The 65721-nt window shown below is 45.0% G+C and overlaps 1 protein-coding gene and 1 long non-coding RNA gene across 3 annotated transcripts; both read right to left on the reverse strand.

The window, feature by feature from the left end:
- Positions 1 to 6456: 6456 nt before the first annotated feature.
- LOC113956448 lies at positions 6457 to 8131 on the reverse strand. The gene is made up of 2 exons (XR_003530858.1): positions 8041 to 8131; positions 6457 to 7523 (listed from the first exon to the last, which is right to left on the reverse strand). It is a non-coding gene; the product is annotated as an uncharacterized LOC113956448 (long non-coding RNA).
- Positions 8132 to 30728: 22597 nt separating this feature from the next.
- EMP1 (epithelial membrane protein 1) lies at positions 30729 to 58154 on the reverse strand. 2 transcript variants are annotated; one of them, XM_027668400.1, is made up of 6 exons: positions 58120 to 58154; positions 45401 to 45583; positions 34210 to 34327; positions 33301 to 33403; positions 33053 to 33193; positions 30729 to 32419 (listed from the first exon to the last, which is right to left on the reverse strand). In XM_027668400.1, the coding sequence occupies exons 3-6, from the start codon at positions 34285 to 34287 to the stop codon at positions 32256 to 32258; spliced, it is 486 nt and encodes a 161-aa protein (XP_027524201.1). In that variant the 5' UTR covers positions 34288 to 34327; positions 45401 to 45583; positions 58120 to 58154; the 3' UTR covers positions 30729 to 32255. The 2 variants fall into 2 exon arrangements, with proteins under 2 accessions (XP_027524201.1, XP_027524193.1); XM_027668392.1 differs by lacking the exon at positions 58120 to 58154 and adding an exon at positions 57695 to 57753.
- Between the last annotated feature and the right edge of the window lie 7567 nt (positions 58155 to 65721).

Here is a 65721-nt window from a genome sequence, read left to right on the forward strand (position 1 = left end):
AAAGTAACAAAGCATGCTTGGCTCAAAATCCAACTCCCATCTTTTCAAATGGCCACCATGCTGTTCTGATGCCTGATCAGAGAAAGAAATCTACCTCTTTGGTAACGTGATGGGTAATGTGATGTTATCCTTAATAGACTGTAGTGACATGAGGCTAAGGGAGGACAGAGCCTCATGAACACGCAGACGTAGATGTATAAATTTTGTGTGTCCCAAGAGTTTACAAGAGAAATCCATGATAGACGACTGGGGCAGAACATAAAAACATAAAAACAATTAACAAAATGCTGCGGGAGTTTTGGAGTTGTGGTTGTCACTGCCAGGCTGGTGGGGGTGGCAGGAGTGAGTGAGTGGCACTTGATTAGGTGGGATGAAAGAAGGGCTGGAAGCTAGCCTGTAGCACTGAGGAGGGAAAGCATTGCAACGCAAAACTGCAGACAGTGATGGAAGGATGTTGACTATGGCCATTGGTCTCTACCTGGTCTGCCTCTGTAACTGCTTTGCCAGTTTCAGGTTTTGACTGGCATTTACTGCCAGCTCCTTCCCCAGAGAGAAGAAAGGATACTGCTGTCCAGGCCTAACAATTAAGTACATTTTTGCCTTTGGGATCCAGAGGTGCTAAGATTGCTCACTTGGAGCACAGTTTTGTAGCCTGTTCTGCTGATGATCCTGGCATCGGTACCTGAGAGCACAGCTACTTGTTTTCTTAGCTATTGGCACACTTCAGTCTCCACTCGCCTCCTCTCCACATTTCTTTTCCCAGAAGTTAGTCAGGCAGAGGCAAAATGAGGAGGAAGGACACCAGATAGACCTGCCCAATAGAATTTTTTCCCAACATGTCCTTTCATAGTCTGGCCCTTAAAATACAGGACAGGGTGGTTGTCACTGCCTTAAGTGACTATATGCAGCTGATCACTGTAGCAATATCTTCCTTTCAGCCAATAAATTCTCTCCTGCTTCCTCTGTGTAATAGGCTATTATGGCTGAAGGATGTTGGATTTTTTTTTTGTTTTGTTTAGTTGGTGCTGTTTCTAGTTTGGAAAGAAATCATCTTTGCTGAAACCATGGTGGGCAAAGGAATGTCTGTCATGTTGCCATGACAATGGAGCTGTTATGCTGCCTATGTTTATTCCACCTGTATGATTATACTGGGTCTCAACAGCTGAGCTGCATCTGCAGAATTCTTCAACCGAACACCTGGAGATATTACTCTGGAGATATTTGTGTCATTAGACATTTGGATGAAGATCAGGAGCTGTAGGTTCAACCACTTCTATCACAAACTTCCATTGCAACTTTAGACAAGGTGATTTAACCTTTTGCACCTCCTCCTTGCCTCCTATCTGCAAAATACAGATATCTAATTTTTTTCTTACCCACCTGGATTTTAAGTTCTTTGGAGCAAAGAGGTGTTTTTTTCCACAACACGTGTTTGTGTCTTTGCGCTTCTGAGCAACACTATACCACAGACAGATAGTTTTAGTTAGTATTAAACCTCACCATTTTTAGTAAGTGATGATCTAATGATGCTCTTCTCATATCAGTATTTTCTGTATCTCTTCGGTTTCCTCTCCTATGTCATTTTCCTTTTTTTTTTCTTGAATTCTTTCATGCCATGCTGCTGTGGGAAAACAGCTGCCATGGAGCAGCTCAGCTTTGACATATATGTATGTGAGCTATAGGAGGTGACAGTTGGGAACAAAATCCTCTTATCTTGGATGAGAACTGCAAATTCCTATTCCAAAATCTGCATTCAAGAACAATTTTAGCTCTTAAGTTTCTATTGACACCTTGTGCCATACTCATACAGCAAAGCAGCATCGTGGAAGGGCAAAAAACCACAATGCAGCCAAATCTTCAGAGGCATTTGGCCTGCAAGTCATCTACACTTGCCTCGGAGCTCACTCTGTCATCTATGAAGACATCCATTTCCAGGGGCTGTGTAACATCCGAGTGCTTACATCAACTGGAATATTTACAAATGCAGCCAGCTGAGGGAAGGGGTCTTGGTAATTATCTTTCACTTCACTGGAATACCTAACAGGGAAAGTCCTCTTTCTCTGGTAGATTGCTCCAGCAGATGTACCATAGGATATGTTGCCATGGAAACAAAACCTTTTCCCTCTCATATTTCAACAATGTGTTGAAGGTTTTCAAGGCCTTTTCCCTTTTTTTGCTCTGCTTGGCCTTTCAGCATTTACTGTGCATCATATGCTGGAAGTGCAATGCTCTTATTCTTCAAAACCCAAGCAAAAAACTCACAAAATTGTTTCTTCCATCTGGACTGACCCTCTGCCATCCTTCCCTCTTATTCCTCGTCTTTGTCATTTGATGGCTTTCTATGACAAACTAGCTCTGAATCAGGAATTTGCTTTGTGTGATACAAAGTTCCTTCGCCTATGCCCAAAAGCTCTTCTCAAGGGCAAGGGAGAAGCCCTGCTGCCGTGGACCTGTTTTGCAGATGAAGTTTTTCCCTGTTACACAATGCAGTTGAATGTCTTGAATGTCTTTTGGGGTATCGGGGGTGAGGAGGAAGGAGGCGTAAGCTTTTCCACTCATGGGAAGAAAGTGATGAAATGTGCTTTCACAGCAATGATTTCTATCTCTGCAGATTCAATGCCTTGCAGTCTCTGGTGTGAAACCTACAACCACAGCCTGTTGCTTCCTTGCATAGCGCTGGATGCACTTGCTTATTAAAGTCCTGGTTGTTGAATAGCATAACAGATTAAAGAAGAGATCTAGGAGCAGTTAAGCACTGAGGAGGGATCCTCACTATGCTGCACAGCTGCCTGTTTCCTTGCGTGGTCCATTCCTCTAATGGGTCCTGCAAGTCACTCTGAACAATGCATGTCCCACTGTAGCTCCTCCCTTACAGTCTGCAGATGACTCTCAGCTCATGAAAACCTTTTGAAAAGCCAATAGAAGGTCTTATGTTGGTGGCTATCATGTTACATCCCATTAGAATTCATGGGCTGTATTTCAGATAAACATTATTATGAGCACATTTCCCAGTCACTGCTTCCCTCCACTCTTTCCCTCCGCAAGCACAGCTTTGGTTACCTCTGCTCTTACTTGCTAAAGCTGACTACAAAGAATGTAGTGTGTTTATGTTTTGTTGCTCCAGAGTGTGCCAGAATAACTGTCAGCCCTAGAGGGCAAACAGTGTTTTCTAGACAATTATATAAAAAAAAAAAGGCAATTTATTTGAATACAGCAGGGGTTTTGATGGCACTGAAGGTGTCTTCTGACCCATCAAAAGAATAAGCTAGGACATCCAAAAGCACCAGAGAATGCACAAGGTTACTGCATTTGACTGCCAGGAATAAGAACTGGAGCTGCATCTCATAGCTGAGATGCTGAGATGGGATAACAAGAGAGCAGATAATCAACAATCACTCTTAATGAGTGTTAGGCCTGCTGAAGAAAGAGAGAAAAATAAAAGGAGGGTTTTTTTATGAAGCAATACTGCTTTGGTAGTTTGGGAATAGGGAACACGCTCTAAAACTAGTCATCAACCACCATCACTAACTCTCCATAATCTACAGCAACTGGTCCACTCCTGGAGAAGGATCAGAGGGGAAGATTACCAGACCCCAATGTGTGCACTGCTGGAAAGCTTAAGATTGCAGTAGCACAGTATATGCTCCCAGGGAGATTAGTCTCTGCCTGTTCTTATCTGTGCTCTCAGAAGGGAGTCAGGTCGAGCTAAGTCTTTCTTTGTTTAGGAGACCTCTAACTTGGGCTAGAAAAAGGTTTTGATGGATTCAGAATCAGCAAAATTCCCCCAGAGTCCATGGAAAATGTTCACAAGGCAAGAGCGTGCTTTGGAAGGTGCTGTCTTTCTGGGGAACAGAACCATAACACTGAGCACTTGAAGTTGTGGAAGGCTTTGCCCTCCAGGCGCAAATGACCCAGGGTGGCAAAAGTGCTAAAACACATCCTGAGTTCACAGCTTAACAACAGAATTGTCTACCACCCAAGAAAGTGCTCGAGATTAAGCCATTATGTAATTGCTCTGTAAACTCAAATTACTTATAGCATTTCCTTCCAAAGATGCAGGGATGAACAGAGTGTCTCTTATTTTGTAGCAATTACTGATAACAAATGTTTTAGTTAAACCTTAGTAAAGATACTTTTAGTCGAAGCCCCTATTTTTCCACTGTGGACTAGAACTTATTATTTTTGGCCACAGCCCAAAGAGGTGACATTTCAAAGTATGAATAAAACCAGCAAAACAACTTGCAATCGTGCGAAGACAACTAAGATCTACATTTCCTCTAATTCCTTCTGCTGTCTGCTGTTTTTTCTCATGAGCTGTACCATCTCCGTTTGGTTAAGCAGCCAAATAAAAAGGCAAGAGCCATCTTTCTTCTACAGTTTTATCTAGTGCCTTGCACAAGAGCTGCTGGGGACTGCTAATGGGGGATGAGGTGTGTGGGGCCCTACCAGCAGAGGTGAGACTACAGTTGTAACGAGACAAGCTGAGATGGACTGCACAGAACTGGGAGGGTGGTCCCACGGGAAATGTAATCATCATGCTGGTGCCAGTCACAGTTAGTAGCACTGTGGCTTAAATCCTCATTATCAGGGTTATCAGTGCTGGCAGGAAAAAGGAAGCAGTTTAGGCAGATGGAATATCTCTAATCTTCCTAGTCGTTGTGTTTGTGTGTTGCTGCCATGAGGGCAAATAATATGGACATCTAAATCCCTTGTCTACACTTGGAGTGTATCCAAATGGATGCCAAGGTAAACAATCACAAATCCTGGCTTGGACTGTCTACTCTTGAGGCCTCCAGCAATGCTGCCAGGCTGGGTGATTGTGGATTATAGGCCCTGCCAAATATACGCAGGACTTACTCCGTATGTGTCCTTTGGAGCAGAGTTCCCTTTCTGACATGCCTTTTAGGAGCCAACCCTTGCGCTGGCACCTGAGCCAGTCTGCAGCTTTGTCTTGCAGTGGAAAGGGGCTATGGAACTGATAGAAAGTAAGAATTTGGGACAGCTGGGAGCATGTGGGTGACAACCTCTCCCATGAAATTTTGTGTGCACACCATATTCCCCAGGAGAGGGTCTGTGCTCTTCAGACAGCGGCAATGTGAGGCTGCAGGGCTTGGCTGGACTCCTCTGAGCTACTGACATGCTGTGTGGATGTGCTCCATGGCTGCCTGGCTTCTAGGGCATAAATCAGCAGAGCTGCATGGCACGAGGTAGGAGGTCAATCTGCTTTCTGGGTAAAAGGGCAGCTGCCTATGGGTGCAGTTTGATTGTGATAGTAGCAGACAGTGGATGCCCACCAAGACAGAGTCCCAGTTAGAGGTGCATCCTCCAGCCACTCTATCCCACTTCAGCATTTTGGCCCCTTTCGTTCCAGAGCTCATAGCTATTGCACTGCTGTCTCAGAGCTTTAATGGTTCCTGCTTCTGTACGTGTTCAGAGGCTGCTTCCTATCCCGCCCCCAGACCATCCCCAGCCCACACTGCATCTATAACCCCCTCCTAACTCCTTCAGAGCTGCCCACCCTATCCATGAAGTTTGCCAAACCCCTCCCACTGGTGCCTATTTTTCAAATATGTCCCTTTTTTCATCTTTCTTGTCAGTGGTAATTTCTGCTCGTTAGTGTGGCTGCTGCAGCCACCCCTCACCTGACTCCCCAAGGGAATGATTTCTCCAGTGCATTATGCAGATGTGCAAACAGCTGGATGCAGGAAGCACTTGCCAAAATTTCTCCTCTGAAGTAATCAAAGATCACAAAAAAAGATGTGTCTAGGGAAAACTTGACTTTTGCTAATCCTATTGTTGTTGACTTCTACTAAGGATACAGTAACTTTGTCTTACTATTTTTTATAACTGTCATGAATCTGTTTAAAAACTAAGGGGGTTTTGGTAGAAGAGAACAAACTAATTAGGCATTTGGGCCAAGTTTGAGAGAAGATATCGGTATTTTGAAACAGTTAATTTTGGACACAGATAGAAATTTGATTTGGGTGATTTTGTAATATAACTTAAAAATACTGAAAAAAATACAAATATAGCTAAAAAAAAATGACCTTGCTGAAAACAAGAGAAATGGGAACATCTTTCCAAAGTGATTAAATAACTCCAAACTGTAAGAGAGGTCAGTTTGGAAAGAACGAAAGAGGTCAGGCTGGATCCAGAATAAACTACTTTGCTTAAAATCTGCTTAAAAATCTTGTTATGGGTTGAATCTTATTGAAGGCTATATAAAAATAAATAAATGCCTCCCCAGCTCTACTTCACACAACAGTAAGAAACGCTAGAGGTGGACTTGCAGACTTTTGAATGGAGGCAATCCTATTTTTGTACAGTACAGAAAGAAAGAGACAGTCATGGCACAGCAGAATGTGCAACCTCTAAAGAAAAGGACAGAGGGAAAAGAAATACAGGGAGAAAGGATATGTTCTGTTAGAAAGAAAAAAAAAGCCTTGGTAATATATATTTGTTTTATGGTGATATGTTTTATTAATGACATTTTAAACACTGTTTTGGCTTGTTTATACACCAGTTTTATACAGATTTAACTAAATTGGTTTACAAAACAATTGAATTAAGTCAGGCAATCTCTGAGAGCACAGGCACCTGTATCATAAGTGTTTATATTGGCTTAGCTTGTGTTAGTAAATCATCCTTTGCTGCCCGGCTTCTTCCCACAGCAGTTGCTTGATTGCATTGTAAGTGGCTTTGCCTCCCTCTCTCTCTCTGGAATTTGACACCATTCCCCTGCAGCAGAACAGCCGTGAGCAGGGAGGAAAGGCAGAATGAAGGCCGGTTTCCCCGGTGGGCTTTCTGGGACGAAAAAGAGGTGGACTTTTTCCTGAGGAGGAAAAAGAGGCAGAGGGGATGGGTAGCAGCTTTGCAGATGCAATGCCTGCATCAGCTCAGAGATGCTGCTTGCAGCTGACTACAGTGGAGCTCTGGCTCACCCAACAGCCATTTTAGTTGCTGGAGCTCAGACGCTAGCAAAAAAGTTTTCCGGTTTTGTTTTTTTTTTCTGCAAGTGAGCAGTGCATGTGAAGATGCCAATTCTTCATGTTTTGTCCCCGTGCTGGCTAATTTCCTCCTAACCTAAAATGTTTTTTGAAAATGTCTTTTTGCCAGGTACAGGGATGCTGCTGTTAAGACAGTTTCCATTGCCTCACACTGAAGCAGGATTCTTCACTGACTACTGCAGCGTGGGCCCCAGAGAGGTACAGAGCAGCACATGCCCCTTGCAAACCAGCCTCTGTTGGTCAACAGCCCTGACATTTTTGTACCTTCCTGCGCTTTACTTGTTGCTGGACTCACACATCAGCAGGTGACATTTCAGCCTCGACCTATGGCTGATGCGTGAGGAGAAAGAGAGACAGTAGCCAGGGTCTGTGGAGGAACCACACAATGTGCAGCACCCATCACGGAGGATCAGCTGCCTGGCACTCAGCGTGTCATCTGTCCCGTCAGCTGATGGTGCTGCCCGTGTCCAGATGTTCACAGATGGTGCTGTGTGGAGAAACAGGGAGCAGAGCTTCCTGCGGGACGACAAGTGCACAGCTTTATAAAACCAGTTGTGTAGGCCTTCAGTGAGGAAGGAGGAAGGTGTGTGCCCCGACGTGTTGTGACCACGGCCAGTGTCAGGGTAACATTATTTTTGTAGTGTTACTGTTGTAGCAACACGTTCCAAGTACCCCCTGCGGTGCAGGACTGGTCTCCCAGACCGGACCTCCAGGATGAGAGATCCAACTGGCAGTCTGGCCTGGGACTCGGCGGGACCTTCGTGGGGTGCAGGGGAGATGGACCCTCCGAGGCCTCTCTCCTAGGAGCACAGCCGGACAGCAAGTCGCTGAGGGGCAGGGGGACAGGGGCAGCCTCTCTGCCCGAGGGTCTGCCAGCAGACACTCGGGGCAGCGCGGGGCAAGGCGGATCACACACAGAGCCCACACACACACACGCAGCCCCTCCCAACCCACACACACACACAGACACCCCCCCCCCCCGAGACTCCCACACACACAGACTCCCACATACAGAGCCACACACGGAGCCTACCCCCAGAGCCCCCTCGGCTCCTCCCGCCGGGGCCGGGGGCGGGGCCGGGGCCGTGCACGGCTCACCGGGGGCGGCGGGCGCCACCTGCCGGGCGGCGCTGGGCCGGGCCCGGGCCGCTGCCACCCGCCGCTCCCTCACAGGCCGTGCCCCCGGCCGCCCTCCCTCCCTTGCCCGGCCGCACAGATCCTGTCCCTTTATTAATTTTTGCTTCACACTTTCCCTGGCCGTGCGTCGCCACTGCGACCGTCCAAGATGCTCAGTCTCACTAGGGCATCCTTCCCAATCTGCTACCTATCAAGCTAAATGAGGCATAATTAGGAATAATTATGACATGACATAGTCTGGAATGAGAAGCAGATGGGGTTCCCCCAGGATGCAGCAGGTTGGATTTCAGGGAGGAGGGGACGGGCACAGAGCAGGGACACGGTTGTCCGTCACGATTTCCTACCTGTTGCCACCTCTGCTGGCAGGGGCTGGAGGCACTGTCCTGGCCAGCAGTGTGCTGCAGCAAGACCTGTGATATGGGTCTGTGCTCTGAGACACCCGTCTTGGCCACTGTGGCTGCTCTGTAGTGGTTTTACTCACTCTCTGCTAGAAAAGTGAAGCAGCACGATGTGTGCTGTCCCTCTGACTCCACCTTCTATGCAACATCAGTCCTAACTTTGCAGTAATATATGGAGTTTTTCTCTAGGAAGTAGGTGGAAGAGAGAGAATTGAGGAGTATTGGCTCCTTGGTACCAGCAGAAGACTCTGGTGCTGAACTGCAAAAGCCAGAAACGTGTTCTCACACATCCTTTGTGTCCCCTCTGAAGGACACTCAGCTGCTCTGTGTTGTAGAGTGGGCGGTGAATAGGCAATCATACTGGAAAGGTGCTGGGCACTGCTAGGAAAAGGGACATTTAAGGGAAACCTCACCCTTTGGCTCTTAAGGGAAGATGCTCCTTTGAAAGGAAGTAAAGGAGGGGCCCCATATTTCTGGCACATTTATTTGCTTTGGTGCCTGTACAGGGACAGGAGGGAATGTGGGTTTTGACTGGAGATGTGGATCCACCTGGATGTGTTGTGGAAGGGTAAGGGTAAGACTGTGAATTGGCTTGTAAGCACCCATTTCTCATTAAAAACTGATGTCAACCACAAGAAAACCCAGGACTAAGGGAAGCTATAACCACTCTCTTTTCCCATTACAATAACATGAGATGTTCGGAGGCCTTATTGCTGGTGGTTTTTTATGCTTGCATATCTGGGTACATCCCTCTGGGGAGAGAGCCAAACATTAGCACACAGGAGGTGGTGATATCATGAGGTGGACTTAAACGCCAGCTGAAGCACTGCCTTTAGGTGCCTTTTTGGCTACCTTGCTGTCAGGAGGCACAGACAGGAGGCAAGAACCCAGACTAGCCCTGGTCTCAGATCAGGTTGCTGGGAGTTAAGGACACATGGCAATAGAGGTGCAATGTGCTGCTCTCCCCTTCACCTGCCCTTTGCCCTCTGACTCCCAGCCATGCCCTCAAGGCAATACATGACATGCAGAACGACTGGTTTTTTCACCCCTTGCTATACAGCCTTGGCTGCATGGGGGGCATCCAGAGGGAGAAGTTGCTTCTCTTTCTTTCAGGATAAATCTTACTTGTTGCTGAGAGGCATTTTTCACTTAGTCTTCCCAGCAGCCATTCTTTAAGTTACCCCTGCTTCTAGTTACCATAATTACAGATTTGCTGTTCCCAGCAAAAAGCCTTTTTTCTACAAAATAAAGGCAAAGCAAGATATTCTTAAGAATGTTATGGGAGATGGATAGCTGCACTCAGGAGTACTCAGGAGCTGCAGACTAGTTCTGCTTGGACATACATTCATCTCATGTCTGCTTCTGTTGAGCTAGTGTTGCTTGTGGTATCTCCAGCACCTGATATGGTTGAATTCAGCCTGATGACCACTACTCTTGCCTCCTTGGTGTAGATTAGCTAACACTGGATCTTCTTGCTTGTTGCAAGGTTTTTGCCATGTCTCATATGTTAATGAATAGCCCAGTTCATCAGGGGATTTTCAGAATAATTCCCCCTAAGGAGCTGTCTTCATGCTGTGATAGTGCTGGCTGTAGGTTTTTAGTTTGCTAGGGCTTGGAAGCTCTGGCTCTACCAAAGTTGCTAGAGTTCTTAATATTTTTCCCGGTGAGTGGGAATGAAAAGCAGTATTTCTGATTTTTCCTCTGCAGGAAAATTTCAAAATGAAACCAAAGAATCACTTTTGGAAAATCAGTCTTGTCATCTCAGAGTTCTTTAAAAGTGCCATGCTGTTAACACCTTTTATGCTAGAACAGTCTATTATTCTGATTTCATTTTCAAAACCACTAAAGGGAGGATTTTTCTTAGTATATCTTGAAACCCCTTTTCTAGAATAGCTGCTTCTGTTTCTTGATAGCAAAATATTTTAACACATGGATAGAAAGGGAAGGTGGGTTCATCTTGTTTCACATTACTCACAGAAAAGTCAAGCATTTAAGCACAGCTTGTTTTTTGGGGTCCTTACACAGTCAGGGAGAGAAACATAAATCAACAGCATGCCCCAGTGAGGTCATGCTGTAACTTGAGCTAGAAGAGATATACCTCCATCTCGCAGAGCACTGAGCAAGTAATACTGCCCACATCTTGTTTGTTTTGTGATCAGACTCATTGAATTGCCCTATGGATGTTTCTGTTTCTCCACTTACCCAAATGAGTAGTTTTGCCCAAATGTCTAATTGTTAGAAAGCTAAAATTAATATGATGAATGTTATTTCACAGGTCTAGTTCACACTGGGAAAAGGGATGAGATATTTATGTCATTTGCACATTTTCGAGAATGTCCTCATTGGCAACTGCAGTCATCAGTATGCTCCATTCTCCTTGAATATGCATAATTGAAGCTTGGCTACTTCAGAAGATATTGCTTGGCTTCTTGGAGAGATACTGCTCATGAGCATAATGCTGTTGTTTGCTTATACACTGTGACACAGACTGTGTTCACACACACTGATTGTGCCCCCCCTGGGCATCCTAGATAGCACTTTTTCTGTGATGGCATCTTTCATCATGTCCAGTTTTAAGAACTATCTTCATCAGCAAGACAAACTGGGGAACATTTTATGCTAGAATCATTCTAAGAATAGAAATCTGCTGGATATCTGTTCAAGATGCCTCCTGGATTTATTGCCTTGTGGGCTCTTGGATCCTTTCTTGGAAGTATAGGTAGACACTCTCTTTGAAGCAGATCAAACTGGAAGACTCCTCTGTGCTGGCTGATTCATGCAGCCCCACAGGTTGTAGACTTGTAGCAGTGTATGTACCTTGAACTTGCCCAGTGCTGTGTCTGGAAAGCTTTCTTGATGACTGTACTACAGTTTGTAGTAACTGAGACAGAGTGGGGTCAAGTCACATGAATGGTGGTTATGGATTGGCAATAATCTCACCTTCCCTGGACTGCTGGACATCTAAGGGTCAGCATCTGTAATTTGGATACAAATCAGAGCCAGAAAAGATATGTGTGCCCAAGTTTAGATTCTCATGTGATCTGCCAGGTAAGTTAGTTAAAGAAGGCTGATGAGGTGTCTACCTCTTTTAGAAACATTTTTTCCCCCTATTCTTAATAAATGCCTTTATCTGCATTTTTTGTTTTCTGGATATTTTTGTAGATATGATCTCTCAACTTTATCATTCTAGCTCCAGCTTGAAAAACTGAACTTGGCATAAGCAAGCATCTAGTCTAGTTCCTCTTGATTCTGTCTGGGAGTTGCTTCTAACACAGAGAGGTGATAGGACAGCTAAGTCCAGATGATAGGAATTATTGTCTTTGCTGTTGTCTCAGTTTATGTGCTACAGGCTGACCCTGGTGAACAACAGATAGTGCAAATTAACTCCCCTTCCTCTGTCTTTTCCACATTTTGGCACCTACAATCTGATACAGGGACATGGCTCTGCTTGGAAAACCTGAGAGAAACCACAGCATTAACCATTCACTAATCAGATAATACAGAGACTCACTCCTGGTTACTGACCATTCCCACAGTGGTTTTGTTCTCTCTTCATCATCCTCAGTCATAGCAGCTGGTAGGATGTGCACCAGTAAGGATATTTGCTGTTCAGCATATGTCTGAGTTTCACCTTGAGACCTCAGTTCTGTCAACCATTTAAAGATTAAATGCCACTTCTCTAAGTGAGTGGCAGAATCACCACAAAAATCACTGGCAGGTAAGAGACACAACCCCTTCGGAGCATCTCATTGATCCTCTCATGGTTCCCAAGCAGCATGTAGTATTGAATGCATGACTGTCTATTTCTCCAGATTAGTTGATTTAGTTACACATCCCTTGGACTTTTCGGGGGGGGGGGAATTTGTATCCTTGGAAGACACAAAAGTCAAATAAAAGCTGGTCCAAACCATACCAAGCAGCATTACTTGCTTCAGCAAAATGCAGGTATCCCCTGGGTCTAGAAAAGAGCTATTTCTGTTGGTCCTGCTGAAACCAGCCCAATTCCACTGTCTCCGGTGGAACTGTGTGCTATGCATCTTGATTATTGCTGCTGGCATCCAGCATGGGGTCTAAAAGCTGTTGTGCTGGAGAAAGACCTTGAGGCTTTTTCAAAGCTAAATGATTCCATAATTCTATGATCTGTGTCTTCACCCTGATTCAGAGGGTCTATGATCACAATCTTCCCCCAGCCAGTTGGTGAATGGGTGTGTCTACATGCAGTGCCCCTGAGAACTGTTGACAAATGCTGTGGATATTGCATGACTGATGCTTTCGCAAGGAAACATTCTCTTTTCCCCTTACTTGCTTTATTTCTCCCACCTCCCATCCCTTCATGTTTTCCAAAGTGTCTCTTCTTTTCTGATATTCAGCTGTGAAGACGAAAGGTGGCTTGTCCTGACTGTGGAGGTATGGAGACAGCAGTCATACTACCAGGGCAGTGTTCATGGTCATTTTCTCCAAGGAAAAACGTAGAGAATATTTTTTCAAATTTTTTTTTTTTTAATTACATGGGGGAAAATGCAATAAAAGGGGACACTTGCCTTGTATTCAGCATAGATAGTAATTTTGGTAGGAATTAAGGAGTCAACTTCAGCTGATCATTTCTCACACATATGCAAAGCCCTCTGGTGGTCACTGAACATTTTGTTTTTCATTTTTTGAGTTTTATCCAAACATATATGGCCATTTGTAAGATTTATTTTTGTGTGTTTTTAAGGGGGAATTTTGCAAACATTAGTGTAACATTTTAAAAATAGTTTTCCCACACATTTACATCACTTCTTTCTATTAAAAATGGTATTGTTCAGTTGCCCAGTAATGTTTACTTGGAAAACTGGCTTGGCCTGAGAAGTGCCATATTTACTCTGCAGGCAATGGAAACTGATGTAAACTGTTGCTGTGCAGTTAAAGAAAATTCAGGAGTATTTTTTTTGCGTTAGAATTAATTTCAAATTACCAAGTACTGAAACTTTGACTTCACCATAACACTTCCTTTTAAACCTCCATCTCAGAAGCAGATTTTTAGCAGTTTTCTAAGGGTGGCCGATCCTCTGGACTAGAACAGGGAAAATGTTGAAAGAAGGAAAGAGGAAGGGTAGATGAAAAACCATGCAATGCTGCTGCATTTTCAAGATGTCACTTTTCCTTCAGCCTTCTCTTCTTCAGCACTTTACCTGTAGCAGCACCACTGGCTGGTTACCCTAGACTCTTAAAAACATAACATTGTCTGTGCTTGGTTAAACTAGAGGGACATCTCTTGTGGTGGTGTGCCTCCAAAAGATGTCATGATCAGAAGGTGGTTCCCCTGGGTCAGACTCACATCTTGCACTCCTGGTATGCTGATCACTGCAATATTGAGCTGTGGAGCTGCTCTCTGGAACTGAAAACCAAACCTCCTTCTTGATGCTTTTGTCAGACTTTGAACCTCCCACAGTCTAAAGGAGACAATAGATAGCATCTCTGCAGATCTTGCTAGAGAACAGGAGCTGCTCTCCTTTAAGAAATCATAGGATGCAGACAATTATAATGTAAACACTTCCCTCAAGATTTCTGTCATGCAGGGTCCCTCATCTGTGTGTTCCTGGCACATCCCAGAAACCTCTGGAAGAAACTGTCTTCTTCTGAATGAGTGGTGCTCTGCAGTTTGTGTGTTGGACTGGTCAGTGAAAGGTAGCAAACAGTGTAAATCCAGAAGGGAACAATGAGTTCCTTTTTTGCCAGCTGAGGACGGAGGCAGCTGTCCCTTGGGAGGAAGAGGCAAGAGTCACCTTGGAAAGGAAGAAGGAGTCTGACTTAGAACAGAAGAAGAGTAAATACTGCTTGAGAGGACACACGTGATCTTTTTGGTATTCAACATGCAGTAAGCTTTAATTATGTGTGTGTTCATGTGCATGCCCACCCAGGGGATTGTTAAAAACCTATTCCCGGGAGGCTCAAATAAGCCTCTGCCTTCTAATCTTTGGGGGGCAAGGAGGCCATGTAGACCCTATGAGGTGCTGGCAGTGAGCTCCTTGCTGGGTGGTTGCAAGACGGACTTATGAATGATGCGATGTGCCCAAGACCAGCCAAGGAGCAGCTAGAGAGGAGAACTTGCTGCAGACTTGGGGTCAACCTAATGCTCCTGCCATCATGTTGAGAACTGTAGCAGATTTGGATTGCTTTTTTTCTGGACAGGCACCACCCTAATCTTATTACTGAAATGCTGTCAGTTTACACATAAGTGGGTAAAAGAATAATTATGGTCACTTATGAAATTTCACTTTGGCAGATAGTTTGTATAAATTTTCCTGTGACATGGGTTGAGTCTTCATCTTGTTGCTGAACTGGGTGGAAACTGTAGGGGTCAGGAGGAGACCTGGAGGAGCCAGGCTGTTCTCAGATCACTATCCTGATTGTGGTCTAAGTAATTTCTCAGCCACAATTCTCTCCTGTATTGAGTAGCAATAATAGCCATTACCTGCTCTGCCAGGCTGCTGAGAAAATTGAATAGTTAATCAATTTGATAATGGTATGATATTGCAAGGCAAGCAGATCTGGGCCTGATCTAGCTTTGGCAGAGAGGTATAGGTGATACAGTAGATGACATTAGAATCCTGTCTGTGACATAGTGAAGAGGTGATGGACTTGATGGCCCTTCTGTGATCCAATAATTTGTATCGAACAAGAGAGTTAGTTCCCTTCTTATCATAGGCTCGTTAGCATTTTCACAATTATATGGTTTGGTTTGAACCAATGACCTTGAATTTCTTTAGTCTCCTAAACCAGCCCCTGCTATATGCTAAAAAAAGATTCTTTCTTTTCCGATCTGAGAGAGAATAAAAATCAAATCCTTACAGAACAAAGAACTTTGAAGTGTTACAGAGCAGTAGGAAGCCAAGTTAAGCCATTGGACAGCATGAGAACTTTGAAAGCCTGGATTAAAGTGCCAACTTGCTGAACAACCCTCCTGAAGAGAAGAGATGTCACCTTTCACTCAGAGGTGGAAACTTGTTCTCCTCTGTGTGTGCATGCACGTCTGAGGGAGGCAGGCAAAGAGAAGGAGGAACAAGGCTGATATAGCACCATAGACTCCTATCAGGAGCTGAGTGCACTGGGCTAAGCAATTTTCAGCAACTGAGATGATCTGTGTTGACTTATGAGATGCAGAAGAGGGCTGTCCAAGTCATCTAGCAGATAACTAGCTTAACTGACTGTCTATTTTCTCAGACAGCAGCTCACTGTTCTTCCTCATCCCGGTCATCTTTTAGATTTCTGGGATGGTAAGAGTCATAGGAGGAAAGAGAGGTTATTTTTGTGCAGTGAAATAATAAGATTGCATTTTTGCTTTCTAACACTGTAAAAAAAAGAAAATAAATTCTTCATATTTCTCTCTAAAATAGGAAAAATCTTGGATTCCTCTGTTCTCTGAAATTAGGGGCTAGTGTGCCACTGAGTTTTTCATTGGAATTTGCAGAAGTACTGTGATTAGCAGCCTGTAGGCAAATTGCCTTACATTTGGAGATAGTAGCCTCATCCCCAGAATGTATGTTCCTGTCCCATGGACCAAAACTTCAGGATCCAACTCAAGAAAAAAGCTCCATTCCCTTCCTCTCTTCCCCCATAGCCAAGTGTGTTCTCATTTTCTCACACTGATGAGAAAAGCTGGGTACCTACCTTCAAAGTGGTCTCTGTCTCCCTTAGGTCTGCTCTCTTTTTCCATCTGCTGTGGGGCCAAGAGCTGCCGGAACAACTGTAGTGCTGCCAGCCTGGCTCCCACCAGGCAGACAGAGCCTCTCTGTGTTCAATAAACTATGCAATAGCCTTAAGCCATTACACTGTGACTGCTACTCTTATTGTGTGACATTGAGGTCAACACTTAACTCTATTCACATATGTGTCTCTGTAGGTCAATGTAAACCAGTCCAGGAGGAACTTTTCCACTAACATATTTGGAACTGCAAGGAAGTGCTACTTTTACCTGAGGGATTGCGAGGAATTGTTCTTTGTAATCTGCTTCCCTCCTTCTGCAGCATGGATTTGGGGCAGGGATGGGAGGGAGGGCCCTCTTCCATCTCAGCAACAACAGAATATTTGGCTTTTGTATGTTTTAGGGCAATCACTTTTCTGATGGTTTTCTGACAAAGCTTTTAATTCCTTCTATTGATGTAATAATTGATCTCCTAAGAGTGCAGCCTGAGATGCTGCCAAGCATTTTCAATGGGCTCAGATTGAATACCATGCAATTTCTCCATTCAGCTGTGATAACACCTCTCTGGAATTATCCTGTAGATGAGATGAGGGTGAGATAGGCTACCTTTGGCTCATATGTAGCAATTCAGGGTAAATGGGAGCAGCCCACAATACATTGTTCAGGGATAACCTTCCTGAAGGGATATTTTTGCTTAATCCCTGCCACTTAGAATCTGGTTTTTATACCCTGCAATACACACAAAGCTCCTAAAATTCCCATCCATTACAAGATGCATGAATCCTGCTCTACATTTTTCTGAATTTTTAACCTGAATGACATCTTCCAACAGTAAGTTCCACAAGTCATTTAGATGCCACGTGGAAAATGTTTCACTGTACCTGCCTTTGTCTTAATTGAATCCCTTTCCATTTCCTGTACATAGCAATAATTTTGCCTTTACCTTCCTTTGATATTTTTATCTATTGCAACCCACACTTATTTATTGTCTCTTGAAACCAAGCAAAGATAATAATTCTTATTTCTCTTTATGCCACAGTCTCTTTATTCCTCTAGGTTTTTGCCCCTCTGTTTCTGGTTCAATTTCTGTGATGTCTTTCTTGATATCTTGGTCCTACTGTAGTTGGAGGAAAAATAAGTGGATGGCTTTATTAGTGCCTGCGTTTCACTTTAAAAGCTTGAAAGAAGAGTGATGTTTCAAGTGAAGGTGCATCACAGTTTTGTCTTCTGAGGGTACAGCCCCCTATGTCACTGATGTTACCAGGTATTCAAGTTATTTCATACTCTTAGAGGAAGAAATGCATAAGATCTGTGATAACTTTAATTTCTTGTCAAGATGCTTGAAAAAATTTAATAGTAGCTGCTGTTTAGCATCCAGAAATGCACTCAGGTTCTCTAGGATGAATTATGCTGGAAGAAGTGAATTTGTCATCCTTATCAAAATTATCAGCTTGCATTACTTTTCATAAAGATAATAATTTCAACTCAGTTAAGTGATTTCTATTTTTTACACCTAAAGTCCTTCATGCTGTCCAGTTAAATCCATCCTATGCTTGGCATTGGCCTCAGAGTTTTTGCAAGGATGAAAAGCTTGCTTTTACTGTTGTTAGCTCTTTTGTAAAGGATAGCAGACATTGTGTGGGTGCGTAGGTCTGTATTTAATTGAAGGAAACAATGTTTGAAATGGTACAGTTGGCTTCATCTCTGTGATGTCTGAGACACAGAAGAATGAATCACCAGTGTGGAAGAATTGCTTGCTGTTTTTCCCACTGATAAGCCCCAGCATGGTGTCATGCTGGAACCTGAAAATTTATAGCTTCAAATTTGAATGCCATGTGGATTCCCCATTCACTTGCAGGTCAGACTGTAGGCCTGGCATGCCATGTGTGGGCTGTTGTAGATACAGGAGCACAGCCATTCTTGAATCCTGAGCTGGTTTTCTGACCTCTCCCTTGGTTCACCTACAACTTCCTTCCTCTTTCCTGGAAGGGAATTCCATCATAATGAAACCTCAGACAATTGGTCCTTAACAGACTTGGAGTAAATAAATAGTAAAAATGCTGATGAGGATAAAGCCAGCAATAAAATTTTCCTGGGAATAGTAAAAACAGAACCTAAAGGACAGCATTTGATGTGCCTATGAATGGATATGTGTGGGTAGGAGGCTGCTGAGCTCACGATCTGTCAGACTGACCAGAACTGCTTCATTGTCTCTTCTTATTCCCCTCCTGGTTGGTATCCATCTGTTGTCTCTTGTCTTAGCATATTAATTTTGACTTGTAATTGCATCCCATCATCAAAGGGAAATAAAAAGGCTTTTAAAATAAATGAGTGTTGGAATTTAACCCCCTCCATAAAACACTCCAGACCTCTTACCATTCCTCAGTTCTGGTCTCCAGTCCCACTCCTGGCTTTGCTGCTCTGACAGACAGATACATCTCTCTGCATTTCTCACTTCACTTTTCCATGATCCTAACACCCTGCTCCTGTCCTCTCAGCCTACATATCTTATGTCACTGGCTGTGCACCGCCTTGAGGACTCCTGAGCAGAACTGGGACCTCAGGGGCCTGCGATGTGATTTTTTGCTCATGGAGGTCTCCTCGAGCTGTCGATGTGCCTCTGCTGAAAGGAAGTTGGCAGACAAGAGTTTTCTTTTGAAGAGTCAATGGCTGGATGTCTACTGCTTTCCTGCCCTTTTCTCACTTGGTAGGCTTCTTTCCATTCAGCCTCATGACCTTCCGCAACCTCTGAAATAGTCTCCCAACTGGGAGCCTCCCAAGTCCTTTGCCTCTGAGAGTGCTCCTCTTGAAGACATTTTACTTGATGACTGGTGGGTTCCCTGGGGAAGGAGATGGGAGTTGGTCATCTTTATCCATATAGGCTTGGTGAAGTTAACCCATCCTGTCAGTGACTTCCTCATCACTGCAACTCTCCAGGATGGTTTTCATAGCGTGGAGGAAGAGGAATGCAGAGACGAGTGGGCAGTACCTTGATGCTTAAGCCATTTGGACTACATATGCCCTGTGGGTCCCAGAAGGCTCTGAGACTCTTGAGAACCTTTACTTCTCACTATTTCCAGTTGGGAGTCCTCAGAGTGTGCTTTTCAGTCCAATTAAGGTTTGTGGTGTTGAGGTTTGGCCTCAAAAATGCTGCTGGGGGTTTTGTTGTGGCAGAGTAGACCCATCTTCAAACACCAGTTCCCTGAAAAGCTTATGTTCATACTTAGCACTGCCATTGCCCTGCAGGATATTCTAGACTGTGATTTATGAAAACCCTTAAAGCTGTGTTTGAGCACTATGAATTGTACCATTAGAATTATTGTGAAGGGAAAATAATAATATGAGGTATATTTGATCCGGTGGGGAAATGAAATGGGCATGGAGTTGGGCAGGAAAATTAACACAAAGTGCAGAGAGTATTTCTGAGGTGCTTGGACACTTGCAAGCACTTGTGTGAAAAAAATCTCGAGTAAGGGTTTAGTTGTGTACTCCTTTGTGGCTTTCACTGCTGATTTTCACAGAGGATTACCTCTGCATTGGAAGAAGGCACCAAAATGATGGTACAGTATAGAAGATGGAGAATGTCTCCACTCAGAAAAGGAACAAAAAGGTTCACTGTGTAGGATTAAAAGTGGGCTAGTCAATGGCTGCACTGCTACCAAGGGTTTGTTAGGGCAAGGATGAGTGTCTTACACATAATCCCAGAGCTGTGTAGCATCTCTAGGCCCAGACTTGTTTCCAAGCAGTTGAGCTATTCTTGAACTCAGCTGGATCTATCTTGTCCTAACACCCTCCTTCCAAAATACCTGGTCATGTCAGGCCAAGGTCTTGTTCTTTAGAATCCTCAGGTAAGCCAGGACTGTCAGGTCCCGAGCCCTGTGCATGTGGCTGTTGGGAATAAAATGAGGTAAGGTCTTGAAGAAGTGCTTAAAGCAAAAATTTAGGCATTGATATCAACAGATATAAAAGTGCACCAGCCTAAAGTAAGCATTAGTTAGAACAATGCAAAATTAGTGCAGCTTGGGGGTAAGAAGTGTTGAGCTGAAAAGTCAAGATATCCCTAAAATAACAGGTAAATACCTTATCAAAGTCTGTGGTCCTGTATGGTCATCATTAACCTCATTAGTACATCTTAATTTTCAATTAGCCTATCATTTGCAGAACCAATTCTAACTAAAGACACTGAGGTGGGAAGGGGAGAGGTAAAGACTTAAATTAAGCTTAAGGATGCACAAATTGTTTTAAAATTGCAGGATCTGAATTTCCTATCAAGTACAAAATATTTTATCTCATTTGCCTCTTCCTCTGTCTGACAACTACTGAGCTGAGAATGACATTGGTTTTTTTTACAAAAAGATAAAGGAGAAGCAAGTGCTGTGGACAAGACACAGCCATGTGGTTTGCTGACATATCTTAAGCATGTGTGTGGTCTGATACAAATGCAGCGGACCAGCTGCAAGCACAGGCAGAGCGGGACATTTCCTTGGGAGTCAGGCTGCCCAGAGTAACGGAAGAGTAGGACCTGCCACTGCAGGATCTACCACTGCAAGAAGACAGTGGTACTATCCACTTGAGCAGTAAGCACTATGAGTTTCTGCCTCCTTGCACAGCAGACAGAGGGGGTCAGCCTGGCTAGTGTGTCTGTCAGGAGCAGGTTCAATTCTACTTGGTCCCTCTGTGTCCGTGGGTGAGGTCTGTCCCAGTAGCAACTCTGACCACCCTGCCCCAACAGAGTGGCAGATCCCACATGATCAGCACACATTATCTGGTGCATTCACTGCTGCCATGTGGGTCTGATTTTCTGCCAGGGAAGAAACCTTTTGTTCTGGTTGTCAACAGTAAACTTTGCCTGTGCTGGTAGGCATTTTTGAACTAGCTCTGGATCTGTCTTCACAGGCACACACATGCATGCTTGTACTTATGCAACACCCATTAACAGGAAAGAACACTCAGTATAAACACATACACACAGAGAGCCATATGGACACATGCTCATTAATTGAAACCAGGCCCATGTACTGAATCTCTTTGTTAGCATCCAAATCCCAGCCAATCTGCCAGTACTTAGGAGATGGAAAACTGGATCACTTCCACTGTCTGTCACTTAAAAGCTGAAAATTATTTCACTGGCCCCTGGTCCTTGCTCCCATATTCTTTGAGAAACAGCATTAACATTTTGTTTGAATGCACATGCGGATAAATTTATATTTTGTGCAGTATATTACATGTAAGCTATAGCTGATGATTACTCCCATGCAGATGGTTAGCTCAAGGCATACAGATAATCTAAGTTGTCAGATCCAGTTTAAATGGCCAGAAACACAGAACTCTACAGCAGGGAATTTCTTCTTAAAAGTCTACTTCACACACTGGAAAACAGTCTCTTGATGATAAAAAGACTTAATTGAGTACCCAGGAAATGTCACAATTAAGTTCGTTGTTATTACTGAATGAATTGCTTTGGCTTTCCAAACAATTCACTAACCTTTAAATACAACCGCACATGATACTTCAACGCAGAACCATACCTCACTGAGCCTTCAGAGTGGGAGCAGCTTTTGGGGGAGGTCAGAGCTCAGTAGCACTAAGTACTGCAAAGTGCAAAGCCTTGCCTCAATTGCTACAGTTATTGGAAAGTTTGAAGAGAATGAAGTGGAGGTCCCCAGCCTGGGCATAGAGGTACCTTCACGTTAAGGCTGGTTAATGCTGTCAGGACAATTCAGAGGAATGCCTGTCTCTACCACAGCTTTTTGTGTGATGCTGTGGGGGCCAGTCAGATCACTGTGGCCATTTGCTGAGACTAAGTTTGTGTGTGCCACTCTACCCCTCCATCAAATAAGAAAAGCTTCTTAGGCAGCCACATATCTTAAGATCTTTCTCCAGTGTTTAAGGTCTGGACCTGTGAGCAGATCCCTGTGCCCTGCACAGTGCTCTATGGGCGGAAGATGCATCCAGTCTCATATCATGAATGCATACATCTCCTGGTCATGACTTGGGTGTGTAAAATTCTGTTCTGAAAGCCAGGTCTCCAGCAGCCTCTGTGGTGAGCAGTACCCAGCCTTCAAACAGACTCTAGCTTCTTGAGTTTGTTCCAAAAGTTTTGGTCTGATTGTCACTGCTAAAAGATTGCTTCTTTGAAGGGGGAAGAGAAATGCAGTGACCAAGAGAGGAGGAAGCAAGCTAAGTATGGCAAAATCTTTGCCTGGTGAAGGAGAAAGTGCAAGGCATGGTGGCTTGGGAACTGGACCATCAGGGGAAAGCTTACTTGCAGGCATTTGAAGTCATCCAGTTGAATCCATGCTCTGCAGCAATGTTGCATACCATAATTTTCCTGAGGACTTGGTATTTTGAAACTCACTATACATGTTTGATCTGTCTTCCCTCTAAAAGACCATCGAGAAGATTTGCCAGTGATTTATTTTGCCCTTACTGGGAGGAGGGAAAGCAGATCATTAAGCCTCGAATACAGCCTGCCATCTGGATTGGCTCAATGTGCAAGAAGGTATAAAGTTGGGATGCAAATATGCAGCACTTGGTTCTCAGCCAAGACAGAGCTTGTGCTCAATTGTTTAAAAGCAGATCTATGCAGACATGACTTATTGCAGGGGAGGAAAGGGGCTGATGGGAGCCCTTGGGGTCTGCTTTGCAGAAATCTCTACTACAGCTGAAACCTATAGGAGCTGTGCTTTGAGCGCAGAGAGATTTCTATACATGGGCTCTTGGTGTCTTGACAGATGTACCTAAGATTAATTGATCTTTTTGACATTTATCTTTATGTTCCAGTGCTACCCCTGCAGAGGATTTACGTTGGTGGGAAGTTGCCTCATGTTCCCCATCTTGGGAATCCTGAACTTGAGGTGACTAGTGGCTTAAGGAGAGGCATGCAATCTTCTTTTGACCTCAATGTGCAGACAAGAAAATGAATACAGCTAGCTGTATTGAGAACATTACAGTGGGTTGTAGAAATATGCTCTTCCCTCTCTGCTTTTACCATTGGACTCAATGTGATGCTGAGCAAATCACATACACCCAACTTTTCAGCAGTGGCCACGAGTTTTTTTTCTTTTTTATGTAGAAACAGCCAGCCACTGTGGTGGCCAAAATTAATGGTCGGCATCGCAGATTTTTAGCTGTGATCTGCCTATGAATCAATTCCCTTATCTCTAAAATATCCGTGATAATTGGTTTTGTAGGGGTGACTGGAAAACAAAAGTCCTTTTGAGTTTGGGAACTGCTCAATGGCAATAATAACGAGGCAAATTGAAAAGCCCAGGAGGGAAGCAGAGTTCTGTATGCTTTGCAGTGCACTGCTGGCGTGCAGATAAATAAGGCCACAAGAGTGAATAACGAAGATAGCCTCATCCATAGAGCACTCCAGTGTGCTGAATGAGGCAGGGGGTCCAGTACAAAGGAGAAGAATATAGGATCAGTTAATTAAAACTGTACCTCTTATTATTTCTGTTGCTAGAGTTTGGTCCTTCTCCACAATCCATTTGGTATTAAATCAAGGGTGGGTAGGAACAAAATGTTTATTTTTAGAGACTCTTGTGCAGTCGAAACTTACATTTGATATTGAAAGCCATTTCCTGTCCATATTTGAAGTTGATATCATGTTATTCTGCAGCAGTTGCTAGTGGAAACTGTGGATGTGTTGGTACACTTCCATTATCCATCGCTCTGCTCTGCAGTTTGGGAACTGGAAGGCATGCAGGTGGCTTCATTTTAATATCTATTTAAAGTGTAAATGGCTGTCTGCAGCGCTCTTTGAAAAGGCAAGGGCTGTTGGAAGCTTTCAACACTGGTGGGAACTAAGAGCACATGTGTGATCAAGAAGAGCGGCAAATGTGATGAAAGATAATTGCTGATGGCTTTGAGGATTAAAGAGAGACTTTTGCCCTTTGACTACCAGTGGGAGCTCTGGAAGCTGGCAGCACTGGGAAGCAAGAGGAAGGCAGTCCCCAAGGAAGCAGTGTGGTGGGGGTGTGACATGGCATGCAGCAGCCAGCCCACCCCTGGAAGGGCTAGGGAGCAGACTGGGAGATGGTGCTTTTGGTTAAATAATGACAAGTAGTGCCTATACTACCCCTGTTAATCTGGCTGTCTTGAAAGTAGGAATCCACTCTGTAGTCTTATGTTGCTTGTTGGAAACCATCAGGCATAAGGTTTTCATAGACCCAGAAAGCAGAAGTAGTATAATTTCTCTCTCTCATATTGGAAGTCTGACTTCCCAGACCTGCTGGAGGTGACTTTGCAGCCATCATCTCAACCTGTGGAACTTTGAAAGTTGAGGTAAATCCATGCATATGAAGGATGCTGTTATAAAAGAAATTCCAGATAGTGAAAGAGATGAAAAGTAAGTGCTCAGGGTTTGTGGCTTCCCATCCATTGCATCTTCTCAGAGAGAGAGTACTCTGATGAAAGAAGAGCTCTGTGTTGCTTGGATCCCACTCAAATCAGTGATTCTGGGGAAAAGAGTAAGTTTACAACATAGGGACATGGATTTCTTCTCTTAGCTCCATCTGGCATGACACAGATGTGACTGTGTAGTGTTTTCCACCTGAATTCCACCTAGATCTGACTAAAGCTTTACTGATATTTGGATATATGTGCAACATAGCTAGAATCGGCAAGAAGTTAGGCATGGGCTAACTTTCCTGATTGTGGATTGTCTGAGCAAGTAGCATATGTGTTGGCCTAAGTGGCACTGTGATATAGCTGTGCCTCTCTACAGGCAAACAATTATACAGCAGGGACTACTAGATTTACTTCACTGCAAATACTTTGCCTTTATTGCAGTAAGGTCATTGCAAATCTTCTGGAAGGCACATGGCAAAAAAAGCGATGACTTCTCCTTATCTCTCTTCTGTGAGGTTTCAAGGTCTGTCCTGGGTGCCTGTGTCCACTTTTTCTGGCTTGTTTGTTTGAAGTCAGATACTTAAACTGATGGACCCTGCTGATCCTCTGCAGCTTCCACAGATTTCACTGGCAACTCATCAGGATTAAAACCTTTGGGCTGGTTAACTTAATAGCTACTAACCTGCTGCAATCAGTCTTTAGGAACCTAAGGCTTGCTCATTGCAAAATTGAGAACAACCATATTTTCTTATGGTCCACCGGAATTGAAGGAGATTTAGCTAGAATGGGTGCCCCCCTGAAGCAGGAACTATGGAGGTCCTAAAGCTCTGTAGTCTTTTCATCTTCAGGCCACCACAGCACCTCCTCCATTTTCTGCCTCCAGTCTGCTTCCCCCAGCTTGATGCAATTTCTCTGCCTCAGTTTCTCTGCTAGTACACAACAGAGGGGTTAGCATTAACTGTAGAAGAAAGGGGCAAACCCATTTACCTCCCTGAGATCAAAAAAGCTCTCAGTGGCCAAAGGGAATTGAGCCATAGTCATCTATTCTGGCCGGATGATTACAAAGTCTTTGCTCATTCCCCCGTAGAGTTCCTTCTTCCATTTCCATTTGCCCTGTAGGTTTCTCACAGGCGGTAAACACTCCCATGATGTCACCTCCTATGTGGGTCAAGATGCCCCATTTTTCTTTTACATGACATGCCACAGGCCAGAAGGGAGCCCATACGAGGGCTTCCAAGCGGGGCTGGGGCACGTACTCATTTATGAATTATACTGTGTTAAAGCGACACTGTCCTTGGATGAGAATGCCCGTGCCACATAGAAACAAATTTAGCAGAGGCATTTTCTGGGCTTGCACTGACCTCTAGTGACAACGCAGGGGACCAGGGCCTTCAGCCATCAATGGGCTGAGACGGTACGTGTGGGTCCCTCCATCTGTGCTTGAAGGTTTACGATGGTTTGCAACAGTTTTTGGCAGAATTGTGCATGTAAGCCTCTGCTACTGCCTTGGATAAGCAAGCCAAGCCTACTGACTGATGAGGATCTGTCTGCTTGATAGGTGACTGCAGTGGGTCTCAGGTGTCCCAAACTCCATGCACCTCCTCACTAAACTGCTTGTCCTCCCCAACCCACCAGTGCTGCGGTGCTGTTCAGGTCTTCTGCAGTCTTTGTTCTTTCTGTCTATCTCATTCTCCCTCTTGTCCCTAAATCTGATCCCCCATTTCTTTCTAATGCCCCATTCCTTCATGGCATCTGATCGCTGCCAGTCTACCCTCCTGGGTAGGTAGCAACCATGCTCCTGGCTTCTGGGATGATCCTGAGTACTTCATCTCTGCCTTTGACCTCTGTGTCCCTCTCTCCACCCTGGCTCTCTTGCAGAGCCTGAAAGTCCTTTCCACTGCTGGGATGCTAAGGGCAGGGGTTCTGGTTTCTTTACCACAAAGCTGCTTGCTGTACCACATAGAAGATACTTGCTGTACCACATAGTTGATCATCCTCTATGTGATGTACATGAAGCATCTCCTGCTTCTAATGCCACTTAAACCCAGAACCCCCTAAGAAAATACATACAAGCTGTGCTGACGCTGTCTTGTACTTCTCCAAGTCTGTAAATGAAAATGGTGAGAGCTTTGGACCCAGCCCTGGAAGCTGCCAAATGTGCCTCCAAAATGCTGAGCAGTCTCAGCTTTTAGGGACATCACTAGGACTCATGGATGTTGGTAGTTCAGGGAGCCCTGCATTACCCAGGACCATGGGGGAAACCTACTAGGGCTGAAGCGTGAGAAGTTCATGGAAGCCTCTTTCACAGCCCCACTGCTGCATGCTGATGCCACCCCTCACAGGCCATGCCTATAGCACCACCTTTTCCTTTCTTGGCTAAGCAGCCTCAGTGTGTGGATGTATGGTTTCTGGGCTCTGATAACAAGATAGTGCCTCATTCACTTGATATTCCTGTCTCTCAGAACCACAGATTCACCCACCCTCCCAAAGCCCTAGGAAGTGCTTTTACTCACTGAATTACAGCTCAGCTCCTCCATCTCTGTATTATCATCAGAGCAAGGCCCAAAAAGCTCCGCAGTGAGCACATGAATGAAATGACTTTTTATTCTGGGAGTTACTTCCAGAGAAAGAAATAATCCATGATGCCCCACAAAACTCAGGATAAAAAGTCCCATCCATCTGTGAACTCCAAAAGCCAGGCTTCTGACAACCTATAGATTTAGCTGGAAGGTTGAGAGAGGCAGGAGCATGCACAACACCCCCATCTTTAATACCTCTGACTGTGTTATGTTCTCCAGTTCATCTGTATGAGAGTTATCATACTCACAGGACAGAGCTCCACAGCACTGCCTCTTCCCCTAGATCTCACTGCAGATAGATCCAGTTCTGTTGTCCAAATTGCGATACTGGAATTAGCCTAAGAGATCAGTTGAAGCATCTTGGCTTCTCATAAATCTCTATTGAGGAGCATGCCTCCTGTACTTGCCTTGAGGCATCTGCTATGGATTGAATCCTCTGGTCTCTGGCTAACCTAGTCCACATGAGAAGCCTCAGAGAGGGTGGAATGTAGGAAGGCTGCCAGCTACAGCCTTCCATGCTAGGCTGAGCAGAAAGGCAATCAGGTTTCCTAAGCACTGTAACAGATGACAAGGTGTATATTTATACCAGATACCCACATACTTTGAGTGAATTGTGCAACATGAGATTTGTCATCATGCATCAGATCACTGTGTATCTAATCCAATACTACGGCTCTGACAATGTCGGGAGAGCTGAGCTGCCTGCAATGATGCACCTCACCAACTGTGCAATGCGGGAACAGAGGGTCTGCGATTAATATTCCTCCCCAGTTCCTCCAACAATCAACTGGTACCCTGACTGCTCTTGTTATCTAAGCAGGCAGAGCTGCAAATGTAAGTAATCACAAGTTTAGGCAGCCTTCTAAATACAACTCGTAAAACCACAACATACATTTCTATATTTTGAGTGGGATAATGTTATGCTGACTTCACCTTACTTTCCTCTGTTAAATGATTCTGAGGCTAATTGCTCCCTGGATGCCAGCAGTGAAGAGCTATCGTAGTGTTGGAAGTGACCCGTAATCTTTTACACCACTCCTAGCATCATCTTTTATACCTCCCATGAGTTCCCCATTCCTTGCACACCTGGTTTTTATTTTAGCTTTGTTTGGTTATGGGTTTTTTGTATTTTGTTATTGGTGGTGGTGGTGGTTTGAATTTTCTCTCTTGTCTTTGCTGCAAGGGAATCAAGCCATTCTTCTCCTCTGGGTGTGCTGGCAGTCAGCCACATTCCGTAAATGCAGCAGGTGCTGCTGCCTTTGTGTTCACAGTGCTGTCATCACCCTTTGATCAGGCCAGGAGTCAGTTACTTTGCTTGGCTGGTTTGGGCTTCTGCCATTCACAGAGCAGAGCTCTCCCCTAAGCTGTCTGCAGCAGCTTTTGCAGCACTCCCATGAGCATGTACAGATAATTTCAAAACCCTTAATATGAGCAGCTTCTTAGACCACTTAGACTGCTTCTTCCCAGCCTGCAGAGTGTGACTTTCTGGCCAGAGCAAAAGGGTCTCTTGTCCAAGGGGCTCTTGCGTCCTTGGCTGTTTCTCATGTTTAGTGCTTTCTGCAGCTGATTTATGTAGTAAAAGTGCCCTGAATTAGCTGTTTGTCTATGGAAAACTCCTTCCTCCTTGTAGTGACCTGCAGAAAAGGACCAGGGAGGGGGAATCCTTTTGCTCTGCAGTTGAATCTGAGGCATGGGAATTTTGTTCTTCTGTTTCTCCTCTCTCAAAGGCTTCTTTTCCTAGTCCAAGGAAAAGTACTTCACTGCTGTGAAGTACTGGGATCAGCTGTGGTCGTGGGCCTTGTGAGGTTTGGTCCCTGAAATCCACGTAATGGTTCTTGCAGGAGTGCCATGATTTTGCATCTCACAGTCCATGTGGCACTGGGTCAATGCCATTTCAGGCTGTGTTGAAGATGATTTTTGAGCAAACAACTGTCTTATGACACAACCAATAGTGCTATTTGCTCCTATCCTTTTCTGCTTCCTTATGTTTTGTAATTGATCCGTATTTGTTGGCATCTGCTTTTCTGTTTGATGTGTTCTGTCCTGATGGTGCCAAATGTAAATTCCTGCCTGCCAGCCACTAATGTAACAGGATTCAGAAGATGGTGGTGGGAGTTACCAGGTGTGGAGCAAAGACTGTCTCATTTGGAATGAATTATACTGCAGGGACTTAGATCAACTAGGTTTGTCAGATACCAGGGGGTTCAGTGACTTTTTCCACTTGTAGATTAAGGCACTGATCCTTTAATAGCTCAAGTGATTTTTTCAGGCAAAACAAGCTACCCAGAGTGTCCAGTAACCTTTTTATCCTTTCTAAGCTGCCAGTGACAACAATTTGTGGTGAGGCAAATGTCATTGTAGACCACCGTTCAAAAAGTGAGACCATTGCCTGTGACCTGTCCTGGTCTTCTCAACAAATTTGGCATTTCCTTGTCCTCCTGCGAGGTATCATATTGTCACACGTGATCTGTACCATGCTAGAAACAGGGTATGGATATCACCCTAGCAGTGGGTGTGCTTCTGCAAAGCTCACTGGCTAGCATCCCTGGGTATTCCCACTTCAGTAGCTGGCTCATGTCTCACCTGGAAGTGTTAGCCTTCTCCCCAGTGGCTGAATGGTCTTTGGTTACCCTGTACTTACAGAAGTGTCAGAAGGAACAGCAGGACTCAGTGGTCACAGCACTAAGCAGTTCTCCCAGCACCAAATCTGTCTGAGTTCAAGAAACATTTTGACATCACTCTCAGGCCCATGGTGTGATTCTTGGGGTGTCCTGTGAAGGGCCAGGAGTTGGGACTCGATGATCCTGATGGCTTCCTTCAAAGCCAGCATATTCTATGATTCTATGACTTCTGGAATCTCCTGAGACCAAGACAAGTGTCCACCCATGACACTCCGTGAGCCTTTCCACACCCTGCAGTGTAAGAGGTCCCTCCCTGGTAAAACTTCAGCTCCTAAGGATTCATGTCACTGTTCTGCCTTCAATTAGCATGTCTTAGCTCTCCCTGAGGTGCATTAATTGAAAAAGAAAAATTGCCTACATAGCTCATTCCTGCTAGGTCTTACCTCACCTCACAGCTCACAAGACTGTGCCCCAAGTTTCCTGAGATATGCCGGTATCTTGGGCTTTGGACTCTTTGCTCAAGCTCTAAAACTTCAGAGGTGTTTGGCCAGACAATGCCAAAGAGGCAACAGCTACACCAACTCATGAGACCCAGGCAAACACCTCGGTGATTTTACTTTGGGACAGATGAGATTCTGTCAGAGTGAGAAAGTACATTTCTAGCTCTCCTGGGTGTGAAGCAAAGCCTGGCGCTGAGACCGAGTGACACCATTGCTCACACTGTCTGCTTGAGCTTGCAGGCAGCCTGAAAAAGGAGCTCCGAGAGTTGTTCTGCTTCCTCCTTCCCTCCAGAACAGGAAATCTCATATACTGACATGCAAGACAACTTGGTAGTTCTGCATCATCTTAAAGGGGTGGGCTTTGATTCAGTGAAAACAGTAAATGCTTCTGTTAACAAATATCTGAAACACTAATGAAAAAAACCCACAGCAAAACTCTTTTTTATAAAGGGAATCAGATTTTATTTTTATACCCACAAAGTTAAAAATATGCATTTCAAAATATTTACAATGACTATATATGAAATAACCTTTGTTAATGAAACAGCAACATACAGTACTAGAATATATCCACCAAATTGATAAAGTCTACATAAGAAGAAAATGTAACAGAAAGAGAGAGAGAGGTAAATAGCATCCATGCACAATCTGCACTGACATGGTTTTTTATACTCTCTACCTTTTAGCTGTGAATGGAGTCACAGGGAATTTTGACCTCATTCCTTGCAAATGCCTCTTGTGACTGAGATTCTTCGAACTATCAGAAAATTGTGGGTTGCGGCAGTACCAATGCCTTACTTTCCTATGCCAGCCTTTCATATGGGAACCTTGTATTACAGAGTGGACTCAAAAACTCTCAGCAACCCTGGGAGGTAGCTCTAGTTCTATGGAAGAATTTGGCAGATGGAAAAGCACCAGATTAAGTGGCTGGCCTAAGGTTGTACATCAAGGAGCAAAACTCACAAGCCCTCCATCTCTTCTAATCTCTCATTTGGGAATACATTTCCTCTGCTAACCATTATCTGCTTTTGAGATGAACTTTGTCACAAGGTGGGCTTCTCAATTAATACCATGTACCAGGTGATGATGTGGGAAAAAAACCCTGTCTATAGATGAGAACTTGTCTCAGTAAAGATCTGTGATATTGCAGTCTGTTACCATGTTCTGGAGTTGAACAGAAGATTATTTTCGTGCAGACACACACCCAGACGATTCCCTCCCTGCATGTGCACCACTGATCAACTGCATCCTCTGTAGTTAGAAACCCATATCTTCACCCGCACACTTTCTGTCTCTCTCTCTCTCTCTCCATCATCAATGCCTGTATATTTGCCATTCCTGGGAATCATGGGAATGTCAAATAGAAAACAGAACAGCAAAAAAATCTGCTGCCTTATTTTTGTAGGTATTTTAATACAAAATTTATCTGATTTCTTCTGGTTGCTTCTAATTTAATGTCTTTAGCGTTCACCTATGCACACATATATATATATATATATATATATATATATATTTAAGAATGTAACAAAAGGCCCATTCCATTTGTTTCAATGGACAAATAAAGGGGTCATAATCCTCACTGCCCAATCCACAAGGCAAACTCAAAGGTAAGTGAGAAGGGCTCTAAGAAGAGAAAAAAGTGTAGCCTTTGTTTTTGTGGTGCCCTTCAATCATCACTGCTGAGCTTGAAGCTTTGTGAAGGTATGACATGACTTAGCAGAAAAGCAGAAGAGCTGTCTGGGTCACTTGCAGATTTCTAGCCCCAGAAGTGCGAGATGAGTAGGAGCTAGTTTTCTCCCTCTCTTTGGTGAAGGAGTTTCTCAGGATTCTACCTTTGTTAGTGATTTTTCTGTGGTGGTGGCAGTGGTGATGATGGTGGCTGTTTCTGTCTATTGGTCCAACAGTTCTCTCAGCAGAGTAATTCTTCCCCATTCCCAGTAGCAAGCCCTCTCCCCTAGACCCCCATCAGCCTTATTTTTTCCTAAGAACAAGGTAGAGGATGCCGATGATGAAACTGAAGCAAAAGCAGATCCAGGCCAATATGAAGCAGTAGCCATGGTGAGGATTTGTGACGTACTGCGTCTTGCCTGTGAACCGAGCTGTGTAAATGGAGACTGCAATCAGAATGCACATCCCTGTGGGAAGGAAGAAGGAAAGAAGAGTTGGAAAACGCACTGAAACCAGCATTGCTGCAAGACTTCTGAAGTACTGTTGTCCCCCGAGATTGTAATGCATGTCTTGTGCCGTATGAGAGAGGAGCTGCTGCCCATTAGGCTTATTTTTGGAGGATTTCTTTTGCAGATGTGATGACATAAGACACTTGGGGATTGTCTAGTGGGTGTCATGAGGAATAAACCTTTGTTAGGAGGAAATCAGTAATAAGATCTGACGACAGTTTGGTGGTAGTGTTGAATCCCATGAGCAGTAGCTGTCTAACTGTTTATTCCCCTGCCCCCTCAAAACACTTGAATCCTTTTTGTTGTCTTTCAAAGGTATTTTGCAAAACCCACTGGAATTTTCTAATGAAAATCTTGAAACATTTTCATTATATACAGCAAAAAAAACCCCAAAAAACCCACAAAACCCGACCCAACACTTTCCAATTTCTCAGTGCTTTGTTTTGTAACAAAATCGGGCCACTGGAAACATTTAGCTGGCTGACAATGTCCCCTGAAGACCATGTGTGGCAAACACGTGTGGTTACTTGTGTTCGCAGAGGCAATGAGATGCACACGGGGCCATCGCAAGGTGTGCATGTGCATACTTACAGCAAACCAGCATGACAGCTCCAGTCATGTAGAAACGTTTGCCTTTTTCCAGAGTGAACAGCTGGATAACGAACAGGATGAGCGCCACGACGGAGAAAATGATCGAGAGGATCATAAAGGCTTGCACGACTTTGAGGGAAGCTGTCAAAACACAGGGAATAGATTGGAGAAGGTCAGGACTCAGTCTTGGTGTTGCGCACCAAGGTCCTGCAATTCACCACCCTGATGGAAATGCAGATGTAACTTACTCTCATCACCGCTCTTAACTGAAAGCTGATTGCAAGTCTTATTGCACAGCAGCCAGAGTCCTGTTGAGATCGTTCCAAAGCTGGAGGAACTCACCATCCAAACCTGAAATAGGATAGAACACTTGCATCAAGGGGGAGGAAGGTTTTCTTGCTCTTCTGCCAGACTAAACCATAAAGTGAGCACGAGTAGCCAAAGTGCCTGAAAATGTCAGCATGTATCGATTGCAATAAGCAACCAGACTGGTGAGAGAAAGTGCTGGCTTCCAGAGCCAGGAGGTTTTTGGTCCAGGCAAAACACCAGGAAGTTTGTTCCAATCATGTGGGGAAGTCTCCCGGGTCATCCTTGCCCTCTCCCCATGCGAGGCGGTGGGAGGGCACAGTGGGCTAAGTGAGCTGCCCAGGCAGGTGCGAGGGGACCCTGAAATCCTCTCCGATGGTCGGTGGGGGCATGTGGGACCCCAGCAGTGCCTCCCCCTCCCCCTGCTGCCAGGGGTCCCCCTCAGCCTGGATTTCCCCAGCAGCCAGGTGGTCCTGGCCCGGCTGCCCCCCTTGGCTTGGGATGCACCCCACTGGACAACAGCCTGGCCCCAACAGCTGGGGGGATCAACAACGCATCAGAGCTGTCATCTGCTGATCTCCCCAGCTCCGACTTGCATTCTCCATGGTGAAGGGTGTTGAGGTGCTGCTGGTTCTGGGATTTGGGGAGATCACAGACAGAGACTGCATCCTGTACCACTCTGTCTGCCTTCCTGCTCTCTGAGCGCACCCATCGCTGTTTCATCTCTCCTCGTGACTGTGAGCAGATGTTCATCACCCACATACCTGAGGACCCACCCTCCAGTCCACCTGCCAGCCATATCAAGGGCTGGCTGCTGCTGCAGAAGATCTCACCCAGGGCAGTCTACTTACGTTGGCAATGGTGGAGACAAAGAGCATGATGACAGTGGCAATGTGAACCACAAAGATACCAGCCAGTAGTACCAACATCTTGAGTCCCTTCTAGGTGGTGTCACTGAAACGGAGAGATCTGGAGAACAAGAACAGAGGGAGGAGGTGAAGGGAAGGGCTGAGTCGAAGAATAGCATTTATTTACATGCAAAAACCATGTTGATCTTAAATCCTTTCTGGAAACATGGAAGCACAAAAAACCCCATCACTAAAACCCTTGTCAAAATCTGCTCAAGAGGTTAAATAGAACCTGGAGGCTAAGGAACTGGTTTGGGAGGAGGTGTAGAACAGGGGTAGATAGCTTGGGGGCATTTTAAAAATAGCATGATTATATACACAGGTACATTGATGTTGTTAACATAAAGTAAAAAATGCCATACTCCAGGCCTACACTCTAGGAAGAGGAGTTTTTGCCCATGCCATTCACAGAGGTCAGGAAGGTTTTTTCTCTTCCTGTTCCCCTCTGGTGTCACAGCCTCTTCCAGATGGTCTGGGACAAGGACAGGTGGTATGGAGTGGAGGACTATGTGTTCCTGAGTGCATTGGGTGTTGAGCAGTGGTGGAGAGTAAACTGGGGGGCAGCCCCTACTCCATTGTGTGAAGAGGAGAGGAAGCAGAAGAGAAATGCCACTGAAGTTATCTGGAGCTGAGGAAGATGCTTAGGTTTGCAATGAAAACTGCCTGTTTCCCTCTTAAAACTTGAGGCATGCAGATCACTTTATTACTGCAATAAGATTCTCTTGTAATGCAAATTCCTCTTTGGTTTGTTTTGGTTATTTTTTGCCTCTGTACCCTGCAAGCTTTTATTTTTTGTAACATTTCCTGTCGTTGATGAACACGTGATCAGAAAGAGAGGGGAATGTGCTTTAGAAAGCTTGCATGACACTGTTTGTCAAGGCTGCTGTCTTCTCACCTGAAAAAGCAAAATACTAGGAACAAATCTAAGCCATGAGAATGAGTGTAGACAATTCACACGAAGCACGTGAGTTTATTTCAGGCAGAAGAACTTACTGGGTCCACTCTGTGGCCAGTAAACTTCCTAGAAAGTTTCACAGGGCTGTGTTGCTATTTCCTTTGGTAGTGCTGGTACTGAAAAGCAATATCAAGTATGTGATTAATGTTAACTGTCAAGTTATTTTGGTCCAGGTGACTCAGTCAAGGTTTGATGCTGTCACCATTTGTGCAGGGTGTGGTAACATTGTCATGTAACAACACAATTGTACTTTATGATGTCTTTCACACAAACTGTGACAAAAAACTTTGTAAAATCCCATTCATGTGTCTTTTTTTACTTGATGACTCCACCTTCTCCACTCCTGTCTTTCCTTTCAGTGTGACCATGAGTGGAAGTGCATTCCTGTAAAGTGCTGCAGCTATTCCTTGCACTGCTTTGGATACAGTTTCCCAAACCACCGTAGGTAGGCAGGCTTCTCCATCAATGGCACTTCAACCAGTTCAGCATTAGCTGGTGACCATGAGGAATTCCTTGAGTTCAAGATCTCAAGGAACCAGCTCTGGTAGGTCATTCCTCCCACCCAAACAAGGTCAGTCCTTAGTAAAACACATTAGATCTAGTTACTGGTCCTATCTCCTTGGCAAAACTTGTCTTCTGTGAGGTTTCCTTCACTTAGGAGAACTCTATGGAGCTGTTTAGTCCTGGCTTGCTGAACATGGACCAGGCTTGCTTGTCTGCTTTGGGGTGTCCTAGCAAACTTCATGCTCTAAAGCTTTATTTGCCTGGATGGCCTGGTCACTGTGCCCTCTCTTGTGACAGTACCTCCCTTAGTGATGATCTTGGAGAAAGCACAGCCTTCTTAGGAGTTCCTCTCTGACTGTAGTGACAGTCATTTATGAGTTCAGCACTGTTAAAATTCAGGTTCTCAATACTATATGCAAGCTACCACATGAACATCCCTGACCTAAGAGTTAAACCCCTTCTTTCCATTTGACTGCAAAAGGAACGAGGGTTTCAAAATGCTGGATGGTAACTGGTACAGGTACCACCACTGTACCTTTAACTAAGAAACTATTGCTGTTGCCATGACTAAGTGACATATCTGCAGCAGACTTGAGTCAAATCTTCCTGTCCTTTTGACTACTTCTTATTCATTTTTGATTACCTTGGTTCTCACACAAGCTGTCACAACTGCTCTTTCCACCATAGGGTATTGGTATGCATTCGCCAAACTGTGCCAAATTTGCCTGCTCTGAAATTTGCCTTTACTTAACAGTAGCTAAACTTTTCTTCTTTCTTAGATGGATTTTTGCTACAACCTTCTTAAAAACTCATTCAGCAGGGGTTTTTTTCCTGATTATTTTTTAGGATCTTCAAACAAAGCTCTCTACTTGAAAGATTAAAAACCTACTTAAATGACACCCTAAAGGACTAGAACAGTCTTTTTAAATGCATTTTTTGTTTGCATTCAAAAATGAAAAGGAGAGATAAATGTTACTTTACAAAGTAAAAAGAAAAAAAAACAACAAAAAAACCCACACCCAAGACTTTGACCAATACTCTATGAAAAAAATGAAATCCTTTATTCCCTTTGCTTTTTCTGCCTGTTCTAGCACTGCAGGAGAGCACTGTTAGTTCAGGTGCTTTCAGTGCACCTATTTCCTGAGAACGTCAGCACCTCTCCCTGAATACACACGCTATCAAATGCAAACTCCCCCAAGGGATATGTGCTCACAGCTTAGTTTTGATTCTTTGTGAGTTAAAGCACAAGCCTCCCTCTCTATTCATTTGCTTTGCCCTTTCTTCATCTCTCTCTACCTGCTAAATAAAACACAAGAGAACAATCCCAAAGGAGCTGGGGGTGAACAAATGGCAGTGAAATACAGTCATCTCTGTCTCTGATGCTATGGCGTGGACTTTTCCTCCCATTAGACAGAGAAGCTGGCAGAGCATCAAGGACTGACAGGAATACGGTTTCCATTTGTTAAGTGTGAGACATCTCTCTCCGCTACAGGGTGGGGTCACATTGCTGGAGCAATAGGACAAAATTGCATGCAAATGCCTTTTCTTCCATTCCCCTACCTAAACTGCAGCTGCATTTGGAGTTCCTCAGGCTCTTCTTGGGCTATGAGTCAGTTTTAGCCTTCCTAGAGCTGCCAGTTTTTCCACTGACTCACCCCAAAGCTCTCAAAACCCACAATTATTTAACCCTACAAGGTTAAGTGCTCAGGACACTGTCAGTTTTAGGACTGCTTCTCAAGAACCGGTCAAGCAAACAGTTTGTGAGTCCTCCTCATGCATCTTCCAGAAGAGAGACACCAACTAAGCCAATAAAAAAAGGGGTGAGACATAACAGGTAGGAGGTAGGACAGGCTGGTGGGGAAGAAGGTGTGAAGGTCATGCACCTGCTGAACAGCCTGCATGAGTCAAGAGAAGACCTTGCACTGATGACAGTGGGCTGAGTTTCCTTTTCACTGGATGACAGATGAAGAGAAATAACAAGCCACACCAACAGTAACCACGAATAATCATCACCCTAGCAGCCTTCAGTACAAAAATGCCTACAGATAAGCATGACAGACTCCTAGCTGTGTAGACTATTTCTCTGACCATGCAGGAGTACACATACCAGGGAACAACACACAGCTCTGGTGCCCTCTAATTCAAGTTCAAGCAGGCTGGCACTATCAATCAAAAATTAAGACAAAGTCTCCTCATGCAGGCAAATTGGTGCCACCCATATCGCCCCTCTGTCTACTTAAGTGCTTTGGATCCTTCTATTTGGAGGGCAATACAGAGAAGAGAGTCCTTGCCCTTGGTTTGCTGCTTCACAAAGCATCAGGATGGAATGAGAAGTGCCACTTGGAGATATGATAAAGGCCAACGATATAGTTTCTCAAATATAGGGAGTGGGCTACTCAAGAGTGTAGGCCAGATTAGGTAGAAGTCCTTTGCTTCTGACAGAAAGGGCACTGCAGTGAAAGGAGTAGAGGGGGAGTGTACATGATATTTCTGCAGGAATGATGGGGTTGTTTGGGGTGAAGAATCAGGGCACTCTCAAGTAAATCTGAAATATTTCACACCTGAAGTGTTCCTGAGGGATGTAGCTCATCTGACCTTCCATTCCCATTCTCCTCTCTGAACTGAGGTCCCTGCTTGGGACTGCCTCTCCCAGGGTGAGTTGGTGAGGTGTGCTGTGAGAGATGCTGTCTGGGGTGAGAACGCAGCCAACAGCCTAGAGCAGCCTATAGTGTCCAGGGAGCAGAGGACATCTAAATCGCACTGCCTGTGCACACTGTGGTGACCTTTGACTCCTCTAAAACTGAGTTTTTCAGCTAAAGTCCCTTTAGTTTTATACATTAGATTTCTCAAAAAGGGAAAGATGGCATTTTGGGGAAAAAGCAAATGCTTTTGGCCAGAACATCAACAAAAATCTCCATAGATTGAAAGCAACTAACATAAAAGAAATTCTGCCTTTCTTATCTGCCACTACAGAATATGAGGAATGCAGTAGTAAGTCAGACCAATGGTCTGTCTAACCAAGTATGCTGTCTCTGATGGTGACAGTAGGAGGTCCAATATTTAGAGAAAGTATGTGAACCTGACCACTGTCTGAGGGGGCACAAAGTCGCACCAGGAATACTGATGGTTCCAATCAGGACCAAGGACACTGGGAAAGGAAGGAGAAAACTGGAGAGTAATGGACAGAAAGTAAAAACTGTTTGATACTGTTTGAGACAGCCATAAACTGCCACCTCTGTTACCAGTACATTTTTCAGTGCAAAACCAACCCACAAAGAGCAATGCTGCCATGTTGCTACCAGTAAGGGAAACCTCAGCATGGGATAAAACCTTCTGCAGAATTCTGCCTTTTGACTGACCTGAGGCCATCACTGCATCTTAGCCCTGCTACAACTCCACACCTTGTCACTGTGTGCGATATGAGCACCAGTCCTCCTTGTGCCCAGGGTTATTTGGCAGGATGCAAAGATGTGAAGATGTCTGTGATATTCCAGTAGCATGACAACATCACATTGTTACTAGAAAGCTCATGACAACTTTAAACAACGACAGAGAAAGATCTTTTTGCTTTCCCCCTTTGTTCTGTTTCTTGCTTCAGATCCAGACGAACCTGGAGTCCTTGCTGACTCCAGAATTCTACAAACCACTGTGTGTCAGCGCTGCTGTTGACAACCAGGTTTTGACAGAGCAGCCTGACTCAATTTACAAGTCAGATGCTTTTTATAGACATGTGGATGAGTAGGTTGGTGCCTCTGGAAAGAGATTTCACATGTGTGGGGAAAGGGTTGGGCAGGAGGTGTGCGTAGGCACACAGAGACCTTTGGAGCCTCTGGTTTATGGCAGTGAGATTTCATGTATGTATGGGTGGTGGCTGTTATGACCACTTGGGGTACAGCAAGGTTGTAAAAGTAGTAGATAAATGTCAGCCAAAAGGAAAGTACAGACCAGCCTGAGGGGCTACAACTGAAAATAAGCTTAAATAAATGGGAGATTTTGTCTGGTTCTTACAGAATGTTTCCTGGTGGTGTGGTCTCCAAGAGATCAGAGGAGTTGCCCTCTCAAGCAAGTGGTGAAGCCCCAGCATGTGAAAAATTTCTTGTGGGATCTGACAAATTCCTCAAGGATCCACCCTTGGTAATGAACATCCACTTGCTGAGAGATGCAGAGGGGAGTCACAAAAGATGACACACAAGGGTTTTCCAGCTCTCATGCTCATGATTCATATCAGAGTGGGGAAATATCAGAGCTCCTAGAGCAGACAGTGAGAAATTGGCATTTGCTCCAGAAGAAACCACCCTCGAGCACTCGCCATGTGACAACATCAACTGAAACTCCAATGCTCGCTTGGTAGTAGGAAGGGGAAGAGACAGCTGCCTGGGGCCTGGCAGGCAGCCAGCAGCTGCTGCTGGAGGAAAACACTGTCACTCCTCACGCTAGGAATGCCAAGGAAGGGCTGGGACTGATGGGCAGCGAGTAAGAGGGAGGGGTGGGAAAGGGGAGTCCACTGCTAACAAAAGCACAGAAGTGTTCCTCTGCACCTCCAGAGGGGCAATGGGGAGTACCCTCACCCCTCAGTGCACTGGATCGTCCCTGGGTGGGTTAATTAGACACAGGAGTTGTTGGCACATGCAGGGTTCTGACAAGATGCCGAGACACACAAGAAACATTTCTCAGAGGACTGACTGGGCATTGATGTGTTGTGTGTGTAGGGGTGTGCATCTGCAGCTCTGCGTGGCTCCCTCTATGAATGAGAGTGTGCATCCGTGGGCTCCCTGTGAACTCTGTGTGTGTGTGTATGTGTGTGGTTGTGAATGGCTTCTTTAAGGGCGCACCTGTCTATCTGTGTGACTTTGACACTGACAGCGCCCACATGGGAGAAACCAACCGACAGGTTTGAAAGAAAAGTTCAAGTGACAGTGTGGTGTGAGCAAAAGTACACAGATCATTCCTGGTGGGACTTCCTCCTTGCAACAGCCCTTACATAGAGGTGGAAGGTCCGTGAAGCCCACATTAGCTGTGTTTTTGGCTGCATTTTTGGATTAAAACTGCAATCCTGTGATTTACATATACAGTTTTGTCTAGATCTTCCTTTTTTTTTTCCAAGAGAGGGTTAACTCTGAAAAAGAAGCCATTCCTTACCAGATAGAGTCTCTCTCTCAAAACTCCAAAACCTCTGAACATGGCAGTACAGCTTATGAGACACTAAGGTCAGTGCAACTCAGGCATTTAAGGAGTCTGAGCTTTTGGGTCAGTCTGCTTCCAGGATGCCTTTATTCCTGCAAGCCAGCTTGGAAAAGACTGCGCAGGATTAAAATGCAAAATTGTGTGGTAGTTCCCTCTTTCAACCACAGTGCACAAGCAATGGATGGGGGAAGCATGTGTATAAAGCAGACACAAGAGGATGCTGTGCAGTTTGGAGCTGGTCAGTGCTCTGTGCAGGGTGAGATGAAGGTGGTTGTGATGGCTGTGATGTAAAATACCTCATCTGGCTCTCAGAAGCCTCCTTACACCTGCAATCAGTATGGGCTGGGAGAATGGTATAAGCTTGTTCATGTTATATGTGGAAATGGCTTTCCACAAGACATCAAGAACTCCCCTATTGAGGGTACACCACGCTGGCCAGGTTGCAGCCATTGGAGGTTGGCTAGTAGGCAGGATGGCCCAGCTGCCCAAGTTTTCCTTCAGCAGTGGTCCGTGTTCTTGGAGCTCATCTTCAGCAATCCTTTGACCAAGCCTGCTCCCAGCTCTGAGCATTTTATAGCTCTCCCCTCTTGCTCCCATGGCTCTCACTATCCTTCCCAGAGCCCTTCTGGGGCCAAAAAAGGGGAGATGTCTTTTTGAAATGAGAAAAATGTGGACATTGGACCCAGTCATGGCATCTGCTTTTACAATTCCCCTCCTTGAGCAGACTCTGCCCTGTGAGGGCAAAAGGACAGCAAAGGTCCTCACCCTGGATTTCCTCTAACACAAACATATTGCCAGGTGGCCTGACATCGCAAGAGCTAAGCCTTCCGCATGAGTCACTGTTCACCTGTTGTCAGCCACTCCATAGTTCAGTGCATTTCGCTGCATGATTGGGGATGATCTAGCCCAGGATCTGTCCCTGGGCTCTTGTCATGGGTGTCTCCCCATGCCTGTGTTAGAGACTGGTTTGCAGGGTAAAGGGGATAGATCTTAATTATGAGCCTGGCAAAATGGTCACTCCCTTGGGCAATGTGGGTTCTGGAGCTCAGTTGTCCTAAGCTGTGCCTCCCTACCATGACAAGACATGGGCTATATTTGGTCTTACTAAGAGAGCAGTCCCCATATACTCTCTGCCCTGCCAAAAACAGTTCAGAAGGACGGTGCAAATTTGGCTACAGTTTCCTTTGCTCATTGACCAGCTATGTTAAATAAGGAGGTAATTCCCAAAACTCTCCCAGCAGAGTTTGAAGAAATCATACTCCAGATGGCAGCCCCGAGATGCAATGTTTTGCTGCTCTCCCCACAGTGTAATGGCAGAAAGCAGTTTAAGAGGCACTCTAGATTTCCCTCTGGGCAGTTTATATGGGAGAATTACTGCTAGACCCACTGTCATGCTGTGAGATGATTGGGTGTGGACTGGCCTTGACAGAGGATCAATACAGGCACATTTGAGATGGTGCTTCAAAACATTTGTTCAGGGCCACTGTTACAGCACCTGTGGCTATGAGTTAGTTATCACTCCTGGCAGGGCCATGGAGAAGAGCCTCCTTTTCTGTGAACATGGTATTGCCTCAGCAGAAAAGACCCGTGAACTATTAAGCATCCATCTTCAGATGGGAAGATGAGAAATCTCCTTCTTTGCCCTCCTTTTCAGGGGAGTAAAATATTAACTCCAGGCCTATTACTTCTCCCTGCCTTGAAGGAAGGGTAAAGGAATCTCGTCTTTTAGTTATTTCTCATTATGGTTTTTTGTAGGAAAACAGAAGGGTGGAAAAAAATTAGGAGTGCCATGCCCTGCAGCCTACCTTATGTTGTGTTGGGTGGCAGTGCTATCATTTCCTTACCGAAGGGTACAGGCACAGGAGCCCCTTGAGATCAAAGGGGTCTCATAGTGCTAGTACTTGTCTTACGGGGCACTTGAGCATCTGAGGGTGAATCCTAGCCCAGTATCAGCTGCCTCCCCCTTTGCCATCTTTGTAGCACGTAGTGAAGGGAGCACCTATCCAGCAGCCACAGCGAACTGGGAGAGGTAAGCAAGTGGAAACGTGCCATGGAAGGGATGTCACGGCTGCCGCCTGGGGTTAATGGAGCCTGTGAAGCCCCATGGGAGTGGGCAGGGCTATGGAAGCAGGCTGTAACCCACCACCCTCCCGCTGTTGCTTGCTTTGAGGAAACTCAAGCAGGCACAGGCTGAGTGCAATGTGTGAGCCTTGTGGCTGGGAGGGTGATGAATACAGAGAAGGATTAGTGTTTGCAGCAAATCTCCCTTGTTTCATTATAAGCAAGGCCCCAAGGTGGGTATTTTACCAAAACCACTCTGGCTATTACCAGCATATCTCCCAGAACTGTTTCAAAATACAATTTGTGCTCCACCCCAGACCACCAAACAGTAATTCCTGCATGCTCCCACACTACAGAATTGAAAGACCACCAGCTAGACCAGAAGGGCTGGTTTTCCAGTCCCGGGGATCTCTGTCCTCAGCAGGGTAGCACCAGAGAAGCACTAACAACCCTGCAGCTGAGGCATGCACTCCAAAACTTGGTGCTTCTGCACAAGATCCCAAGTCACTCCTCCATTAATGTATCCTTGGGTGTGGCTCTGCTCTGTAGCTCTCAGATGTCTATCTCAGGATGGCATGTGCCCAGTGGAGATTCCCTGTTCACAAGGGTAGCTGGGATGAATGGCTCAGACTTTGTGTCATGTGTTTGGATGGTTAGTCATAGCTGGGGGGAACTTCCACAGAAGCCTGCTGAGAGGAATTCCTTAGGTGAGTGTGTAGGGCCTTGCATGAAGGAGCTGCATTTCTGTGTGTCCTTCCAGGTACTGCAGTGTTAGTAAGATACCTCAGTTTTGATCCTTTCCCAATGCTAATCCCCAAGGTAGCAAATAGAAATAAACTGCCTTTAAGGCCTCACTATCTCAGGTGGATTGGGTGGAGGCATTAAACCCCTGTTATCACAGGAACAATAGCTAATGGGCTCCAAGTTTTCACACTTTTCATGTCCAGCTCCCTTCTGTGTTTGCTCAGAAAAGAATCCCACTCCATACAGAAATGTCAAGTGGGCAGTTCCTGGGCAACTCTGCTCTCAGAAGTGACTTGAGGAATTCAAAGCTTCTGACTGAAAGTTGTTCTATGACCACAGCATTTTTAATTTTTTTTTTCCAAAAATGATTTAATTGTCAATTGTATTAACTGACAACTTTTAAAAATTCTCTCCATTCTGGTTGCAGACTGCCCTGGAAACACTGCTTCAGTCAGCTTTCCCACCATTCAGACAGATCTATTTCTCAGTCAGGAGGCACTGCTGCATGACTGAGCCACACGCAATAGGGCCAGAGGGGACCTCGAAATTCACAAAAATCCATCCCTCTGCCACAGAGTTAGGTCAACTCAGCTTCTTGGTCATTGATGTAGTAACTGTGCACAGCTCCAGCCTGAGCCCCACCCATTCCTGGCCCTATTGGGGTAAATACTGTTTCAGTTTCTTTCAATCTGTGCAGGAGTGGGTTGGGTTCCTGCAACAGGAACCAAAGTGTGGTGCCAACAAACTGGCTCTGCTGCACTCTCTTTCTCAGACCTCAAAAATAGTTCAGATTTGACCGCAGGATGCAAACCATAGCAGATACATGAAATGAGAGAACTGGTGAAGAAGTGGAGGGAAAAAGGAGGGGGTGGTTGTGTGGAAAAAGGCAGGTGAAGAGGCAAAATTGCCAGTCTCTGCAATCTTACACTTCCCATCAGTGCCTCTACCCCCTCGACACACCACCCTACCATGCAGCCCGTGGTGCTCTTAGCAATTCCACCCGCTCCCTCACTTCGCCTCGCAGTGCTCCCCACTCCAGGGTCTGTGCTGCCAAGGAAGGCACAGCATGCATTTCTACCCATCACGTGGCTTTTCATAAGAACTGGGGCTTGGCTTCAGCCTCAGGAGTCGGGACCCCCACAGAAAAAGAGAATGTCTCCACTGTACCCCAGAGTCTGCACCTTTGGGGCCTCTCAGTCTTCACTTGGAATGATTGGTATTGTTTTTAATTAGAGCTTGGCAAACTAATGACGGAGGAGAGAGAGACAAGCAGAAACATGCGAAAGCCAGAAAAACTGAGCCAGCAGCCCTAATTCCAAGCAGGCATTTTCCCACATTTGTAAACAACACTACTCCAAAAGCACACAACAGCACCTGAGCCGGGGCTGGCCGAGGTTGGGCACCCTGTGTCTGCACACTGGCTGCATGTGCCTGGGAGGTGAAAATAACACTGCTTCTGCCAGTGCCCTGGGGTTGCAACCAGAGAGCCCTGCAGTGTCCCTTTGCCCCGTAACGCAGCTGGATTTCAAAGGAAAATATGAAAATTAAGGTGTGTCCCATAGCCAGCTCGAGTGCCAAGGTGAAGAGAAGTGAAGGAGCAGAAGAGAAAAGCAGACTGGTGCTGCTGGGAATGGGGAACAGCCAGTGAGAGAGGAAAGTTGGTGAGGATTTTTGAGCAGCTCTTACCGTATGGGCTGGGGCCGGTGCTGGCACCTGTGGAAGAAGGAGAGTGCTGGGTTGCACTGCTGATGTCCTGGAGTGCGGAGCTGGAGTGAAGGGGAGTGACCTGGTGGTGGTTTAAGTTTCCTCTGGTGGTGTGGGAGGGTGGTGTCTTTTCTGTTTTAAAGGAGTTACTATGAATCAGTGTGCCTTTAAAGAGAAGGAAAAAAAAATAAAATTAATGAGCTACGCCCTGCTTTGTTGGCAGGGAGTCAAGAGTCTCTGGGAGGAAACCAGCGATTCAAAGAAATCTGTACAGGGCTGTGTCTGACTCAGTGTGCAGTACAGAGACCGCAGCCTGGAAAAACTACTGACGCTGATCCAGCTGAGTAAGAGAGGCCCACAACAACATCTGTTTATAAAACTGAACTTCTGGTTGTCATAAAAAAAAAATGTATAGTTACAAATGTGGCAACAGGACTTCAACAATACAATCACTCAAACAAACAGTGGGTTGGCAGGGGGGATCATGAGGCTGGGTGAGTCACCACATCCCCTCCCTGTGCTCTGTGGAGAGAAGTCACTGAGGTTGGCAGCATGGGGGGTTTCAAATCAGATCTGTGGGGTTGGCATGGACAAGAATTTCAGGAATATATCAAGGAGCAGAGGTGCTCAAAATGCAGCTCTGGCCTTGTGGTGACTCTGGAATAAGTTGGCCATATGCTGGTAGTTTGCTTCCAGAGAGAGCAGGCAAGGAAGGAGAAATAAAGAGCTTGTTATTCACAGTTTTCTGAGGTCAGCATTTCTTGTCATCTTCAAGACTTCTAAAAATAGATCCTTTACGTTTGCAGAGAATTGGCTGGTGGAGTTGTCTTATAGATGCTACAGGCAAGATTGAGTGGGGATGTGCTTGAGATATGGATGAAAGGGGAAGAAGTTCATCAGAAAGCATCCGTGTTAAAATGTGATCCATATTGTGATAGAGTTGGTGGTTTGCTACAGCAAAGAATCAACCTTGTCTTTGCAGAGGCCCAGCAAGAGATAAGCAGATACAAAAAAAATACCTGGCAAAGCCCTTTCCCACTTTAATGAAGATGACATTGGATTGCCTTTATTTGAAAGACAAAGCTGGTGCTCTTTGAAATCTACACAGATTAAAAAAGATCTTGCTGTTTTTCAGATTGTTCTTTATGTCTGGTGTTATTGATATGTGTCTGGTCTAATTTTAGACTATAGCAACCTGCTTATAAACAGAGCTACGGATAAAACAGCAGCAAAGATGACACATATGGTGGACAAAGACAATCCCGTGGGAAGTTTTCCAGTGATGGAAAATAAACATAGGGTCTTTTTTCCTCAAGGATAGAATAAGCCTAATTGGGTTTAATACCTATGGATTAGAATGTGCTTCTTGGTGATATACATGAATACAATAACCAGGGAAAGGAAAGTTTATTTGCTTACCCTGCAGAAGGAGCTGCACCATCCATTTGCCCTCCTCTGTTCCCCCAGCACAGTTATTTGGATCCCTACACAAAATACTAGATTACAGCATCTCAAAGCAAACTCTGTGGATCAGAGTTCAGCTGTGTCTCTGCCGCAGACCTCTTCACAAGCGACTGCCCACCTGCCAGAGAGCAGCTGCCTGCACAATCACAGAATTGCTATCTGAGACCCAGCAGCCAAGACACCTACATCAAAAAGACACTCACATGGAGAGTGGAGCCCCCGTGGAGGGGGTGGAGCCTCCTAAGAGGCTGGGTATGAAGTGAGCCGTAACTGGCAGTGCATTATTTTTTGTCCAGAGAGAGCAAATTAATTTTGTACAAACTGCTCTCTAGCCTGGGAGGTTGTGACAGGCAATTGCCAATATCAGAGGCTTTGCAGGAAGGCAGAGGTGTTCTGCAGCGTCAGCTTGCCCACAGGAGCACTGCTTCCCAGCTCTCCATCTGGAAGTGTTGGTGCCCAGCCAGGAGAGTAAAGAAAAGTAACCAGACAGGTCACATAGGCTGTGGGCATGGCCTTGGAAAAGCACTGGTACCCTGCCAACAATTGGTTTCATCCCTGTTGTTAGACCTGTCAAGCCAGGTATGACAGGAGGTAACAGCACGTGTCCAGTGAATAAAGGTGTGGGTAGATGCTCCTGTTTGGGAGCAATGCAGCATGTCAACAAGATGATGGTTTAAGCAAGAGATGGTACCCCCCTAATGTCAAGGAACAATGAGGTAAGGGGAGAGCTCAGCTTCCACTGAGCAGATTGGTAGCTCTTTGGGATATTTTCACCTTGCATCTGGATACAGAGAAAGAGTAGAAGGGATTGAACTTCCTACCAATAGGTAAAGGTGGGAGAAAGTGTCAAGTTGATAAGATTTGTCAGGTTTTCTGTAGCTGTTTGTCTGTGTATGGAGGGTTAGCCCAATAAGTCTTTATGTGTGTGTGGCTGAGAACCAGCTCTATTTACTCACCTAAAGAAGAGGCTGGTCTTTCTATGTGTCTGCAGCAACTACTCCCTTTAGGGTGTGTGGTTTCCACAAGGCAGGTTGCAATAGAAAACCTATGACATGAAAAGTCTCATCATGAAATCGAAAGTCTAAAGCATACTGCAGCTTTGACATACTAAGGTTGAAGTGCCTCAAATCCCCAAATCATAATCCATGGTGTCCCTTGACCTAAGCACCACTCAATTCACAGTTTTTTCTGAATGCCTGCAGTCTGCTAATAGGAGATGGTCAGGTCACAGCCATGAGAATTTAAGCTGTGAGAATCTGGGTTAGCATTTTCACAGTCAACGAGAGGGTGAAGCTTTCCCACGCGTGCCATGCCTTTGCTAAAGTTCCTTCCAAATAAGCAGCTTGCAGCTGCCGTAAGTCTGCTTGTTTTGCCATGCTCCACACATTTGCAGACATTACTACTGTCTGTGAACAGTAGCCCTCGGCTAATAAGATGAGCATCCACAGTGACATTAGATAAGACAAACATTAAGCATTCGCAAGACCAGAACAAACCTAGATCAAAGGAGGAATGGACAATAATAACTGGGACATGGGGTGTGGAGTTAGGAGTGGGGGAGGCATGGTCAGGCTTGGCTGGAAGCATCTAGAACAGATTGTTTCTGGAGAGTGGAGGTGCCAGGAGAAATAGGCCATGGCCTCTCTGTACTTTCTGCAGATGCGAGAATCTGTGCTTAGGAAAGGTCTGTAGCTGACTTCTCATGCTCTCTGGAATGCTTTCAACAGGAATTTAGCTACATGCTATTTGGATATGCTTTTCTGGCTAATTATCTGCAAATACACATTGCATGGTAAGCACCTCTCAGCCTAAATAGCATGTCTTTCTACCTAAAGATACTTATACTCCTTCCTCTCTCTAATGCCTGCTATTTATTCTGTGTATTATCTTGCTGGCTGGTTTCAGGACAAATGGAAGTGATGTGGTCCATGATGTTAGCTACTTCTACACCTGTCATGACATGGAGAAGGTGCAGTTGAGCCTGAGTTAATGTGTGGGTTTAAAGAAATAGAAACCAGCAAGTTTCATACTGCTCTGTAGTGGTGTAACTGATGTGTTTGTGTGTGTATTGTGGGGCTATCCACGGGATACAATAAAAGACCCAAAAATTCCCTTGGTCCTTAACAGGAATAAAAAAATTAATATGGGCATGAGATAAGGAGACCGTTTCTATCATAATTTGATAGTGACTGGAATTTACTTTTGTCCTCCCATGTGGAAAGGACCACACACTTTGTTTTTATCTTAGAAAGGGAGATAAGATTCTCCTGTGTAGTGAGTGGACTGGCATCTCACACTGTCTGACAATCACGTTATGGTCTCCGCAGAAGATTCTCCCAGACTTGTTCAATGGCAATTGGTGTGTAACTGGTGAAGGGGTTTGAACTAGTTCTTAGTGGGTCAGGAAGCCAAGAGGTGCCTTGCCTTTCCAGGTGTTGTTGAATGGACTGAATGTGATCCTCAGGCTGAGGTTCTGAACACATAGAGGAGGGAGCATGAGCTGGCTGGTACTCCAGAGACCTGAAACTAGGAAAATTTAACTTTTTTCTGAGCTCTGGTGTAAAAGAAGGTGTGGTGAGATGAGAGCCACCTGAAATTAAGTGGTCTTCCCCTGCTTTTATAAAAGCAGGGGAACTGCAGTCCCTATCTCATTTACTCTTACTTTAGGCTCTATCTCAGTCTCTTCCTTTTTTTCCATTGGAAACAGCCCAGCTGAAGGCATTTGCTTATAATGTGCAAATGGTACCTCTGCCCTGGAAGACCCATCTGAGCTGTCACTTTCCACAAGAACCTCTCCCATTCCACATCAAAGGAGTAGTGGTTGTTGGTATTCTCCACCTGCGCATGAAGATCTCTCTCTTCCATTCTGGTAACCAAGGAGGTTTTCTTTATTGCTTTCTCCTGCTCCTGCTTCTCTGTCTTCTGTGACTGTTGTACCATGCAGTACACAGTCCTGATTGCTTCACCAACAGGTTTTACCATGTTAGTGGAACAACAACTATCCTAAAAGCACCAAGAACTGGCATAGGTTGACGGCGTCTTACTGTTCTCCTTTCATTCAGTGCCGACAAAGCGAATTAGCTGCTTGACCATCCTGCGTCCTGGACTGCAATTTTGTTATTGGCTGTAGAAACCAACCTTGGCGAAGAGGCCGAGGCAAGGGCGGGGCCATTTGCACTGTGGTTGAGGCTTGACAATGGGACTTATTTCTTTTTATCTGCTGCTCCTATGAGCTATTTGCATGTGTTCTACTCAAGGCTTGCTGGACTTTCTTCTTAGACCATATGTTGATGTCCTGAGAAAGTTGTAGGATCTCCTTCTCCAGCCAGAGGTAAGGCTTGGAAGGGGCATGGAGACTTCATACTTGCTTATCACTCTTTGCAATATCTTGCATTTTTTGAATTTCAGGATGCATTTATTAAAGTAACGTAGTGTCATAAGCTCTACAGATATGCAGGGAGAGTGCTAGCCTAGGAAGCTAGATGGCAGAGACTGCAAGGGACTCGCCATATTAACAAACCAAACAGGCAGATCTCTTTTGCAACTAAATGGAAAGAAAAGTCCAGGGAAGGCTTGCTAGTGGTGTGCGTACTGGTCTCCCCGTGGGGGGGAAGGGTTAGTGGGAGCAGGAAAAGCACCAAGCTCAGTGCATAGTGAGGAGATAGGAGAAATAAAAAAGGGAAATGTAGCTGAGATGGAAAGACGGGCTGGACATTGACAAGGTCAGGGCAGGACAGAAAGGGCTGAACGTGATGCAGCCAGTAAGGATAACAACTTCAAGCTCCAAGTTCCTGAGCCAAGTGCTGGCAGGAGGCTGGGAAGTCCTCTCCTTCCTGTTGCTGTTGCATGGCAGAGGGAGGGGACAATCTCTAGGTTTGCTTTTCCATTCCCTGATGGAGGGGGAAATGACTCCTGTGACTGTAGAGCAATGGTTCCTTTCTAAAAGAGGAAACATCCACTTGTGTCACACTATGGGCCAGCTTCTGAGTTTATTTGCAGCAGGACAGAACTGGAACGACTTGCATCGACTTCATAGCAGTCTTTCTGATTTTGAATCAGGGATTGAAGCAGTGACATCATGTTGAGAAGCTGGTGATAAAGAGAGGATTTATGAGGAGGAAGACCTCTTACTTCAGCACAAAGACTGAACATTTAACTAAGCTCTCTCTCTCCTTCCTTGCTCCCTGCTTCTTGCCAGCTCTCCATTGGACTTTTGAGAAGGAACATAAGTTATACTTTGCTTCCCCTTGTACACACTCACTCCCTGTCTGTACCTTATGCATTCATAAGCACAAAAATTTTCTTGACTCCATTCCTTCTCCTTTTGTAATGTACAGTCACCACTTGCATGGATCCCTCATGCTTGTGGCAGGATATGGGCAGGAAATAATAGCACGAGATTCAAACTGGAAAAATGCAATTATCTGGGGGAAAATGAACTCAAAGTTAGCTATTCAGAGTGTGAGCCTTTGGAACTTGCAAGAGAAATAAAGCTGGAAGGAACTTAACAGAGACAGCAGACGGAGAGCTGGAGAAGAGCTTGCACTGTGGTATAGCACCTAGCAGACCATGTCATTTAGAGGTCTTCAGATGCTGATGTCCCTCTCACATCCACAAATCTCAGAGCCATGTTTCACCCTCAGAGATGCCATATCAGAGGTAATGACAGTGAAAGCTAAAGGTTTTCATTGCTGAGAGGATTTCCCTTAAATGTTATGGCAAGGGATCACTCTAGTGTAGTCACAACAGTGTTGTGGGACTGAGGAATTGCCTGGATGGTCTGTGATACCTTCATACCAGTCAAGGTCAGAGGCATCATGCCACTGTGCAGCTCCATGGTGGGAATATGCGGAAGACATGAGCTAGCAAGAGGGGGGATAAAGGGAGCACTCACCACATTGCCAGGCTCTGAGGGTGATTAGATAGGGTGATTACATAGATGGGCTTTTTGATTTCAAGTGTACCTATAAAGGATGATGCTTTGTGAGTGTGAACAAAACGTCAGCAGAACGTCTCAATATCACAAAATGATTGCTTGAATTTGATAGGTATGTCTGAACACTTCCATCCCTCTAAGATGTATGACAAAAAGTGAGAATTAATGAATTGAAGCAAGGAACATGGCAGATTGGTAAAGAGAGCTTACAAGTGAAGAATAAGGACTCTTGGAGGTGAATTGAAGAAATGTGGATTTGGAACCTTGGACTGAAGCTTAAGAGTTGCCCCAAAACTGTAAGTACTGCCTTGCTGAGAACAAATGCTACATCTCTTGTGATATGCAAGAGAATGAGTCTACTTTAAAATAATTGCCCAAATTGGATTAGAGGATGAAAGCGAGCAAAATGAGGCAGAGGCTGAATAACCTGCAACAATAGCTTTATAGTGGCCAGGTTCAGTATGAATGATGAGTTTACTGGGTCAAGTGAAACACAGAGGAGCAAGGGGCACCATCATCCTCATCACCCTGAGATTAGCTAAGTTGGTTATATGCATGGTGCTAATACCACCAGGGCCATGGGGCTGATCCCTGTACAGGCCATTTACTTAAGAGTTGGACTCAGTGATTCTTGTGGGCCCCTTCCAACTCAGAATATTCTGTGATTCTATGACTTCCAGAAGAACAGGGCAAAAGCCTTCTAAGTGCAGGGTCTGATCCTCTTCACAGTGCTGCTCAGTGTGTGTGTTGGGGTGAGCAATGTGCAGGCAGGTGTTTGGGCCACTCCAATGTCCTATTTCTATCATTGTAGCTAAAGAGGCAGTGAGGCCACATGTTAGGAAATCCTACATCTCTTACAGATGGTTATGCTCCTTAAACTGGTGATGTTTCCTACAGATGATGGCGAAAGAGGCCCTTCTGACTTGTGAACCACATGCAGAATAGCTATTCCCACCAGATCACCACAGCTCCAGCTGGCTGGCCATGGAGTCCTTTTCTCTATAAGAAAAGTGGTCAGGGCAGAGGGAAGGAAGATAGTGTTTTTTAAACTCTCCAAATGTCACAGCGAGGATGGGCTCACTGTGAGTCAGAAGCAGTAGTGTGTCAGGGCAAACCAGCTCTGATCTGTAAATGAATGCTTATGAGCTGCACTGCTGCTTGTGGAGATTCCTTGTGCTGCCTCCTATCCACTTGTTTCAATCCAGTGCTGTTACCTTCATGGCTTAATGCAGAGGTGATATTCATGCCATGGGGCAAAGAGTGGGTATGGTGGAGCTCTGAAAGTTAGCAGAGATCTCTGCATGTCACAGCCACCAAAACAAGTGATTGCAGAGTGAAAGCAGGATGGAAACAGCAATGACAAATGGAAGCTGCAAAGTCTTTGGTAGCTGATGCGCATCTTCATCTCTCACAGGGGTTTTACTGTTGTCTCTGCTGTCCCCTTTTTGGGGAGCAAGATATGTGGCTGCATGGGAGACATGAATTCCCAGCCTTTCTCTTTGCTGGAAACTGATCACGCCCAATAGTCATACAAGTGGCAACTAACTGTTCTCCATCCCACTTTGTCCCAGCAGCAGCTGATGCTGCTCACCAACATGGGGCACTGGGTATGCACTGTCCTTCCCAAAACACCTGGAAAGAGTTGCCAAGCTGAGAGGCTCTGAGTTACTGGAGATTTGTGGGGGGTTCTCCTCTCAGGAGAGCAATCTCTGAAGGCAGGCTGTTGCTGTGTACCATGAGCTACTTGTAAAGCTGAGTTTTTAATACAAGAAAGGCCAGCTTGTCACTGTAATTTAAAAATCCTTTTACCATCTAGGGAAATGTCAGCAGGCAGAAACAAGCAATGGGAGGGCTTGACCCAAACACAAAGAAGCTGCTGTTTTCTGCCTGTCCTTGCTGTCAGCAGTGTTAGGTTGCTCAGTGCTACTTGAGAAAGCAGCTCTGGAAATTCTCTTCCTTCCATGAAAGCTGAAGATGTGAAGTGAAATGTCTCTGCCTGAATAAACACCTGCCAGACTGTCATGGGAAGAGCTGCAATGTTGAAGTACAGCAGGGTGAGGACTGGCATAAGGCCCAAACCGGGAGTAAAGGAGAATCCTCTGGCAAAGCTGACACCTTGTTTTTGATGGCTTGTTTTCCACCTACAGGTGTAATCGATACTCAGGTGCTGGAGTGACTAAACTTGCCCGCTGTTGCTGCTGCCATTGCAGCTGCACCAAGCAGTGTGGCGGAATAGAGGGAGGGGATGGGTGTGAGACAAATTCCTGTCTCGAGAACCACAGAGGCATTTTCATGCCTGGGATACTTTCCTATTTGCTTTCCCCCAAGGTGGCCCCTCTCGCCTTGGAGACAGTGTGGCACCTGAAACCATGGGGCACATGACCATGCAGTTATTGATAGCTCCAGTTCAGGAGCAGAAGGCCTATTTTGCAGTTCAGAATCTAGGCTGGGGGATTCTGAGGGGCAGAATATGGAGGAGCTGGGGTGAATCCAAATAAGATAGCACGGTGACATCCTCGTTCAGAGAGCCTGTGGTTTGGCAGAGGAGAGTGGAGGGTGTGCTGTGCCCACACTTGGCCCACTGGTGTGTTTCTGATCCATCCTACTCTTTGTAGATGGCTCAAGGAGGATCCTTCTGTGTACAGACTTGTTCGCAGCTGATGGAAACTTGCCCAAGACATCCTGGCTTGCCATCACTGGCCCCATAGATGAAGGGAAGGGACATATCAGGAATGTTTCAACTCAATGGAGGTGAGGAGTTGCAGTGGGATGGTGCAGACCTGCACCCTATCCTCCACTGCTGTGGATAGCCCAGTCTCTCCACAGTGCAGTAACTCTGTTTTCCCTGTGCAGCCTTCAGATCCCCTGGAACTCAAAACCATAGAAAACACCAAGCATCTGTGTTCAGTTTCTTGCATCCTTGTATTTGCTGTATTTAAGGTCCAGGTCATTAAAGCAACTAAGTCTAGTTATCACAAAGACTGTCCTCACATACCTGTTGTCTGAGCACACTGCTTCTATAAGGGCTGGTGCCAGGCAGTCTTGTGCACTGGACCAGTCTCAAAGGCGAGCTCTGGCTGTGGAGAGCTCTGTAAATGGGATCATAAGTAAGAAAACAAGCATCAACCTGAGCACTTCAAATAGTCAGTCTCGACAAAGAGCTCGTCAGAAGGACCTCACAAGGCTCTGTGCTAGCACTAGTGCTATTCAAGACACTTGTTACAGTCTGGAGAGGAACACTAACAGCAAGTTAACAGTTTACTTGTGTCCCACAATTATTTCAGAGAGGCAGTATAAGGCTGACTGCAAAGGGTTGCAGAAAATCTCCTGACTCTGAGTGGCTGGACACTCCCTGACAGATGAAATTCAGTGGCGGCAAAAGCAAGGCAATTCCACTGGGAAGAAAACAGTCTAGCTGTACAGATATACTGAATGGTGAGAGTCTTGGATACATTGAGTACAGGCTGCTGAAAACACTCTCTCAAGGCTCTGTTGAGGTCAAAAAGCCAAAGAGAAATGTTAGGAATGAGTACAGAAGAAACAAAGAACATGATTATGCTTCTGTGTACTTCACGGTCTGCTGAAAGTTTGAAAGTTGTGAGTGCTTCTGGTTACTACTTTGAAGAGCATAAAGACACATTAGTAAAAGAAGAAAGGACAATGATCAGAAGTAGGAGATAGTTTCTGGGGAAACATAGATTGCTAATCTTGAAGAAGAGATTCCTGAAAGGGAATCACAAATGATATGGAGAATGTCAACAGAGAAATAACATTCATGCAGTTCCATATCACAAAAACTAATGGCACCTGATAAACTGGTTAGGCAACAGGTTTAAAATAAACAAACTTTTCCACGTAGGCATCTAGGAATAATGGAACTCTGCCACAGAGTGTTGGTGGAAAACAATCCATGAAGGATTTGGGCACATCTATACAGCATATTTCCTTTGGAGACTGTTGGATGCAGCAGCATAGATGTTACCTCTGCATCAGAAGTGTCCTAAACAGCAGGCTGATTGGAGGTGAGCAGGAGAACTGGGATATAGCTTGTTTCCTCTGTTTCTTATACTTCTTTCCTAAATACTTAGTGACTGCTAGAGAAGATACACTGCTTATTTAACCTGGGCTACCACAGGTTGTCTTACATTTTTAGTTTGTTTTTTTTCCTACACTATTTTCCTAAATTGTCATCTGACCACTGATGATGTATCACAGAAGTGGAAAGTGAACCAGTGAGCTGGAGAAGAGCACAAACTTCCAGATGGAGAGCCAGCATATCTTATAGAAATTCTTAATGTTTTTTGCACTGGTGTGCTAGGACATACCATAAACCAGAAATAGGGACTTTTGAGTGAAAGTAAGCAGATTGTGGTAATTTTCTTAAAATGAAGAAAACATTGTTTTTCCTGTTAGCTTGGCGAGGGCAGTGGATGTCATTAGACATTTAGGAGATAGAAGAGACGTAATCTTCCCTTGCTGAATGAGCAGTAAATATGCCCTAGCTGTCTGATCCAAACAGTTACACCTGTCCAAGCAGGAAATGCCAAGCTTTGTATCAGTAATGAAATTTGGATTCTGTGTATTTGCAGCCATGAGTAGGATATTTGCAGAAATAACTGAGAGTAAAATTTCTCCCCAGGGGTGTTGGTCTTTCCAGCTTGCACAGAATCACTTCTTGGGGACAAATTTCAATAGAGGAGAATAATTTTGCATGAATAAGCTGAAAGGAGATATCAGCTGTCCACAGACAATCTTTGTGGAGGAAAAGATAACTAGCTACAAGTCCAGGACTCTGGGGTGCTGGTAAGAGAAATATGTTGGTTATGGCTTAGCACAGTTTCAACCAGCAAGCTGTCCTAGCCTCAGCCTCTCTGGAGGTGTTTCACAATGTAAGATCCTGTCACGGCTCTGGGAGTGGGAGAATATTCTCTCTGCAAACAAAGCTATGTTTTGGTTTATTTGGCCTTTTCCATTTCAAATGCCTTGATTGCTGGTGCCTGTCAAGTCATCTGATGGCCAACCTCTTCTCAGAGACTACAGCTTTTAAGATGATACATGTCCTGAACCATTCAGCTATGGTCCTGCTTTTTTCCCCTGTTCTGTTCTTCCCAGATTCTGACTCCACCTTCTCTGCCTGCCTGCCCATTTTTCCATTTCATTATATCCCCTCGCCCAGGACTGGAGAAGAAAAGCCCACATCTGGAGGCCATTCACAGCTGGAAGATCTCTGCTGACCTTCCTCGCTTTGAAATCCAATCCGTGTAACCTTCTGTGTAAATACATGGCAGAAAGAGGCTTTGTGAGGGGAGCTTGTGAAGAAACCCGTGACTCTACATCCTTTTTCAAGTGCAAGACTTCCAGATTTGGGTTTAGGACTTCCTAATTTTGAGGTCTCCAAATATGCACACTGAAAGCAATTCAGAAAGAGGTGTTTATTCTTCTGCACACTATCCTCCACTGGTGTGAATAGCCTCAACCTTTCCCGTGCAGTAACTCTGTTTTTCCTATGCAGCCCTCAAATCCCCTGAAACTCAACAACACACAAACCAACAAGTATCTGTGTTCAGTTTCTTTCATGCCTGGATTTGCTAGATTTAAGGTCCAGGTCATATACCCAGCAACAGTTAAATGAAGTTGCTGAAGCATTACATAGGTTCCAACATCCACAACTGATTTTGTCCAAACAGTTCAGTCACTGGCCTTTGGGCTGCATTTTGTCTGTAGAGCAGTTCACCCAGGCTCCTGGTAACTTTTCCACCACTGAAGAATAAAACTTTATGTTTCTTGCATCCTCCTTGCCGAGTTAGAGTAAATTGCTTTAATGTGACCCCCTGCTTGCCAGGAAGGTGAATACTTTGTAATTCCATTTTCAATACCTTGGAACAGAGCTTTAGTTGTTATCACTGGGTTTGTTTAGCCTGTATAGCATTTCTTCTATGACAGCATTATGGAGTGCTTTACAATGCTTACAACCACACTCATCATTGTCATAAATGCCCCTGTCATGACTAATAGGACAAAGTTCATTGAGCTGGTGGTCTGGAATTTAAGGCTTGGCACAGAGGAAACAGGTGTGTCTTTTTCTTAAAATAATAAAAATTAAAATAAAAATAATTAAAAAAAATAAAAATGAGGGAGATGTCATGTTTGTTTCCCAATGGGTTTCTGTCTACTTTTATGTTCTGATAAGGGCCAGCAGCTTCCTGTGCCTTTTCTGTGGGAATCCACTGGTTTAACTGCGCAATAGCCTCAGGTTTTTCACCCTGTATTGGATCTCTGGGACATGAATGGGTCCAAATACCTTATCTTCTGGCATCACACTAAGGTACTGTTCCACTCATACTGTGTGCCTGCTTGCCTGGAAACATCCGCCTTGATGTTCCTCCTTGCATTGCAAATCTGAACAGACTAGAGAGGCTGTGTTCTATGTTAGCATAATTTGGGAACCATTCATGGCTGGCTGTTGAATTTTTACTCTTAAAGTGAGCGAGCCTTATTCTAAAAAGAATAGATGTATTGTGTATATCCATGCACTCAAGAGTTGAAAGAATATATTTTAGTAGAGCTGTATCAGTTTTCTAATCCTCAACACCTGAGAGATTAAAGGTATCCTTTCATTCCCCTTTTGAAAAGTTAACTGTTGCAGGGTATGATTTAAGCTGTTCTGTGTTACGTCATACTACTACAGGCACTGTTCAGCTCGTGTGTCATAGTGGAGAGGGTAGTAGTAAAGTACTGAACAAGAGTAACTTAAACCATGACATGTTTTATAGGTACTTGTTTGACTCAATTTAGCTTTCTAGGCTGCCCCATAAATGTAATGTAATTTAATGGTCTGCACATATCTGGGCCATATTTGGCCTACATGCTACCTCAGTTTGATTCACATATTATGACTATTTCCCTGATAAGTCTGCTGAGGAAACAAGGGGTTAATAGCTCTGACGAGTAAGTGACTATTTTTTTCTTTTCTGAAGTTAGTATTGTTCTTTGTGTGCTACAGTCACCAGAACATCTGGAATAGACTCGTATTTTGGGGAATATGGCTGCTTGTGCCTAAAGCTAGTGACTCTATGGCTTCATATACCCAAATGAATACCTTTGTAGCACTGTGATTAAATTTGCACTGGTATAAAGGGCAAGCAAAATGCTCATTATTCTTACTGACATCTTATTCTAACAGTCTGAGGAAACAAACCAAACCATATTATTACTAATGATTATTACTGTTATCTGCCCTTCGGCAGTGCTGAGAAGCTAGTGCCCCAACATACGAGGTTCTGATCAGAAATCCAAGCAGCCATCACTGACCTTAGAGATCAGGGTGATGCTGAAATGCAATAGTCATCACTAGTGTGGCTATCACAGAGATCTGGGTCCCTGTTTCAGAGTGCAGTGATTTGCCTGACAGAAAAACATTTTCTTTTCTTGTTTCTCTTCAGTTTGGATACTTTGGGGAATAGTTCTAGACATTTAATGCTGACCTTCACACCTCAGTTATTCTGTTTCTGGTGATAACAAGGTTGTCATCACAAGCAGCAAGACCTGCCTTTGGAGGCAACCTGTTCTGTCCCATTGGGATTATAACCTCTTTGCCTGCTGTGGGCAGCTGGAGATGGTCACAGCTGTAGCTCCTACAGATTGCTCTGGAACTGTGGTTTCTTAATAATGCTGAAAATCTGGCTCTTGCTCCCAGCACTGCAAACAGTGTGCTTCCTTTTGAGAGGGCAGTGAACCAGGGCAGGGCAGCAGTGGGACTGGTAGTTCTTCTGAGAAGCTGGACTTGCATACTGCAGTGGGTTTCTGTGGCTGGGTTTTGGTGGGGGGGGGTGGGCTACAGGGGTGGCTTCTGTTAGAAGCTGATGGAAGCTTCCCCTGTTCCATGGAGCCAATGCCAGCTGGCTCCAGGAGACTTCTTGCCGCTGACCAAGGCCGAGCCAATTAGGAGTAACAGTAATGCCTCTGTGATAACATATTTAAGAAAAGAAGATTGTTGCTCAGAAGAAATCCCAGCCAGGGAAGAGCAGAGTGAGAACATGGGAATAACAATGTAGACACCAAGGTCAGTGCAGAAGGAGGGGCAGGAGGTGCTCCAGGCATGGGAGCTGTGGCCCCTGCAGCCCGTGGTGCAGACCATGGTGGAGCAGCTGTGCCCCTGCAGCCCATGGAGGACCATCGGGGTGCAGAGACCCACTGCAGCCCATGGAGGAGCCCATGCTGGAGCAGGTGGATGCAGGAAGGAGGCTGTGATCCCGTGGGAGGCCCAGGGTGGAGCGGGGTCCTGCTGGAGACCTGCAGCCCATGGAGAGGGAAGCCCACACTGGACCAGGTTTTTTCCCAGGTGGGACTTGTGGCCCCAGTGGGGGACCCACATCAGTACAGCTCATTCATGAAGGACTGCATCCCATGGAGGAGTGACCCACGGGACAGCAGTTTGGGAAGAGCTGGTGCCCGAGGGACGGTCTCATGCTGGAGAGGTCCATCAAGGACTGTCTCCCATGGAAGGGACCCCACTGGAGCAGGGGAAAGACTCCTCTCTCTGAGCAGCGCCAGAAACAACAACTGACCATAACCCCCATTCCCCATCCCCTGCACCACTGGGGGGGAGGAGGGAGAACATGGAAGGAAGGAGGGGTGGGGGGAAGGTGTTTTTAAGACTGTTTTATTTCTCACTCTTTGGCTCTTATCCTGTTAGTCATAAATATAAGTACTATCCGCACTTTAAGTCTTGTTTTGCCTGTGAAGGTGATCAGTCACTGACCTCTCCCAGCTCTTATCTCTACTCATGAATCCTTAGTTGGTTTTTTTTTTTTCTCTCTCCTCTGTCCAGTTGCAGAGGGAGAGTGAGAGAGTGGCTTTAGTAGTGGGTACCTGGTATCTGGCCAGGGTCAACCCACTACACATACATGGTGATGAAACTTTTTCTTGAAAGGACAGAGGCAAGCGGAATACACTGCTTAAGGGAGAAGATCCAAAAGAAAATAGCTGTTGTAATGGGAAGAAAGGAAATTTTCAGTTGAATATCCGGAAATCTTTGCTAGCAACTGACTTTTGTTGGTGCATGGAATAGCTTCCTAAGGGAAACCCAGTGCTGGAAGCCTGTCAATTCTGATCTCCAAAACTAGACTGGACACAGCAGAACACACTGCAGGACAGGAAATGAATTTACTTTGTCTGGGATGAATACTATGGGTGTGACCCTGCAACACGAAAAAAACAATGCAAGTGTTGCCAATGATCTCAGGGAACATAGGCTCCTTCTAAGCAGTAATCCAGTGCTGATTTTCCATCTCTCCTATACACTGTGAGGTGTTTCTTATCAGTGCAGTGGTGGCAATGTCACCAGTATATCTAAACCCATTCCTTTCCATTCAATTCTGCTCCTTGCTCCTTTCAGGCAGCTGTTAAGGAATGGTCCTGAGTGTCTCAGATGCACAGAGCATTAGGAGAAGAGAGCCAGATCTACTTCTCACCTGCAGGGATGGGAGGGAATACATCCCCAGTGTGCATGAGGTCTGTGTAAGACTAAGACTGTATTTATTTCATAGATCATAGAATCATTAAGGTTGGAAAAGACCTCTAAGATGGTCAAGTCCAACTGTCAACCTAGCACCACCACCATATTCACTACAAAAACATGTCCTCAAGGGCTATTAATTAACTGACACTCACCCTGGCCTCTGATCTGACAAAGGCAGAGAAAGGTAAAGGTAAAGGAATTGATGTCTTTCTACTGGGCTTGGTCTTACTTCACATCGTTTCACTGGTGCCCCCTGCTCCCCTGGGGCTACTTTGCCCAGTAGCCCTTACGGCAGAGGCAGGTGACTTTTTTGCTCTTGCGCTGATGGCTGATTCCAGTGAACATCTGTGTTCCTTGCCAGATGCATCCTAGAGCAGCCATACTCCTAGTGCTCTTTGTAGTCCTTTCCAATGTTCCCAAATGCTAAGGTGTGTTGGTGCTGGGGTACACAGGGCAGTGGTAAGAAGGGCGGAGGCAAATAACTGTGGTTTTAAAAGTAAATAATTTATGCAACAATAACCTCTCCACCCAGGTAATCACTTAGAACAAACATTCTACATGTCAAAGGTGTTTCTGGAGATAAGGGTTAGCACAATAAGACTCCTGCTTTCTTGGCTTTATCTAGTGCTCAGCCCTTAATGCCACCTCGCTCTCTGCTGAAGGCAGTGCCCCACTAGAGGTTACCAGTCAGGGGTAAGACTTCAGAGGGAAGAGTTGTACTGACAATAAGTTTCCAGTGTGGCAAGTACAGTGTTTTCCAAGGGGACTGGATTTAGGCCCTAAAACTTTGCCCATGTTACAGAGAGTGCAGTATTTGTCTAGGGGAAAAAAGGACAGATATGGAGAAAAACACAGTCTAATGGCTGGGAAATTAGGCTCATGGTTGCAAACTGCACCTGTGCTTGCAAAGCAGGCTGAGGCTTTTATTGTCCTTTTTGGCTCCTTTTTTTTTTTTTTTTTTTTTTTTTAATTATTATTCAGGTAAATACTGCTTGCTGAAGAGAATTTTTCCTTGGCTGCTTGGCCAAGGGGAGCTCAGCAAAGGAAGTCCTGGAGACTGCTGCTGAAGATTCGGCCTTGTGACCTTCCTGCGGTGTACTGACAGGCCATTACCATGTTGTGATGGTTGCCTAGCAAGGTAGTGACAAGTGAGCTGAGGCACAGTGACAGCTGTGTCACACCTGAGGCTGAAACTCTGTAGTATTTGTTTTGCAACAGATCAAAGTTTGCATCAGTGTATCCCCAAGTCAATGAGTGCAGGTGTAGTGACAGAGTGGCTCTGTCTATGTGCTCACCTAACTTGTATCACCAAGTGTCCTGCAGTGGCTCCCTGATTTGGCCTTACCAACACCCCTGTGAAGAAATAAGTGAGCCTTGCTGTGATCATAGAGACAAGAGGTAGAGACTGAGTCGTTATTTTTTGTGTTATGATGTAATGATCAAGACTGTGGTATGTAAGTGTCCATGGGCTATGATGCAGAAACCTTCATGTGGATAGCAGAGTGAGAGGCAAAAACCCACCACCACCTCTGTTGCATCACTGGAAAGAGTATCACTGATCAGACCTCAGAAAGCACCTGCCAAGGGGAGATCCTGTTATCAGCAAGTGCTTCTAGTGGGGTTCCTATGGATGTAAACTTTTAACCTGATAGTACTGGACTAATTTATCAGGAAAATTTAATTTTTGGCATAATTTGCATGTCACATAAATAATGGGGAGGAGGATAACAACAGTAAGGTCAGCTCAAACTGCACAGATGGATCTCAGGTGCATTTAAACAACAAAAAGCCATGGCTATCTTCTTACAGCAAAGTGTGGTTTTGGATGTGACAGGTAGATTGGAGATATTATCCAGTTGGCCCACATCTGTAAGATTCCTGGTACTGGAAATGAGGTACACAGGTCAGGATAGGAGGGCTTGTGCTTTGTACTACACTCCTAAGAGGAAGGCAAGCTGGGAAGGGCCTGAAATACAGGCATGACTGGTGAGATCATGCTGGAGTACTGTCTTCTGTTTTCCTGTTTGAATTTCTCAAAGGATGCTAAAAACTGGAAAGGACTCAAAATGTAGTTTATATAAGAGAAAGTTAAGAATTTACTTAATCAAACTCTACAAATATTTCACTTGGGAGATAGATTTCTAATAGTAAACAATGCTGGCAGAAAAGGTCTTGTTGAAATCTAGGTTACACCTACACTTGTAAATAAAGCGATCCAGAGCTAGTTCTCTGAACCTCAGGGCAAGTGGCACAGCATCTATCTGAATAAAACTTCTTCTGCCCTAAAGAAGATTACCCAAGTAATCCATTAGGAATGATGCCCTGACCCATGTTGTCAGACTCAGCACTGCTGTTAGGAGAGTACCCTCCTGTTGTTCAGAGTACTAGCTGCCACAAGCCAAATCTTGCCATGAAGCATGCTAACAGTTTAACAACACAGAAAATTGCCTGTCAGGGCTTGTGCATGGCTTGAACTGCTCAGCTTGTAATAGAGAAGTCACCTCAATGGTTGGTGGTTGAATGCCATCTAGAAATAGGGTGTGGTCTCCAAACTGTGAGGTTGGTTAGCCAGTGGAACAGTTTAGGGACAATAAATTCCTTGTCATTTGAAGTCTTTCAGTCCAGCTTGGATGTCACCCTAAAAAGACAGAGACTTAAGAGAAACCATGGCCACAGTGTAGGCAGGAGAGAGCCCTAGGGTGAATGCTGTGCACCGGGTCAAAGCAGGTATCTGCCATGTCCAGCAGATGCACCTGTATCCCTGAAGGGTGTGTTCACTACAGGGAAAGCCTCTATGAGAACCTCCTAATGATCATAAAGAAAATTATTCTCTGTCATCACTGCTAGGAGCCCTAAGCTCTGTGGAAAGCACTTGATTAAATCTCTGCCTCTGGGATAGGAGATTGAAGTGGCACTCCCTGCACTCCCTGCTGCTCTGCTCTCTTCTGTGGAAAGTCTCAGCACCTACACATAATTGAGTATCTGAGACGGGCTATTGGGGCTCAGAAAAAGAGAGAGAAGCTTTTTGGGGGTGGACATAGGCATTCCAAGCCATGGCTGTTTTCCAAGCAGTGATGCAATAAGTTGGATAAGATCCTGCAGGCATCAAGTCACTTTCCCTGCTTGTACATTTTGGGCTAGTGAGCCGAGTGTGAGTCAGGACCCCAGTGAAAGCCTGGGAGTGAGGAGGTGGAGAAAGGATAGTAGAGGAATCTTCCCATTGGGAAATAATATAAACAAGACCAGATTGGATTATGGCTCCTCTGACACGCCTGCCTACACTCCCCAGATACATCCCCAAGGAAGCAAGGTGTCTGGGACACCTTGTACCTTACCAGATTTGATCTGTGACCCACAGATTTTTTCTTTAGCAACAACAAGAAGACATCAGCGGCTCTTCTCTTCTAGAGGATCTCAAAGCCTCTTGAGGACCTCATTACAGCTTTTGAAAGAACAGTCTCTCCACATCTTCAGTCCAGAGGTTAAACCAGATGTAAAAATGGCCATGAAAGACTATGGGGAAGCTCAATCACTATGGATTTTAATTTTCATTTAATAATTATAAAATTAATTTTAATATGAGGAGAAGGAAACAGCAGATCTGCTCCAGCAAAGCTGTGAAGCACACATTTAAGGTCTGTAATAGACTGTGGGTGGAAAGAAATACCAGGAAGTTCCAGAATGGTTTCATTGAGAATCTTAGTAATATTATACTTCACACATCACCTTTGTACCAAACCTAGAGCATGATGATTGCAGAGGGAAGTGTTATCCTGGACTGCTGTATTAGCCCAGACCAAGAGGTGTTCCAAGACTGGAATAATAAATGTGGTACAGTAGGACAGATGAACTTTCCTTGGGCTGATTGAAAATTGCTCAATACACGTTATACTTCAGATACTCATTAGCAGAACTCTAGGGCATCCTTAAGACTGCAACACAGATGGATTTACCAGAAATATTAAAGGGCAGTAGCACGGGCCAGTGACCTGCTTTGAAAGGGGAGTGGCTGACCTGTGACAGCATCCAGTCATGAACTGAAATGCTAGGGATTTTGGAAGTCAGGATTGCAATGCATTGGTAAAGCTGTGTGTGAGTCTTCAAGACTGATGGCAGTAATTAAGGGTATTTATTGTCCAGCACTGGATTGGAGTGAAAGATCAGTTCTGCAATCCCTGTTTTAATCCAACCCTCTGAAAGCCAAGTTCAAACCAAAGCAAAACAGAAAATTCTTGTTTTAAAGAGAAGGAGGGTGAGAGAGAAGACCCTAATCAAAATTTTCTGATAACTCAAAAATCCATTGGGAAGAGTCATGCAGAGAGCTGGAACTGAGCCTTTCTTCTTACCCAGTGCTGAATGACTGCAACATGCTTAAGCAGTGCC

The sequence above is a fragment of the Corapipo altera genome, unplaced genomic scaffold (assembly GCF_003945725.1).
Source record: "Corapipo altera isolate COAL_440 unplaced genomic scaffold, ASM394572v1 1, whole genome shotgun sequence".
NCBI classification, from domain to species: Eukaryota; Metazoa; Chordata; class Aves; order Passeriformes; family Pipridae; genus Corapipo; species Corapipo altera.

What these genes read in the sequence shown, in the direction of transcription:
- EMP1 (XM_027668400.1), bottom strand. Translation starts at nt 34,287, where the DNA reads ATGTTGGTACTACTGGCTGGTATCTTTGTGGTTCACATTGCCACTGTC. An exon ending in TTGTCTCCACCATTGCCAAC is followed by an intron (nt 33,404 to 34,209) that starts GTAAGTAGACTG and finishes ATCCTATTTCAG; the next exon opens with GTTTGGATGGTGAGTTCCTC. An exon ending in AGTTAAGAGCGGTGATGAGA is followed by an intron (nt 33,194 to 33,300) that starts GTAAGTTACATC and finishes GTGTTTTGACAG; the next exon opens with CTTCCCTCAAAGTCGTGCAA.